Source organism: Bacillus rossius, chromosome 1 (assembly GCF_032445375.1).
Source record: "Bacillus rossius redtenbacheri isolate Brsri chromosome 1, Brsri_v3, whole genome shotgun sequence".
NCBI lineage: Eukaryota > Metazoa > Arthropoda > Insecta > Phasmatodea > Bacillidae > Bacillus > Bacillus rossius.
The window spans coordinates 98,289,022-98,361,110 of NC_086330.1; the positions used below are offsets into that span (position 1 = coordinate 98,289,022).

The 72,089-nt window shown below is 35.9% G+C and overlaps 2 protein-coding genes across 2 annotated transcripts; both read right to left on the reverse strand.

The window, feature by feature from the left end:
• Positions 1-23,387: 23,387 nt before the first annotated feature.
• On the reverse strand, positions 23,388-31,374 carry LOC134529378 (uncharacterized). Its single transcript, XM_063363378.1, has 3 exons — positions 31,232-31,374; positions 27,968-28,316; positions 23,388-24,494 (listed from the first exon to the last, which is right to left on the reverse strand). The coding sequence occupies exons 1-3, from the start codon at positions 31,308-31,310 to the stop codon at positions 24,416-24,418; spliced, it is 507 nt and encodes a 168-aa protein (XP_063219448.1). The 5' UTR covers positions 31,311-31,374; the 3' UTR covers positions 23,388-24,415.
• Positions 31,375-44,905: 13,531 nt separating this feature from the next.
• Positions 44,906-50,133, reverse strand: LOC134529385 (uncharacterized). The gene is made up of 3 exons (XM_063363392.1): positions 49,992-50,133; positions 47,207-47,588; positions 44,906-45,057 (listed from the first exon to the last, which is right to left on the reverse strand). Exons 1-3 carry the CDS (start codon positions 50,074-50,076, stop codon positions 45,039-45,041), a joined length of 486 nt encoding a protein of 161 aa, XP_063219462.1. The 5' UTR covers positions 50,077-50,133; the 3' UTR covers positions 44,906-45,038.
• Positions 50,134-72,089: the final 21,956 nt, after the last annotated feature.

A 72,089-nucleotide genomic window follows, 5' to 3' on the forward strand; every position in this document is an offset into this window, starting at 1 on the left:
CCGCCTGCTGAGCTTTGTGTAGGCAACCATTGTATCACCCCTGCATCGCTGGGTTGCGCACAATGATGGCGCGCGCTGTTTATAATTACCTTTCTCCCTTGTGTTACGTACAACGTCAAATATTATCCATCAGCCATGTTAAGGGCGTGCCTCCCATTTCAGGTCAAGATTATATATTTATAGTAATTACAGATAAACTTCTATACCTTTTTAATTTTTTAACTTTCATGAAATAATATATATATATATATATATATATATATATATATATATATATATATATATATATATACAGCGCATACGTTTTGCATAATAAGTTTGAAGAAATTGTTTGAATTTCTTTCAGAAAATATTAATTGATTTTACCTGGCATATCAAATTTCTCAAATTTTTTACGATTTTGACAGCCAGAAACATGAAATGAGTTTTTGTGATAGAAATGCAAACCATACCATGAAGTAGCCAGTGGCATTGCAGTTAAACCTAAAAAGTTTCAGTTCTGCAATAAATTAAATTCTCCTTATTTGTACAACCCAAAACCGTTAAAAATGTAACTTTGACATCTTATTATGCAAAAAGTATGCGCTGTATAATTTTTTTCATTTCGTAAAAGTTAAACAATTAAAAAAAAGTCTAAAAGTTGATCAGTGATTTATATAAATATAAAATCATGACCTGAAATGGGAGGCACGCCCTTAAGGGGGCCCGTGCGTGCTCTGAAAGTACGGAGGCACCAAGGGTAACATTGGCGTAAAAATCACACACCTCTTCGCCTCTACGTGCCAGGAATTGAACTGGCGTGTAGTCAGTAACGCACGTCTATGGGACTTTAAGAGGGAACCTATACTTCTATACTGGGATGTTAAAGACAAAGGATCCCTGCATGCATTTATCTATATGTAGTGCCAAGATAGTATGGTGTTAAAAAAATTCATTTTGTCATTAACTACAGCGTATTTTGTCTATATTGTCATTAAAGGTTAAACATATGTAATAATAGGTACATATCAAACACTACATCGTCAATAAACTGCTACAAATGTTGTGGTAAGATAATTCATATGTATACATAAAACCACACTACATTTATTGATAAGAGTAAGTTTTAAAAAACTGGCAGTAAAAATACTTAATATATTTCTGTATTTTTTTTTAGTTCATAAGAATGTTAGACATATTTCAAAATTAAAATTTTACTTTTTTTCAATATCGTATTATTTCAATTCTATAAATATGTAAAATAATTCAATGTTAAATAGCTCAAAACACATGTTCCTCTTTAGGCCTTTAGACCTGTTCGTATGTATGAGCTATCGACTCTTTTAAATTTACTTTACTTAAAAAAAATATTATTTAGGAACTAAATCATTTTTTTTACTTAGTACATAATATTCTAGACTGACAATTCTTGAAAAAAATTATATGTCTTGAAAGACAAAATGAGATAATAGAAGTGTATTTTGCTGTATTTTTTAGTTTGCTTTGTATTTCGGTGTTATGCGGCGTATTTACTTAAATTTCGCTGTTAATTCTGTTTTATTGCTATTAATAGAGGGGAAATGTTGTTATGGGCCTAATATTTTTCTTAAGGGAATAATATTTTGGAGGTAGCTTGGTGGTGGCTTGCCAATCGTAAGGACTCGGCCGTCTTAGAATGTTTCCACCGCTCGTTGCTTATGATCAGGACCTCGTTGACCATCATCGGTAACATTCGGCTTGTTTACCCGCAATCCTGTCCGATGGCTCGCGTGTTGTGCAAGTGTCGCCTGCGAGGAGCACTGCCACCGTGAATAGTCATATTTCATAATTTTCTCATTATTGACTACTTCTACTGTAAAAATAGTTTCATGTTAGTGCTTATGATGGTTCCTAAAATACTTAAATAAGATAAAAAAAATACTTCGGACGTAGGCGGATACAAGTCCACGACCTTCAGATTAGCTACTCAGAGGTTTTAACACTAGGCTAGTGAGTAGATCATGTTAAAGCAAAAATTATTATTGTATACTAGATAATTTTAAACATTGACCGCTCGAATCAACGGACTGAAAAACATAGGTCTTTGCACGCAGGGCCATTGCGTTATTTACCAGACCTAGAATTAAATAAGGTATATAAAAATGTAACACACATAACCTGTCCTTTTTTAATCCGAAGGAATTATAGGATCACTTGCAAGAGGGTGCTACTGACATATTAGTTAAAATTTTACGCGCTAGATTGAAATATCGCCATTAAGTCAACTGTCGTGACATCCGCCATATTTTCGGTCGTTTTGCCTGTTATCTCATAATTATATAATTTTTTAGTTATAAATTCGGGAAGATATCTAAAACTAGTAAAAAAAATTCTAAATAAGATTATGATTATTGTATCTTAATTTATCGTCGGTGAGATACTTGCTTGATACAAAAAAACTTATTTTAGACAAAAAATACTTATTTAATAAAATTTGGTGTAAAATCAAAAATAAGCATATTTTCTTCATCTATCAACCTTCAATATATTCTATCGATTCCTGTCCTTGGTTCAATCATTTTTAGTGAAAATTTTTATTTTAGAAAAAATAATTTAATAAAACATCTTTAAAAAATCTCACAAAAACTCCTTAAATTTCTCATTTACCAGCCGCCATTAAACCACTGATGCTATCTTGTACCTTGTAAATTTGTAATTCCAAAATTCATAAAAAAATAATTTATTAAAATAATGATTGATTCGATCGATATCCGTCTTTGGTTCGATTCTCGACCAGTAGTACGAGTAACGTAAGCTTAAAATTAAATTAAATTCTGTTTCAAATTACTTTTCGTGGAAATTATTAATCTTTCTCTTTACGAAATCGACTCTATACAAGATACCTAAAAGGTTACTACAAGAAGTCAGTCTTGGTTATAAACCATATAACGAAAAATAAAACAATAAATTATTGAAATTCAAATAATCTATTTATTTGTCAACTTTATACACAATCCAATAAAGCAAGTCATGTATTGTATCATATTGTATGTGGCCAGATTCCCTCAATTATTTGAGTTTTAATTCTACTTCGTTGAGGTGAGATTCATTTTCTGCTCTAAGGGAAGCTATCAGTAGTCTCAGACGATCGATCAAAATGTTATGATATTCCCATGATATGAAATCGATCTTTTCTGCATTCCTAGATTGTTTGTTATTAATATTTTTAAGATTTCTGAAGTCTTCTTTTTGAAAACCAGCCTCAAAGTCACTGTCGTAATCGTTCCAGTGACAATCATAACCTTGATCAGAATTATTTAGTTTAACATCTAGTTATTATCGTTTTGGCTTCAGTGCATCATCATTTCTAGCTTAAAATTCTTCTAATTATTTCTTATTTTTTGTAAAGCTGTTGCTGCTGCCATGGTTTCCAATTATATGTTTTAATCCTTCAGCTTGAGTAACAGTAAATCCACCCAAATAATTCTGTAGGGAAGATGAAATCCTTCATGAATCATCTTAGGAAACTTTTCATCATTTTATTCCTGTAGTAGTCTATCTCGACACCGTTTCTTCGATGCTGTGATCTCATTACAGTTCAGTGCAGGCGATGCAGATGTCCAAGGGTGATGTTTTATTGCCAATTATACATACATTCGTTCAAAACACAGACGTTTTCTCAGTAGACTATAAAAGTGTACCATCGCAGGTTTTGATGTGTTTTTTAAATTTTTTATTTATCACTTCGTCGAAACTGAAAGCCGCCTTTGTCGCAACGTAGAGTGTTTTGTAAAGAACTCTTCTTACAATTGCTTTTCTCATGACGTCAAAAATAGTTTGTTTTATTGAACTGAACGCCACAGTACCGACCCATATATGCCGACGATTATATTACTGCTTTTATAACTGCGCTGTTTGTTCTTATAATGTAATCAAAATAATTTTCCATATAACAAACAGAAAATGTTTCAAGGCTGAAGGCTCTCACTTTTGAAATAGCTTCTGTGACTAATACCAGATGCATACTGAGACTTTTAATTAGAAAGAGATATTTAAAAAAAATTAATATTTCATCAGCGAAAGTAAATTTACCATTTTAAAAGATTCATGGCCACATAGTTCTGTTTTTCAGCAACAGATGTCGCCACATTTTGCGTAATGGTAAATATTTTTATTTTATTTTCATGTGGGATGCGGAATGTTCAATCACGATTGCAAGAGAAAGAGGTTTTCGCTAGACCCCAAGGTGAAGGAAGTTCATCTTGCACGATAGTGATTCTAAGCCATATTAAGGCATTTTTTGACAGAGTAATGATATTTTATTTGGATTTTACCTAATAAAAATATCATAAGTGTCGATTAAGTAACAGAAAAGTGATAAAGAATTGCATGTCTAAATAAAATGAATGTCTCATTAAGTAAAAAAAAAATCATGCAGAGATTATTCCTCAAAAATAACCAGAAGCACTCGGAGATCATTAGCAGAAGTCTCGCCAGGAATAACCAGGACCACTAAACGAAAAGATACGTTGCCATTACTGACCAGAAGAACTTGGAGAAAACCAACAAAATATTTGACATGAATAATTAGCAGCAATTAAAAAACTAACGCACGTTTTCATAAATCAAGATCAGTGAATCATAAAAATTAATTAATTAAGAAATAAAATAAAATACAAAACATTCTGGCTAGTGCTTAAACTCTAGTCTTACTGTACAAAGGAGAAGCTCACAAGCTGGCAGAATTTAAGGCAATTTTAAAAGCTCGATTGGCGCACTAGTCTATTTTTCTCCCTAACCTAACTACAATTAAGTGTATTTGTAGGAGGGGTCCGGCTTAGGGAGGGACCTAGGTGCGTCTAAGGTCGAAGGCTATACGCCTAGTCATGCTAGGAGTAGCCATGCAGGGAGAGGGTTGTATGCATCGTGTGCTGTGTTCGGGGATTGGCCATCGACGTCAGAGATTGTAGCCATGACTAACTCCCATGGGCCCATGTAAAACCTGTACTGACCCAGATAAAATCCTCGCCTTAGACATTCGCGATTGCAGTTGGCGTGCGTTAAGGGCGTATTTTTCGCTGGTCGAGCGACGAAGTAAGCCGATACCTTCAGAACAGAGAGGTTGAGCAGGTTTGGTGCTGTACACAGGAAAAAAAAAATCTGGTCTTTTACAAAAATTTCTTTGGAAACAATTAGACAAGCAATAATTTGCAATATTACAAAAACTTTTATTGTAAATTTGTTCACACATGGCTACGATTATTTTTTGCATTTATGAAATGAGGGTTTTTGAGATAATACAGAGTATTTGTTACAAAAATTTGCACATAAACAATAGAAAAAAATAGAATATTCAATAATTTTACTCTCTTTTGTTGTATCATGCTTACTGCGTGCTCAGTTAATACTAGAAAGCTATTCAAGGTGCGGTTTACAAATGTCTTTAACTATTGGATGTGCTGTGACAACACATAGCATAAATGCCCGGGTATAAGCATCCAAACCCAGTATTACTGCGAACAATATTTTGAGGTGATAAAGTTTTTATTAAATGTGCATTTACAAATTTGAAAATATCTGTAATTTTAAATTTCACAAAAAAAAATTGCAAAGCACCCGTCCGGAGAGGGAGCGGCTGGCTGATCGAGTTAACTCCTGGAGCCGCAGGCCGGGTGGGCAGCGGATGACCGGCCCTGACGGTAACCAATCAGGCACGCGGCCTGCGGGCAGGACCTCGCGGGGACCGGCCAATAACTTCAATAACCAGTTAAACAAGTCGCGCGAGGTGCACGCCGCAAGAGATCGTGACCCCGGGCTGTGATATTAAGCCGGTCAGGCGGACGGTGTTGCGAGGGCTGAAGAGGGGCGGGAAGTGGACGACAACCCCCAGGGCTTTCGTCGCGGGCACCTCCATCACAGGTGATTGGGCGCGGTCTTGGATGAATACACTCCTGATTATCGCTCGCCGACCACTAGTTGACTCGCTCTGATTGCCTCGTTCAAACCCATCGCCCGCTGGCCGTAGCTCGCCGCCGCGCCGTGGAGATTTGAGCGAGTCGTGTGATTCTAAATCACATTATAGATCAAATTCGACGTTAAGTTAGGTATATAAGCAGTGAACGACAAACAAGGGCATTAATATTTTAGGTTTAGATTGTTCCCACTTCTCCCGGATATATATACATCTATACATATTGATATGGGATATATATCAATATGTATAGATGTATATATATATATATTCAATATTCTATAACAATCAAATTTTAAATTAATTTTTATTTTGACTAGCTGCATATGCAATATCCTGCTAATAATGAATATATATAAATTGTAAGATCTAATCAAACATTTTTTTTTCTTATAACTATTTTAATAGGTGAATTAAGGATATTTTTGTTATCACTATTTTATCGGATTTTATGTTTGGCATCGTCATGCCACTGGAATATTTTTTTTGTTGTTGAATGCTGTTGAGTTAATATTAACGTATTTCAACTTCCCTTTTTTTTTATAAAATATCTTTGGTTAGCGAATTTAATTTAATTTATTTTACCTTTTCATATTTTATTTTACCACTTTCCTTGCGCTTTTGTTTACCTAAGGTTGGCTATAGCGCCGGCAGGAGCTAAAAGATTTATATTTTGTAGTTTCAACTAGTTTGTTACTTTTTATACTTATCAGTCTTTTGGAATATTTCTATTATTATTTATAATTATCTGTGTGGGGCGCAGATGACTGAATATTTATTCTACGTGTCAGACCTTTGATACGAGTCTTCATCGTGTGACGTGCGACACTAGCGCTAGTGCAAGCGGTGGCAAGATGGGGAGACTGGAACCGGGAGTCAAGTCGCGCCGGACGGACTGTAAACATCGGTCTCCGCGCGCGGAACTTGGCGCGGCGCGAGTAGATACGTCTTAATGGGCGTGCCTCTTGTTTCCTTCACATTAAATGTGTTTAACTGTTTTGGAACTGCACGGTTGTTTAGGACTTTTCGAGTACACGAGAGTTCATGGTGCCAGCGCATCGGCTATCCACGAGATGGCGCGCGTATTTTTCGCTTGTGTACTGGTGGTTCAGTAGAAGGAGGTCCAAGTTGACTTCGCCATGGCTCTACTCGCAGGCATGCTAACCAAGGATCGTGAAGTGTGAGGGCGTAAGAAGAAGGTGGGCCATGCTGAAGTTTGTAAGTACGCTCTACATCACGCTGACAACCTTAGATTACAATAAATTGGATCACCTTTTAAATCTTAGCTACGCCCTTCGCGCCGCAACTTACCCATGCGTTTGACCCTTTGACTTTTTGAATGCTCTGTCAGTGACGTCACTCTACCTGAATGTCCTCAAAGTTAATCGTAGCACTGTCATCTTAATGTAGGACTGTGTACGATTATTATTATATTTTTTGAGAGAAATTGTTTTTAAATTTCTTTTGCTGGCCAGCTTAATATCTCGCTTTAACTTTGTAGAATTTAAACTGCTGTTTTTGCGGGTCTGCGCTCCAGGACTCTTATCATCTGTTTAAAATACTTCATCATATTTCATTATAGAATTAATTGAAATGTGATTAATCCCGCGTAGTTATTAATCTAGTTCTTTTGCTTCTATGTTGGGAGAGCCTTTCTTTTTGATAGATCACGCGCGTAGTCACTTTGCACTTTGTCTTAGTAAAAAAAATAATAATTTTAAACTTTTCCATATTTTAGCTGTAATTTCTTTTTGAAAATTCATGCGTCATGTACGTTTCCATGTTAGTGAATTTGTTCGCGCGTCAGCACACGGTAAAATAAATTTCATTAATTTAAACAAATTTGTTGGCTTGGAATTACTTTTCATATCTCACTGCTAATCGCGCAGTCATGAATTTTGATTACTTCCCCCACTCCCGGGGTTTGGTCGGGGACGTATTTTTCTTCATGGAGATCCGGGTCAGGGGTAGCTAACCGTGTGGAACAATGGCGAGATTTTTTTCCCATTTTAAGTAGTATACAAATGGGGAACCGGGCACTAGCGCAGGTACGAGGTGCTGGTCCCGATCCGCCATATTGGATTTTGACGTTACGGCGGCCATCTTGGATGACCTAGACCTTAAACTTTGTCCTTGAACTTGAACTTTTACCTTGACCATGACCTTAAAAATTTGCCCAAATTTAACCAAAAATTGACAAAATTCGCCAAACAAAATTTGGAAAAAAATCCCTTAAAAAATTCTTAAAAAATTTTAAAATTCGAAAATTACGATTTCGAAAAAAACCTCATGAGTCCGTTTTGCATTAGAAAGATCACAAATTCATAAAATCGGCTTAAGCATCCATGTCTACAGCCTCCGATAAGCCGTTTCTTAGAATAAGGATGCCATGACCAAAATCTTGGATTATGACGTCACCATTGCAATTTCCGTTACGGCCACCAACTTGATAATCCGTAATTTTTATTTTAGAAAATCGGGAAAAATATTAAAGTTCATAAAAAAATTTAAAAATCAAATTTAATAATAAAAATTTAATAAAAAATTATTTAAAAAATTTAAATGTACACTTACGCCATGGAGCTCGAAGTCCTCGGTTCGAACCGGTGAGGTCAAAAATAAATAAATGACGTCAGGTCCTTCCTCTACGGAAGCCACCGGCAGACTGCCCTCCCACCACTTATTACAAGATATATATCTCATTATCTAGTATGATGTAATGTCCGACATCTTGAAAATCATATAATTCTTATGTTAGAAAACCAGGATTTTTTTTTAAATTATTAAAAAATATTGGTTAAAATTTAATAAAATATTTCTTAAAAACCACTGCTGCACATATAGCTACGGTCGCCATCTTGGATTATATAAATGTTGCATGGTATGACGTCATGTCTGCCATTTTGTCTTCGTCCGTTGGAGACCACCATCGTGTATTCGTCTGCTAGATTGTGCTGATGCCATGTTAGTGTAATTTTCTGTTTTCAATCCCTTTGACCTCGACTGTTGGCATTGAACTTTGACCTTGACCTTAAACTTTGACCTTGAACTTTGACATTAACCTCGAAATTTGATTTTGACCTCGAAATTTGAACTTGGCCTTGAACTTTGACATTGACTTTGAAATTTGACCTTTATCTTGACTAACAACACGGATCCGACATTTTATGTTCAGTACACGCTACCAGCAGCTACCACCTGCTAGACGACATTGCCACTATCTTGTTTCGTCTGCTGGAGGACACCATCTTGTGTGTGTCTTTTAGAGTGCATTACCATTGTGCTAGTTTTATTCTAACTCGCTAGAAAGCAGTAATCATTTATTATTACTGAGGTGCCCGCCAAATTGAAATTTGGGCACCATCTTGGAATCGTGTAATTATTTAGCTAGAGATTCAGAAAAAATCCAAAATTCATCAAAAAATTCGCTCATTCAATTAATGATTGATTTGTAACTTGGTTCGACCAATGGATGATATAAAATTTATTTAATATAACATCAATTTAACATAATAGTGACAGGTTAGAGAAATAAACAACCTCAATTTCTTTTACAAACGTAATATTTAATAATTAATTTCTATTCAACTATAGAATCACCCTACGAAGGTTAGCAATCTTATAAACATTTAGGTCTACATATGCGTGAAATGACTAATTCTTAGCTCCAATCGGTTTATACTAGACAGAGTCCAACCAGAACCTTTACTGACTTAGTCCTCCTCTTCTTGACAGAGTTTCTGGACACCATGTTTAACAGTCTGCTTCACGTCGTCAAAAATGTAAATTACTGCCGCCGATGTATTGAATGCACACTTCTTCACTTTGTCATCGAACATATATGACTTTCCATATATAGAGTCCAGCCACAGGTTATATTTTAAAGGAAAGTTTGTTGCTACGTATCAGTAGCTGATTTATATCAGTAAGCTGATTTATAATATTCTGCCTGAAACCACCAAGAAAAATAACATGTTTTTGGCTCAAAATGCTCAATTGGCTCCAAATGCTAAACCAGCTCCAACAGCTCCTAGTTTTCAAAAGCTCCAACAGCTCCAAGAGCTCCAACAGCTCCAAATGTTCCAAAGATCCAACAGCTCCAAGGCTCCAATTGCTCCAAAAACTCTAATAGTCGAATTGCTCCAAAGCTCCAACAACTCCAAATGTTCCAAACCTCCAAGAGCTCCAAATGTTCCAAATGCTCAATCGGCTCCAAATGCTGAATCAGCTCCAAATGATCCAACATCTTCAAAGCTCCAACACTCCAAAGCTCCAAAGCTCCAACAGCTCCAAAGCTCCAAAGTTCCAAAGCTCCAAAAGCTCCAAATGTTCCTAAGCTCCAACAGCTCCAAATATTACAAATGCTGAATCGGCTCCAAATGCTGAATCAGCTCCAAATGATCCAACATTTCCAACGCTCTAACATTTCCAAAGCTCCAAAGCTCTAACAGCTATAAAGAATCTTACAGCTCCAAAGTTCCACAACTCTAATAGCTCCAAAGCTCCAAAGCTCCAAAAGCTCCAATTGCTGCAAAAGCTACAATGTCCCAATTGCACCAAAGCTCCAACAGCTCCAAAGCTCGACAGCTCAAATTGCGCCAAAGCTTCTAAGCTCTAAAGCTCCAACAGCTCCATAGCTCCAATTGCTCCAACATCTCCAAATATTCCAAAGCTCCCACAGCCAAGGCTCTAATTTTTCCAAAAGCTCCAATGTTCCAATTGCTCCAAAGCTCCAACAGCTCCAAAGCTCCAAAAGCTCCTATGCTTCAACAACTCTACGCTCCAAAGCTCCAACAGCTCGAAACCACCAAAGATCCAAAAGCTCTTAAGCTCCAAAGCTCCCAAAGCTCCATAGCTCCAATTGCTTCAAAAGCTCCAATGTTCCAATTGATCAAAAAGCTCCAATGTGACAATTTCTCCAATGCTCCAACAGCTCCAACAGCTACAAAGCTCAAAAAGCTCGAAAGCTTCAAAATTCCAAAGCTCCATAGCTCCTAAGCTCCATAGCTCCTAAGCTCCATTGCTCCAACAGCTCCATAAATCCAATTGCTCCAAATGCTCCAATGTTCCAATTGCTCCAAAATTCCAAAGCTCTAAAGCTCTAACTGTTTCAAAGCTTCTTAGCTCATAAGCTCCTAAGCTCCAAAAGCTCCAAAAGCTCCTAAGCTCCAAAGCTCCAATGTTCCAATTGATCCCCCTAGCTCCAAAGCTCCATCAGCTGCAAAGCTTTACCAGCTACAAAGTTCCAATTGCTCCAAGAGCTCCAATGTTACAATTGCTCCAATTTCTTCAAGTGCTTCTTTTTAATTAGCGAATTTCTGCTACTAAATTTTTACCATGTGGAATTAAAAAAATAAACGTCTATTACTCAGTCAAATAATAAGCTCTGAGACATCTGAGAAACACTAACAGGAATGAAGAAATTCCTTTTTCTTGGCGTCTAGCGAAGCCACCCTTCTTTCGCATTCGTTAGTGAGAATACTGCATCCCAAATAAAAAAAATATAATATTTACTTTTAAGCCACATGTGGTGTCATCTGTTGACAAGAATTGGGACTGCTTACAACAAGTTTCTTTGCATGAGATATATTAACTCGCGCAGCTGATTGGAATCCAAGACTGTTAGAGCCAAGTAGTCTCGTAGCCACTTAGCCTTGTGTCCTGGAAGCTTCGTAGTCCAGTAGTCTCGCAGTCTCGTAACCTTGAAGACTCGTATTCTCGTAGTCTCGTAACCTCATGGTTCGTAGACGCGTAGTCATGATGCCTTGGAGCCGTGTACACTTGTAGCTACGTAACCAAGAAGACTTGTAATCTTATAACATAATGCTGCTGGAGCAGTTAGAGCCAAAGAGAATATTCCGCCGAAGACAGATCCATCAATTGGAGCCAATTAGACTTGTAGCTTCGTAGTCGAGCACTCATGAAGACATGTATTCCTAAAGTCTCGTATCTTCGTAGACTCCTAGTCTTGTAGTCAAATAGAGCTAGGCCTAAGACTATTTGGAGTCAAATATTTTTATTGTCATTGATTGATGGAGTCAAAGACAGTTGGAACAAATGACTGTTGGAGGCATTGTATCCTAACGTAAAATTTACGAACGCAACCTACTGAGTTGAATGTTCGTGAAAAGGTGTGTCCTTTTCGTTAGATGGGTTTCCTTTTTGTTGAATTTTTAAATTTTTCCCTGGTTTACAAACATAAAAATTACGGATTTTCAAGTTGCCGGACTTGACTTCATACTAGTTGACGATATATATCTTGGCATAAGTGGTGGGAGGTCAGTCTTCCGGTGGTTTCCGTGGAGGAAGGACCTAATGTCATTTTATTTATTTTTGAACTCGCCGGATTCGAACCGACGACTCCGAGCTCTATGGTATAAGTGTACATTTATATTTTTAAAATATTTTTATTAAATTTTTATTATTTAGTTCGGTTATTTCATTTTTTATGAATTTTATATTTTTTCCTTATTTTATAACATAAAAATTCCGGATTTTCAAGATGGTGGCCGTAACGGAAATTGCAACGGTGATGTCATAATTCAAAAGGGCGGTTATGGTATCCTAATTTCTAGAAATGGCTTATCGGAGTCTGGAGACATGGATGCTTAAGTCGTTTTTAGAAATTTGTAATCTTTCTAAGGTAAAATGACTTTTGTGGTTTTCGAAATCTTAATTTTTGAATTGTGGAATTTTTTGAGAATTTTTGGCGGAAATATTTTCCAAAAAAGGGAAACTTTGGCGAATTTTGGCGATATCTGGGAAAATGTTGGCTAATTTTTGGTTAATTTTGAAGGTCATTGGTCATTGTCAAGGTCATCCAAGATGGCCGCCTTAATGTCTAAATCCAAGATGGCGGACTATCACCAAGCACCACATCCTGAACCCTGTCCCCGGAGGAACCAAAACATACTACTCTTATAAGTCGAGGCCAATTTGACAAGTGTCTGATTGACGATTTCTTTGAAAAGATATGATGGTACCCAGCAAATTCTGTGTACAAAAAAAAATAATTCTCAACGATTTGGGACTTAATTTTAATTCTTTGTAGAGGCAGACAAAAAATGCAAAAGAACCCGATACGTGACAGCGCAATCTATCAACATAGGCTGCGAAAAATAAGCTTGTGGTATGGAATGACACTTAAGTAATATATTTTAGTTTATATTTCGAAAAATAATTGAATTTAGGTTGACAAACTTATTTTCACATCTTTGAGAAAATTTGAAGGAGTGATTTCGGTTATACAATATGTGTAACAAAGTTAATCATTTTCATAAGAGAAAATATTTTAACATCGTAATGTTTGTATCGTATATTTTAAACAAGTTCCTTTGAAAACTAATATGTAATAACCGCACATATTTTCTGCCATTTATTAGACTGGTGTAACAAAAACGAAATTTTTTTTTACAGAAAAATCATGAATACTTATGTTATTAGTTACTAGAGTATTTGAGTTTATCAATATTTTGTTCATATAGGTATGTTTGGTACGCGTAAAAGGAAATCCTAGCTTCAAAAATTTAATTACCTTCTTAATTTTATGATTCAGTTAATTTTTATCACTCCTATGTTTCTTCGCATTACCCTCTTGCAAAGTAAGTTGTCATTGGCTTGTTACAAAATACCTCGTTCCTCGTTGCTTCCAATCAATATCAAATACAGGAGTCAACAAACATTTGGTAAAAATGATTATACAACTTTTTTAATATATGATTTTTGAGGGTTTTTTTTAAAAAAATATTTTTTATCATAGAAAGATTTTGGGTAACATTTACAGATATTTTTAAATGTTAATCTGTAGCCGCCTGTTGTTATCTATTTTGTTATCTCTGATTGTCAGAGAAATTTGACTATTACGGTGAAATTGTAACCACTACTTAATGAACAATTAAATATGTTTTCAATTGGGGGGGGGGGGGGGGGGGTTACATATTTACGACATTGATGGCAAGGATGGCTTAAAAATCTTGGTTCTTTAATTTATTTCTTTTTTTAATTTGAAAAATGTATATCTTTGATAACAATAATTCAATGAGTTCTTTCGTGATACGACAAATGGACTCGTGAAATATGTTGTTTTATAAACTACTTTCCAACTTTGATATTTAATTTACTTAAGACATCAAGTAATAAGACTGAACAAAATAACTTGAGGTGAAATGGCCTCTGCTAGGTTGGCTCCTTCGCACCTCCAGCATCTTCCTCTCAGCAGTTGAAGTAGCTGAGATCCTGAACGGAGTGAATCTTCAGCTCCTGTGAGCTGGGTTGAATTTCTTCATCAGCCTGGAATGTTTGGCGACCGCTAATTCATTACCGAAATACCTCCCGATTGTTAGCTGTACTGAACGAGTTTATGCAGTACCAGACCCTTCTGTGGACTCAGACGCTTGGAGAGAGCTTTGGTTTGTGGTGAAAATAAAAGTGTAAGTGGTGAATGAATCAAACATCTGGACCGACCGACCATATAGCTAGAAAAAATGCCGCAGGATGAAAATAAGAAAAAAAAAAAAAAAAAGCTTTTTGTCTCTCTCTCGCTGAACAGGCGATCTGAAAAAAAGGGGGGGGGGGGGGTCTGCTTCATTTCCAAAGCAAAGAGGACTCCGTGAGGGAGAGTGTGAGAACAGGAAGGAGGCCGAACGGACAAGGGTTGGGCGAAAAGGGAGAGTAAGAGTAGGGAAAGTGTTTTAATATTCGTTGGGGGATGCAGTTGCCAGTGGCTCCTTAGGGGGAACAGACGCGTCCTTCTCGAATCTTATTTTCCTGCAGCTGGGAAACTCTGGCGAGACTTCCCCCAAAGGGAGGAGGGATGGAAAAAAAAAACAATTCTACTGTTCCAACCATTACTCACCTTCCGCACTTCAGCCCCTTCCCGAATTCAACACCCCGGCGACACGCAGTGGTAACTCCAGAAGAGAGTCGTGATCTTCATTGGTTACATGGAGTGTTTGCCGTCTCGACTCTGTAGTAACGTCATAAGGTTATCCGTGAGTAACCTTTTTTTTTGCTGTGGTCGTTACCCAGAAAAGGGGGAAGGGGTTGATGTTGTACAACTTTAGGGCCTTGTTTAATTTCACACTTCTGTTTATTCAGTAAGAGCTTTAACCGCGCGCGCGCACACACACACACACACACGCATAAACACGTATTTGAGATGTTCACTCTCAGAATTGGAAGTATTCCATTTGATAAATGACAAGTTAAAAGGACCGAAAATGTTTACAAATTATTTTGCTTTAAAGTATATATAAGGTAACAACTGTGGTGAAAAACCGTATAGATGAGGCAAATTACTCCATACAAATATTTGAATGGATATTATTTTCCCTCACTTTTTATCTAGATTATGGCACAGTGTCACACGAATCAATAATTTAAATAATTTAGAGGACGTGTAATATTTTTAGGTAAATCTCGCTATCATCAATATCACTTGAACTCTTAGTGCGATATCAAGTAAGATATGTTCAGGGATTTTGATTATTTGAGTTTTAAAGAGAATATACGTTAGTACATATTTATTAATAGTATCTCTTAAAGATATCTGACTATCTAAAATATAATTTTGATTTATTTCAACATTCACATCAAAAATTTTGTTTAAAGCTCATTCTCACGTAGAAAGTGGTTTCATGCAATTATAAATATAAGTACGCTCATCACTGGCATACTGACTGAATTACTGTGTGACTGTAACACTGTATGATTTCTGTTTACATGTGCTTTCAGTGTTATAATTTCATTTCTCGTTCCTAACCTGTTCCTCCTAGCATTGCTGCCAAGAACGTGGTGCAAAGATAATAAGCTTGGAGGCAAAACATCATATTTCAACGAGGCCGTTAGATTCCGCAATTTTCAGTGATAAAGTAGCGAGCCGTGGCAAAGTATGCCACGTTTTGGCCGCGTATATATGTTTAACATAATGCAAGCTGTAGACATTCACTTGCTAATATGAATACATACTTATATTGACTACTGCTGTGTCAAATTTTGAGCGCTTATGATAGGATTAAATAGATTGCGAATAGAGGTTCAGGCACATTTGAATAATTGTAGCATGCTAACGTTTTTTCGCTCTCTATTCAAATGAGAATCTTCATACGGATCGCACTGACGATATGTTGCCATCGTGATTTATATTGAATCGTATCCACAGCCAAGAAAATAATTGAACTACCAGAGACAATAAATAGTGATGTTATAGTGATTTTATTTTTATCTTTTTGTATATATTTGCATAACATTAAAAGAAATCTATGTTTAAAAAAAATATTTAGTTTGTATTTGAATGAAAATGTTTGTTATATTCGTCATTTTCCAGCGGGTGTCTTAGGAACCTAACAATTATCAAGTTATAATATAGAATAAAATTATTAAATTTATTCTTATTTTCATGCTTTCTGCAAATGTGGTAGGACCAAAATTATACTTTCACTGTATGAAAACGATATATATATTTCTGACATTTTACCTTTTACAAATAATGTGTAGGAAACTAATTAGCTATATAGTTTGCGACAAAACACAAAACTTTGCATCCATTCAGTAAGGTATTTACATAAATGGTCATGAAATAAATTAGGACGTGTAAACGTAGAAACATTTTTTTTTAAATTACAAACCAAATATAATATGAAGGTGAAGAAATACTTTCAAAGAAGTTTTTTGTTGATGTTGTATAACTTATACTTTTGTTATTCAGATATTACACACAAAAGAATACACGTTTCTTTTTTTTTATCTGATTAAATTTAAACAATTCTAACCACATGATAATTTAGGCGCTTTGGTTCAAAATAGGTAAAGTACTAATGTTTTTAATTATTGTAAACTGCATGCCTTTATTTAGTGAAACATAAAACGAAAGTATTTGATTAATTTAAAAGAATAAGTAGTCTAGTAAAATATATGTTTTGTTTCTCTTGTAAAAATTACATAATGTTAAATTATATATATAAAAAGAAAAAGATCGTAAGTATTAAATTTTGATCTTGTGCTAAAATATTGGAGCATAATCTATTCTTGAGTTATAAAGAGTTCACTGCCTTGCGCTTAAAGGCGATACCGCGCTAGTAGCACCTGCGAGCGTCTCACTTATCATCCTTCCTAAGTCAAATACACACTTGACTAGGCGGGTTCCTTAAACATCTTCTATGGGCTGGAACAAATCCTTGAGAACGAGATTAGCAATGTGTGTGAGTATGTGAAAGATGGAAACATATGCTACCTACGATACTCTCACATAGCTGGTGCTAACTCAGAAGAAAACTTATGTGAGTCATGGTTAGTTTATATTTTAGAATCACGGTGCGTCCTTTTTCACAGTTGTTGATTGGTTTAAAGTAGTTAAATGTTTATTACTTGTCCAGTTTGGCATTGGTTGGGTGTGTCTTGTGTCACAGCTCACTTCTTTCAAGGCAAATTTTTATTGAGGAGGTGTAGAATCTGTTGCTTTATACGAGGTCTTCCGGGAACGATGCTTCAAACTGAATCCATATAGCTGTGACTCATTATAGAGCGAAGATTTATACAGCTTAGAAGTACCGGCATGATGGTTTTGTATATCAATAAAGATATAATTTAAATATATTTAATAAACAGAAGCAATGCTCGAAGCTAGTACGACTAAGGAAAAAAACTGGGGGCAGGAGAAAATGATTCATATATATGTTCTTATATACATCTATGTAAGTGTACAATTGTGTTTGTTACTCAAGTAACTCAAGTAAGACCTCCTTTATTTAATCAACCTTTTTTTTCAATTTTTATTTTTCTCTAATTGAATAGCATTTTTTTTCCGGATTTTTTTAAAATTGTATTTTAATTTTTTAAACACCACTGAACATCATGTATAGAGTCTAACATGATATCAAAATATTTGTAAGTAAAGTTGTAACTAGTAATAAAACTAATTATAAAGTAGTAAGAACAAACCCCTCCCTTTAAGAGGATTCCGGTTCTATTCCGTGTTGAACCCGGATTTTTCTCAATTGGAAAACGTGAAGGACGTTTTTTCGGATTTTTTTCGGGGTACTCCCGTTTTGCGAACCACTCCATTCCATCAATGCTCTGTTCTCATATAATCATCCCTTATTGCCTCTTGTCTCTAATAAGGAAATTTCGGGTAGGCCTATTCATTTCGTTGCAAGCTAGATTGCAATCCTTCAAGATATTACACTGTGTTCATATTTGGACTACAGTTGTTTGGACACGCCCCTTTACTCAAAGAATCACGTAGTGCCAATTAAGAAAAAAAAATTATCTCACTAATAACTAAGCCAATGAAAAAGCAAACTTTGGTAAAACTACCATAAGGGTTTGAATATTAGCATCACACCAAGCGAATTCGAGAAATTTCCGGATATCTGCTAATAACATTCATTTTTATGAGTAGTTGAGTCCTAATTTATCTCCATTGGCTGCTCGTCTACCAAAATCACTTACATGAACCGTCCAACTTACAAGAATAACGAAACTTTGACGACATAAGCAACCGCGTACGCAGAATTTCATTTCCTATTTGCCTTCATATTCTTTCCTTTTATTGATGGGAATGATAGATTTCGGTCGATGTTTTTAGAATATTTTTTTTACGGGGAGGGGTAATAAGTTCGCCCCTGCCACCCAGTTATCGTTGCAAACATAATGACTTTGTTGGTTTTTTTTTACAGTAAAGTGTGGGTATTGGAAAAATAAAATGTGAAATTTCGTTCAAACCTATAGTTAAGTGTTGGTTACATGTTTGCATAGAAATCCCGTAGACGTAAACCTTTTTTTATTACTGCATAACTTTGCATTGATTACTTAAAACTGGGTTAATATTGAAGGAGTAAGTAACTGTAGCAAAAATTCGTATTTTTATTTGTATAACATAAACGTGGCTGATTTCAGTTAAAGCCAAATTGATTATTTTCACTTTACGAAAGACCTTTCAGTTAAAACTTAATTCTGAAAACGCTTTCAAAATCAATGGTTGTGTGATAAATGTAAAAATTATTTCCCCTTTTTTTTCCGCTGTAACATTTTGATAGTTTTTTTATTTTTTAAAGTATTAAAAAATGTTATAGAATTCTAACGGAATAAGACCAAATATCTCATTACGAGATTTGAAGTAACATTCCTTGACTGAAAAGAAAAGAAGTGAATTTAACTTTTAACTAAACAGTTATAAAATCTTCGCAAACTTTCCCAATAATTCAGTGAGATATCAGATATCTATCCACAACGAATGTTAATTCGCTCGCCGATTCCATTCTCGTAATATCAGTTTTCCTGGAAGACATTTGCTACTTTAAAAGTTTATAAAAGGAAACTCTTTTTCAAGTATCTATTGGAAAGTCTTTTCTCTTCTTCCTTTCTTACGACGCTTGAATTGTTTGCACACAACTCTGAAATTTTCTTTTAGTAAATATGCTGAAATATTTTTAAATCAAAATAAGGTGTAAGACTACTATTATAATACCATGAAGTTTTTTAAGCATTCACGAATTCTTTAGCAACAGTATCTATGATAAGAGGAATTGAGATTTTTAAAATATATTTATACTTTCGGGGCCAATACAATTTTATTTTATTTATATCAATGAAAAAACCCCAAAAAAGGGAATATATAATTTTTTAATATATTTAACATTAGCCTTTTATATATATTAATTCATTTTCATATTGTAAGCCAAAATTTAATTCCTCGCTAGTAATTGTAATAAATCTAACTAAAATACATTATAGAATAATTTAGTTCACATTAATCTTGGTGAAATGCCTCTTTAATCACTGCCTGTAACAAGTGAAAGTATAAAGGATATAAATTTATATATTTTTTCAATAGAATATTATTAATGTTCAGAGCAAAATATTATAGTAAAATATAAAACAACTTATGGCCAAACTTATATTATAGAAGGTACGCACCTTTCATAAAAGTTATTAAATTACATTTTCTTTAAAGAAATTCACGGAAATATTTAAGACTAAACATCAAATAGGAGCAGCAATTTCTATTTATTTTTTATATGTTAATAATGATATGCATCTTTGACCAATACATTTTTAATTAATAAAGATTTTTTAGGTAATATTGCGCAATATGTCACTTCAATCGTTACTAAATAATTAAAGCTCCCTTAAAATAGATGTAAATTTGTGTTTTGAAAAGTTATACATTAATCTTTTTACAAGAAAATAAAGTTATTCTCAATTAGTTTTCAAAAGAAAAGATGATAAGTATAAACTTTGCATAAGTCTTGATTTCAACATATTTGCGTTTAGAAATAATTTGTTTTCAAAGTCCTCCAACATGTATAACGTATAATTTTTTTCATCCTTAAAGATGTTGGACGGAACATTGATAACGCCATCGTTTTCACGGACGTGAAAACTTAGAATCGAAGAAGTAACTTGTCCTTGGACATGGTCAAAAATGGGCATTCTCGCCCTACTGTATCTTTCACATTCCAAACAATAAAAGCATAGCTAGTGTCGCTAATTAAATATCCAGGTAACACGACGAGGAGAATGCAGGCCCGCTCACTAACTTATACATAGAGACGAGTACACACTTGTTGGGCGTAGCTGTTTCGCCCTTACAGCTTCCTGGTTTCTGTCAAAACAATAATAAATTTAAGTACCTAGACAGGTCTATAAGGCTTTATATAACTCCTCATGTTATGTGTTCTTAGAGCCTGCAAAGTGAGTTACAATAAGTATGTACGATAAAGTAAACATAGAAATATACCAGAAGGAATAATTGTTTAAGGATATTGCCGAAATATTGAATTTCTATTAATTTTCATCTGAGTTTGTATGCGAAACAAGAAAATATTAATTATTTGAAGAAGTGCGAGACACTAAGTGCTGTTTGAAGATACAAAATTTAAAAAAGAAAATCAAACACTTGAGCGAGTCTTGCAATACTAACCAAAGATGTTTAACATCTAACTTCGGTAACGAACTAATTCGTGTGTTCTCGTGTTGTAAATACACTTATGATACGAAACTCGCGCACAAAATTTAACGTACAATTCTTTAAAATAATTTCTTGACGCGAATCACACGTTATTTCCGCACCTGTCGCTAGAATTCGTTGCCAGAGCAGCTACGTCAGCCATCGAATCAATCGATTTGCAGAGCAAAATTTAAACTATAGAATAAAACAGCTCCGATAAAAGCAAAAAAGACTTGAAAACATACTTAAACTGGCTTTGGACCTGTAGCTAGTCAATATACCCGTAACGCTCCCTATTGTATTTCGCGGGAAACATTTGATACTATCTATTGTACAATGGCGCTACCTAGCGGATTTTACTGAACGAAGTACATTTTACCGCCACTAGGCCATATTAAGGAAACAGGCCATATTTGACGCAGGTACCTTAATAAAAAAGTATCGGTATCGAAAGAAAACTACTCGAAACCATAAAGTTTTGACATTTTTAGGCAAGAGTATCGGTATCTTATAAAACCATACCATACCATAAAATACAGATACGTTCGGGCAAAAGTATCGTAAACAAAAGTATCCGTTGCGATAAAAAAAATACTCGACACCATAAATAGTTGATAATCTTGGGCAAAAGTATCGGTGTCGTTATAAAGCTCCTCGATGCCATTAATCATTGATTCTCTTGGGCAAGAGTATCAGCATCGAAAGAAAACTACTCTTTGCCACGGAGTATTGGAACTCTTCACGTGTCGCTACAACCCCTCGAGACCGGAGGAGTTCCGGAGGAACAAACGGGTCGTTACCGCCCCGCTGGCAGACTTCCGGTCGCCGACCGGAAGCGGGGAATTAGGGGGGGGGTCGATTCCCGACCCTTCCCGCGCACTTCCGCCTCTCCGGAAGGCGCCTCGTCGGCAGCACCCCCGCACCCCCCTCCCTTAAGGCATCTCTTCATTAAGCCAATCGAGTCGTCTCGCTCAGTCGCGTCATCGCCCAGAAGCGAAAGGACTCTTGCAATTCGTCGCATAATTAGCGCACTTCTCTCGACCGGAGGCAATCTCGGACCTCGGTGGAGCCGTCCGAGCCAGCGGTCTTCGAACGCATTGCGGCTGGAAGAGAGGAAGCGAAGCGCCAACACCCTCTGACTTCCAGAAAAAAAATACTGTCTCCATCTTCAACTACTGATATAGCATCGGTTCTTAACTCAAGTTTTGATTACTGAAACCCTAACGGGCGAGAGAACTAAGTTTTATTGAGTTAGCGAGCCGATGAACCAGCACCAGATACCACTCAATGGTTCCGTCAAACTAAACGAGGTTTCAAATCATGTGATGCAGTTACATTTGTGGTAGTTGGTTACAAATTTAAAATATATTTATCTTATATTAAAATTTATTATTTGGATTTTTAAATTTGCTTACGCAATTATAAATATAATTTTTTTTGCCAGAAAAATAAATTAATATTTTAATTGTTTACACCTAAGTAATTTAAAAAGTAACAATAATATATTAATTATAAGTATATAATAAAACCATTATTTATAATATATAAATCTTATTTGTTTGGGATGCATATTATGATACATTAAAATATATGTTTTAAGACACTTCCACTGTGCCACAAAAAGATACCGTGTAATCAATTTACAAAAGAAAAAGAAAAACCCGCATATAAAATTGTACTTTTCTCTGCTACCACGCAAAAAGCAAATTTAAAGCCTGTCTAGTGAAAATTCTTCACAGTCTAAATAGTATTTTTCTTTCCTTTTCCTTTACTATTTTTTTAATTTTAGTTTTACCTAAGGTAAATACAAATAATATTAGTCGAATACATTTTCAGAACATTCTAAAACTTGAAAAAAAAATATACTTTTTCACGAATTTACATCACTCACCGTTAGGCTCAACTGGCTTGTACATAATAAAGCCTTTTAGGAAAGGATTCTTATTGGTCAACAACCGGAATACACGTGATTGGTTAACCATTTTTTCACAAATTCTTCTAAGGCGTGTCAGTTATCTACCAGAAGCAAATGCATGTATATGAAATTCAAGTCGTATTTGCTACATTAAATAAAATTAGCGAAAATATCGTGGGTTTATTTGTAAGGAAGAAAATTCAGATGATATTTTTATATAATTTAAAATATGTATCGCGATATCCATAAAACATTCCTTCAGGTGTAATTTTTTTAAATATATATATATATATATATATTTTGGGGCAAACGGAATACTAATGATTATCTGTGCATATCCCACGAGTCTGTAAAATATCGCACAGCCATAGTATCTCCAAAGTATACTCGGAAAACAAGACCACTGCAGTTTCTCTCCATGACTATCTACTCGACTTTCTCTTCGCCCTTTCTTGTCGTTCGCTTGAGCTCCCTAATCCAGCTTACATGTTCCCGGACCACCTCTTTTTTTCTACTGGCTCAGCGGGATTACAATAGCGGAAGGAGTTCGGGAAATTGGTACCGCCCTACGGGAAAAATAAATAAAATAAACCTGATTCGTTCCAAAATATTTTATTCATCTTTACAACGCTTTTGTGTGTTTCGTACATAAACTGAAGAATAACTAAGTCAATGTCAGACGCCTTGATGATCCCCTGTTTTTTATTTTTTTTTATTTTTCTTTGTGAAAGTAAAATTTAGGGCATGTTTTTGTGCTAATTAAAGAAAAGTATCACACTAAATACGCCCTGAATTTTTTTCTCAGACGAGTAGTATGGTTCTACATGCTTAGTTGATCATTATCAACACTAAAAGAGAGTCATGTTATGTCAGTTTCCTTTCAAATATTTAATAGTCGTGAAAATTATTTTTGTTTTAAATATGGTGTACTTTTTAGTCAAACCGTGATGCTGCACGAGCGAGTGGCCAACTTCGGATATGTTCGGAACTACTCGCCTGTTTGACTTTGTCTCAGTTAATATTGATCTTGCCGTGGTTCGTACAAGACATTTCAGTGTTACAAATTTGCTTAATGCAAAAAAATAAAACCTTTGTAATGCAAACATTATCTTAATCATCAGTTTTCGACAGTCATCAATGTCAAAAAATGTATGAATATAAAATTATACATGACAAACTTAACTAAAATTTTCAACTGGTAACATTTTAAGATTGCCAAACTCATATTTTTTTACGCCTTATCGACTGAAAGAAAATATTATATATTAGTTTAACGTATTAAGTTTATCTGGAATGTACTTACATTGAAATGTGAGAATTATGCACCTTTAAGCTCACACCTATTGTTCACAAACTAAATAATCATTAATATCAATCCTTAAACCAATTTTATCAAGCCAACAATTTAAACACTATTAATATACTTTTGAAAAATTACTTTTATTTAATAAATTAATAACAATCCTGAAGAAATTGTAATTTACATTTAAATAATTACATAATTTAATGTGAAGCGTATAAGGTCAGAAATCTGCTTCCCCTTGGTTATACAGTAATATATATATTTATTGGTAATATTTTCACAAATATTTGCTATTCACTAAGCTTAATATATTGTAATAATTCACACAATAACCTTCTTTTCGGTTGGCTCATCTTCAGTGTTATCTGGTTCTAAGAATGGTTGAAACGTTTTGTCGTACCTGAAAAAAAAGGACAATGAGGTTTTTTTTTAAAGAAAGTCTACCTATTATAGTTGTTACAGTGGTGATAATTCAGAGAAATGTTTGTAAAATTATTCGTTTCATGGTCCAAAGACCCCGAAACCACCGTTAGGTCCAGAATTTGTATAGACCTATATCAAATTTTTATTGATATGATAGCTTCCGTAATTTTACATAATCACCTCCCAACTGAACATAAAACTTAATGGAAAATCATGGTTGAGTTCGTTTGAGTATAGGTAAAATCCGACCAAAACCGTATAAATGGGGAATTTTTTTTTGATTAAAAAAATCACTTTAGACTTATTATTATGAAAAATATTGCATCCGTATGAAGTAACTACATTACGGTAGAGTAATATCAAAAATATTTCCCGCAAATTTTTTGAAATGACCATCCTTATCTCAAAGGTTTGAAACAACCGGTGATCAGGACGGAACAAGACAAAAAGAATCATAACCGCCTTAGTAGGCAATACATAACATTCATTGTATACCATATAAATATTATTTTAAACTTTTGCCTGAAAACATGTTTGCAAACAATTGCTGCAAAACCGATATATATATATAGGCCCTATATAAATTATAATTGCCGTACCATGTACAGTATAAAGACTTTTTTTTTGTTCTAAGAATTCTAAATATTATCTTTCTTTCTGAGATATTTTTTTTTAACCATTAGGCTACTGCAAAGGGTGGAAGAAAAGTTATAAAAGTATAAAAATTCCGTAATTCCCTCATTAGGTTATTAGCTTACTATTTATTCTGCAACAATTGATTGCATGTCTTCTAAATATAATCTAAGACTTTCGCTTGAAAGCCATAGTTCGTAGGACAACCCATTACTCAAGGAATTGAAATAGAAAACATACAAATTTTGTGCCATGCGTTCTATTTTATACGTTTTTATTTATTTTAATTAATCTAAATACTATCTAAACCTTGTCCAACGTAAAGTTTTATACTACCAATAATTACTGCAATGGGTGGAAAGAGCAAAATCATAACCCATTCAGTAGGTAAAATATCAAATCCTTTATAATGTATTGTAATAGTCCAAAAAGTGATATAGAATTATGACAGCAATAAATTCAAATTGATAAGAAATAATACTGCAAGGGGTTGAAAAAACAGTGGTAGGATTAAAATAAATTCTAAACTTCCTAACAACGTACACAATCGAATTCGTACAAACGTATTGACAAAAAATTCTAAACATATCTTACACTATGTTCAAAACAAATTATTATACTATTAATTATATGTGCAAGGGATGAAATATAGTGTTAGAATGTTAACAAAATTCATAACTAGCTTAGTAAGAATTGTATGAAGTTCGATTTACTCGTTATTTATTCAAGGCTGGATGCGTACACTTAAAAACATGCAAAAAAATTTTTTTGCATGGAATATAAGAAAATGGTTTATCGCAAACATATAGGATGTTATCCACCTTAAATTCTGAAAATGTTTCAGAAGTTACTATATGTTAACAGAACTTTCATAACAAATAGTTTCTTCAAAGTCCACCTGAACCTGTAGACTTAGCCGTACGGGATAGTTTTTACTTAATTTTTTGACGTGACAACGTCTAATAAATCGATGAACGCCGGCTGCACGCAAGAAAAAGTGTCCCGTTACGTACATTGTTCCGTTGCGCTATGTCCCGTTAAGCTCATTGTTCCGTTACACTGTGTCCCGTTACGCTCATTTTACGCTTGCGCCGCACCGACAGAAGTGAAAACTTAAAACTTTGTTTATAAATGTGTAATATGAAATAATTTCTATGTAAAATGTACGTAAGAAAATGAATCTGATTACTAGTATAATTTCAAGTATTTATTCTTTTATTACTAAAAAATGTAGCATCTGTCGGCGAGTGCAGTAATAAAATGTTATGTTAGATATTTGATTACACATTATTTATATGAAAACTTGTTCATAATTATTATATTTTAACTTTGTAGCTTAGCGCCAGTTTTTAAAATTAATTACAAGTCATCTACACGTGAACTGTTTCGTCGACTGTTTATAAAGTGAAGTGAAAGGTCAATGTGTTTTTCATTGCTTATTACAACAACAAATTCGGCAATAAAGGTTAATTATATTATTCTTGCATTTTAAAAATCTGATTACTAGTATAATTTCATGTATTTATTCTTTTATTATTATAATAAAAATGATTCAATTTTATTCATAAAAGTATGCAATCATTTCATCGATGTTTTGTTATGACGTTGTCACGTTAAACTATCGTCCGTAAACCAACTTTACAGACAACCAATTTTTTTTTATAAATGAAGCTGGTTTATAGGAATTTTCGTGAACAACTGTACCTATGCATAAACCGCAGGACATTTTTAAAACTCGTAATGTTGTAATACAATCAAATTTATAATAAGTACCAATGATAAAACTTAAATTCATCAGGTAGTTGAAATGTTTACTGAAGTTTATATGGGTTAGTGAATAATTTTATTGTGTTTTAAATATTAATTAAAAGTTATTAACTGGAAAATAAAATAAAAAAATATTAGGAGTTTTCAATTTGTTAAGAATAGGAAAAAGCTCTCAAATATTATGTTACTTTAAATCTCGGTGCGTATTAGGAGATTCAAAAATTAATAGCAGATAATACGACAAAAAATATATTATAACACAGGAAGAAAAAAATTTAGTCCTCTTGCAAGTTTACTGGTATTATAGCCAGTTAATTATAAAGAATATTTTTCAGTTCTGTAAATTCACTAAAATTGACATTTACAATATTAGCTTTTATATTTATATTGTTTTCAAATGTGACATTAATAAGGGGTCGAAAAAAACTTTATTTTTTGAAGTCTTTATATTCAACAGAACATAGTGGTATACAGTTTCAGTGATTCCTTGATGTATTTTGCCTTTTAATATAACATGGGTAACGATACATTGAAGAACAAAAACTATTCAAAAACTGAAAAACTCTCTTTGATTTTGGTTGCACGAAATTCCTTATTAAATATTTAATAATTTGTCTAATAGTAAGCTGGAAGATTATATTCCTACATCTCCAGTATGTAGTGGCTACAAAGTTAAATGTTACTACTAACATAAAGGAAATTATTAAGCGAATGATATAACTTAATAGATTATAATGCATAGGAATGGCCATATATGCTACAGGATTCGTATTCCAACCTAACTAACACAATGTTTTTTTTTAAGATGGTAACTTTTTCTTTTGGCAAAAATGCAATTTTATTGGATTCATTTAATTTAAATAACATATGTTATAAATTACTTATATGTCTACAGCTCTATCAGAAATAACTGTTAATAAACCTTGGTATCTGAAAAAAAAAAACTGTAACGGAACAGTATTTAAAAGGATATATTTTGGAGACGCTAGCGTAAGAACGTAAGGGCAGCACGAAAGAGTGGACGAAGACTTAGGTGGGAACGTGACCGACCTGCCGTAGATGGAGATGTTGTAGTAGATGCCGTGGTCGTCCTGCGACGTGAAGTAGAGCGTGATGTACTTGAAGCCCAGGCCGCCGTTCATGACCTGGAACTTGGAGGTGTAGCCGTCCTCGCCGGCGTACACCCAGCGGAAGTGGTCGATGGTGGCGTTGGTCCGGAAGCCGAGCGCGTAGCCCTGGTAGCTGCCCTTCTCGCCAGCCCTCCTCACGGCCGTAGAGTACAGGAGCACGTCCTGGGCCTGGCGGACGCCCGCCGAGCCGCGGAGGCCCATCTCGACGACGGGGACGCGCGCGCGGTGTTGCGGGGCGGACCACGACCTCGCGGCGGCGGCTCCTGCTCCTGCAAGACCCGGGCCGGCTGCAGGGTTCCCTTCTGGCCACCGGGAGCCTCAGGTACCCTCCATCTGATAATACGGGCTTCCCTAGCCCTATGACGTGCTGACGTTCTGAGCGACGAGAACTGCTCCGGTTACCAGCCTGGTCAGCTGGAAGAGGTTGGGTAGGCATCCACCGGACCGCGGGTTCGCTGGGTGATTGAGGAGTCCCAGTGTGAGAGCGAGAGACTGGGGTAGGCGCCAGAAGTGATGACAACTCCAAAGGGCTAAGGGAGCATCCAAATTTCTGGTCAGCTGAGTGTGGTAGGGGGCTGGATGTGGTGCACATGCTGGGATGGGTAGCCTCAGCCCCTGTGTATAGCTAACGGCTCTAACGCCCCTCCTGGTTGCGTATGCGGCGTATCCGCATCCATGCCCATGGGGGCCCCAGCCTTAAAATCCTGTTAGGCATGAAGGCTGGGTTATCAAATAGGAGGAGAGATCCTCAAAACTTGGTGGACCGATGGTGTTCCAACAGAAAAGTTTTGAAAAATTTACCAGATTTTTTAGTTGTGTAGACGCCCTTTCCTTCAGTACAAAACTTAATTTAAAATTAATTTTTGGTCAGTCAAATCTTCAAATACAATTGTATATTAAGGATTCTTTAATCGAGGAAAAATATTTAAAAAACAAATATTAGAGGAAATGGAGTAAATTACATAATAACAAAACTGGTAACCTCTGAAGTTTAGTAGGGTTTTTTTTCCATACATATCCTGTTACCATTCACCAATATATTATACTTTTAACATGTAAATGTACATATAGGCCTAAATAAAATTACAATATGCATTTATTCTGGAAAATTAGTTCATAAGTAATTTTATTTTTTAACATTAAATGTCAAAATCATAGTTGATATTTTTAATTTCTTGTAAGTTATTTTATTTTGGACCCTTGACATCTAGATTCTGATTCGAGTGGTACATTCGAAATAATTTTGGGATTCCAATTTGAGATTTGGATTCAAGAAGATTAGGATTCTACCCATTACTAATTACAATATTAAATTTGTCAGATTTATGCATCATGAAACAAAATAACACGATTAACAATTTAGCTATTTACCGATATTAAGGTTTATTGACTTAATATCAAGATACAAATAACTTAGTCCAAATATTACTTCCAGTTTAAGATATTATTAGTTATAGATACCTCCGTCTTTTATAAGTAACCGAAATTAAAAATACCCCGAAATTTTACTTCAGGAGTCATTTTATCCAGAGCATCTTTTACCCTTCTAGGGGAAAAATATTTTTACCCTGTGCTCCTTTTGCTTGATCAATTTTTGGGTTTCAGTGCTCATAGTATTTATATTAATACCTGACATAATTCGAATTTACAAGCATCAGAATCGGCCTCCAGGTAGTTCTGACTCCACTGTTATTCCGGTGGTCCCGTCACCACAAGCCACGAAGAAATATCGTTCAACATTAAAATCTTATGTTACTTTTCTTAGTGACTGAAATTCCTTATCCCCCGACAGCGCGTCACAACAGCCGAATAAGCCTGGAGACAATCGTGGTCGCAGTCGTTACACGCGCATCGTAACCTTCGTTTAGCAAATACCCGCAGCAATTCGCTTCTTGCTCTTGTGGTGTTAGACTGTTTATTGCTTCCGAAGACGTTATTTATTGGAATTTTCTGTTGTTTATTAATTATATAAAATAAAAAAATTACGATAAAAATACACGAAAAAAACATACAGAAAATAACAACAGAACGATCAAAACTTAACATATAGAAAGACAATAGAAAATAATAACTAATTAGGTGGTGTATCTTGATTTTTTAAAAAATATGAAATGAGATTTAGAGCAATGTTTACTTCCTGTATAATACCCAGTCGTAGTTCAAGTTATTATAATAATTAATCAAGCCTATATTTAAAGGAAAAAAACTACCAAACTGGAGTGAGGTGGCACTGCTGCAATTACTAGACGCGAATTCCAGATGATTCGAAATTAAGAAAAAATGATTTCAATTTTTTGTTGTTTCTGTAAATTACTACAGGCAAATGCACGGATGTTTTCATATTGTGTGCCATGGCCGATTCCATTGTCGGTTTCCTTGAGCTGTGTGGTTGAGTTTATCAGGCTCTGATGACCTCGCTGTCAACGAAACATTTAGCCAGAGTGTAAAATATTCACTTTAAAAATTAGGTTGTTAACTACTGAGTACCTTGCACCAACAAAAATTATAATTTACTGTAAAATACATAGTGTTGAAAGAATAGCAAAAATTTATTCAGAATAATATATCGTACGACAGCGCATTTAAAGACATGTGTAGGAAGCAGATTGCAAAATACAACTGACTTCTGTCTTCCTCGTGAGTTTGAGTGGTACCTGTGTGTGCGCAGAACAAGAAACATATTTCAACTTGAAACACATAACTATAGTTATTATTGCATTTATCAAATACTGTTTCAAGATAATACTTTTAAAATATTGTAGTTCTTACGAAAAATAGCGCATTTATTTATATTTTAATTGATTTTTCAGAGAAATAATTATTTTTAAACCATAGAAAAGATAATCGAATACTCAACAACTGGACTTTGCTTTGTTTTTTTTATGCTTATTAATGTTCGCAGTTAAAACAGAAAAGCTATCCAAAGAATGGTTTACCAATAACTTTAACTACTGGAGGTACTGAAACAACACAAAGTATAAATGCCCGGATAAGAATATAAATCCAGAGTTACTGTGAACACTATTTTGTAGTGATACGGTAATTTTGATGTAAATGTAAAAATTCACAAATATCTTAACATTTTCATGAATATTTTTGTTCAGTTAGAAAAAAATTTACTGTGTGCTTGTATAACTGAGATACTCCTATTCAAATCGTTGCTCAACATTAACACTTCACCTACCTGGAAATTCAGCAAGAAAAGTGGAAGTAAAGCAAACTGCTACCGATAGAGCAACAAACATTAAGTTCACTACTGCCATGTTGTAAATATAACAGAAAAATTTAATTTGTAGACTGTCACCGTTACAACTGGTGAAGCACCCACTAATGGCCCCTCTTAGCTTAGGAGATAAGTTATAAGCAGTTTTATCGCTGAGGTATTTATCAGCAAATCGTAATCATGACCGCCAAATATTTTTCCCAACAAAAACACTTAATTTATATTTGAGGTTCTCTCATACCACTGACGATTAAAGTTTCAATTTATTTCGTATATAAATGAAATTATTATTTTCAATTCTTGAATATCACTCTATGGAAATTATGTTGGTGCATGATAGTATAAAGCTTAAATCATAAATTAAATATTATAATACCAGTGGCTTATTCATTAATCGTGTAGCAAACACGGTGGATAATTTTTAATGGCTTGGAAAACTGTAGCAGAATAAATGGAATACAAAGAAGATAATTTTATTGTTTCTTGAGTTATACTTGTCTAAGATGCTCAGCACAAAATACCTGTGTGTGAAGTGTCTCATAAAAATTTAGTATTTTTTCATTGATGGCTAATTATATACATATATATAATATTTAAACGAAATAACAATACATTATTAGTTGATTTTTACATAAAAAAATATCCGTTAAATATTTTTATTCTATAACTTATATAAACTAGTTTTATTTCAAAGAATTGTAAGGTTCATGTTAAAATTTATTAACGATATTTCAATGTGCGTAGATTTCATTTTAATTATTTTAAATACATTATCGTTTTAAACAACATAAATAATTTTACCAGCTAATTAGCACACGTATCAATCGTTTTCAAACTGTAACTTATTAATTAAAATAAGTTATCACAGTAAACGTTGGCTTTTTTAACATTACCAATTCTAGTGAAGCTTTATTTTAATCGAAACATAAATAAATAGTATTGTATGAATGAAGTCCAACCAAATGCATCATATATCTGGTTTCTCGGATCACCACATATCATGATATGTCATAAAACAAATTCTTGCTCTGTTCAGGCTTTTTTTTACAATACTAGCTGAAATACCCATCCCTGAAGGGTTAGATTTTCATTTCGTCGCAAAACCTTCTGATGCACTCGGTTCCATAGTGAATTATTTTATATTATAAGATTTTTATAATGTACGGTTCTTACTATTATCTGAAAAACAACGGAAAAATATTTTTTTTAATAGAAAGTATTTTTAACACTGTGAATTTAATTCGACCAAAGATTTTATATAGGAAAAAACAAAATTGGGTCGCTACTGCAAGCTATTGAAATGGTTATACTTTTCCAAATAGCTGAAGTCTTAGTTCTTTCCTAATGTTTAATCTATGTACATTAAAATTTTTAATTTAAGCCGTTGAGTATGCTGCATAAAATAGTAGCAGACATATTGGGACACGCCAATAAATTATGTAAATATATATTTATATGTTTATTTAAATCGAGATCGAATATGAATATACACATTCCATATTTAGTAACGTAGTTTCAATAATACATTGAGATTATTAAGTAGCACCTGCAGGTGACTAATTTTTACCTTGGTAACATCCCCACCATTAGTGAACGCTTGTTAAAATTTTTAATACATTTAAATTATATAAATATTGCAGCTGAAATTTCTGAATTTAAAAAAGATATATTTGTTACGGTCCGTTTTGCAAAAAAAAAATAAAAATCTTGTTTATATTAATGACAAGGTTTTAGAAAAATCGACCACTGATTAAGATTTTTTTTTCTCCTAGTGATAAAATTTATAATCATTTATAAAGGTACGCATGTTAAAAAAAGAGCGCGTGTAACTCAGTACACACGATAGAAGTAAAACTTTTTTGGAAACTCGAAGCTCGAGTTATAATTATATCACACAGAGTAAATCGGCAGAGAGAGAGAGAGAGAGAGAGGAAGAGGATAGTTTTCTGAGATCATCTACAATATTCGTCAAAATAGTTTTATTTATTAAAATGTACCTATATTAATTTTCCGCCAATTCACTTGCGCGTGCACTACAACTAACCCACATGTTATACTAAGGTTTTCCGGACCCCATATATAGCATGAAAACAATTCTAATTACAGTTATTACAGTTTTGAAAAGTAATTCAAATTCATGAAATTTGATCCTCAACCAAATTATTATATTAGTTAGTATTACGCAGCAAAATCTTTTATACAATTTAATAATAAGATAACACATCGTGAGGTTTTGAGCTTTCCTTTCTTTTTCAAGTATTTAAGAGTCCTACCTTTTTTGTATTAATTAGAAACTGTATTAAAATATAAATAATTTAATAAACTTAAAATAACAAAAAAAATGTCTAATAAAAAACAGCTGTTTATCAATCACTATTGTTTAATTAACTTTAAATATTACTCACTGTTGAAATATTTACACCATAAATAATTTTTCTAGTAAATATCAGAGCTAGGATTGATTATTAGTATTTAATTTTTTTCATAAAAATTATGTAAAAGATGTGATAGAGCATTCTTCTAGACTGCTTTTAAAGTTTTGCAAATATCACATTATCATTGATATTACCCCGAAGTTTAAATAAAAACCATTAATATTCCACGCACGGGAAATGTTTGAACTTTTTTAAACTGGCATTCTCTTAGTTGAAATTAAAATATTTATACGCTTGTAGAATTTTTATTATAATACGACGTTATTAAAATAATAATTTGTGACAGATAATTACTCTATCAAACTGAAGCGTTAAAAGCTTTATACCAGTAAAATAAAGAGTTACACAAATAAAACAATACTCATGTTAACACTTTTTGTACTGTACTAATTTAGATAAGTAATTTAAATAATACGTACTTGAAATAAAACCACTTTCTTGCGATTATGGTCCGTGATGCGGTTCACAACAATTAGCTCAAACTCCGTTGCGTTGATCTCTGCCCTTACTTGATCCCAGCAAGTCGGATGGCGTCAGGCGCAGGTGGGTCCCTACCCAGCGACCCACTTATCCCGGGTTTCAACCGGAGCCGCAAGCCACCACGTGGAGTCTGCCCAAGGGAAGGAGCCCGACGAGTTCTCTGCACCGTCCGCAACCTATTCTCTGTCCTTTTTGCATCAGAAACGTTTCACTAGTCGGTGGTCGTCTCTCGGGGCGTGCGCATCTCTCTCGCGGGCTGTTGGCTGGGAGTTCCCTGCGCCCTATTGGGTAACCGAAGGCTGGCAGTGCGTGTTGGTTTTGTGTGCGTGCTGAGGGCGGCCTAGCAGCGCCAACTGCTACCGACCGCGTCCCGCGGGTGGCGGATACGGGAGCCCAGCCCGAGAGTTGCAATCTCGCTGGGGCGGCTGCGAATAACCAATAGCAGTCCGCGGACCAATGGCCCGCCTGTGGAGTCGTTATTACGGCTGTCGGTGTGAAAGGTAGCCTGAATGCAGCTCGGCGCGTGGCAGGAAGCAGCTTCGTCGGCGAAGGCCCGCAGGGGAGCTCGAGGTGCTGCAAAAATGCGAAGTGTAGACGAACTGCGGGCTGGAACTTGCGGAGCTGTGAACTGCTGCGCGCGCAACGGAATTGAAATGCATCGGAACTCTGAAGGAAGACATCAGGAACCTTCAGCTGGGGCTGCTGTAGGTGTGGCAGCAGTAGCCTCGAGCGGCGCGACCTTCAACCGTCTCGAGGATTTTGGGTGGCGAGGTTGGTTCCCTCCCCCCACCCTGGCTTGAAAAGTACTGCTGTTGACCTGAAGAAGGAAGATGACGATGGCGCAACGTCAGGCTGCCTTTCGCTCCGAGAGCCAGCAGTTCGAGCCGGTTTACTGGCTCGTCTGCCCGCTTCTGTCTTAACTGTGGCTGCCTGGGCAGCTGTGGCTGGGCTGACGTGAAGTCGCCCGCCCCTGGGGGCGCATGCGCCCCTGGCTAATAATAACCCAGGAGCTCCCAACTTAAATGCGGGCCGCAAGGCCCAAGCACCCAACTCCACCAAGGTTGATTTTCAGCCCCTCCAACTCTTCTTACCTGGACCCTTCTTCCTCTTGTCCAGTAGTTACCTGCTTGCTTAATGCATGTTAATTGATCCCCGCATGAACTGGCCCAGGGTTTTCCCTGTGTCTATGCAGGTTTTACCTGGGTCACACTTAGCTAGCTTTTAAGCTAGGCGACCAATGGGGCGTCAGTCATGGCGCCAATCGCAGCCATGGCTGGCCAATAAACCCCAATAAGCACATGATGCACGCGCCCTTGTCTTGCATGGTTATAAAAACCCGCATGGTAGAGTGTATAGGCTTCGGCCTGAGACACACTTAGGTCCTCCCCTAACCTGAACCCTCCCCTACACACTTAGAATTAACTTAGGCTAGGAAAAAAAAAAAACGTTTCATGACAATGTTTCACGAAAACGCACTAAATACGGGCTTAAAATTTTACTCACTTTATGCCCATAGATAGTTCACTTCAAAATTATGAACACAAAAACTTTTAACGTTTGGAAAGAGAAAAATTGCAAAGCAAACTTATAAATTTTATGACAGCTTGTATAAATAATTTACAGAGTGTTAGTTAACTAATGAAGGCCAGCAAATAGAACTTTTTCTTTGGCCCAGGGTAGAATCCACATCTATGAGACCGGACAGTGTGGTTTGTTAATTGGCTGGAGGGCCACATGTATGCTCTGCCCAGGTTCCTCACGACTGAGTTACATGTTTCTTGCCAGTTAGTAATTTATTTATAGTCCTTCAGAGTGTCTCAAGTAACACATTATACGAGGCAGTAATTTTACGCGGAACAAATCTGTTTGCTTACCAGAATACAATAGAGCATGTTTGCGCCAGAAATGTGCACTTTGTAGCCACGGTTATCTGCCAAATAAATCCTTGCCTTATTTGACTAGGTCAGTGCTACTATACAGAATTTCTGTGATTCGTGTGCTGACAGTACCAATAGTGAAACCAAGATGATGCTCAGGTGTATTATTACACAGCTAATCAAGAAATCATTTCGCCGAAAATTACTGGCCCTACACATGACCAAATAGTAATTTCGTTAATTTGTAGTTACTTTTTAATAGTAGGATAGTAATTTTTTTACGATAGAATTAATTATAGAAGAAGAGCGTAATCCTGCCCGTGACTTTCGAGCACGTGTTCTCAAGAGCTCCGGTTGGATCGGCGCCGGCCCCCAAAACTCGTATCGGATTCCCAGAGGCTTCTCCACGTGGTTAGCATTCCTGTCCCGCGACCCTCCACGCAGGAGGCACGCCCGAACTGCGAGATCGTCCCTCCCTCCCTCCCCGACCCCTTCCCAGGACGAGGCGGACCCTTTATGCCCTCCCGAAGGGAACTTGCTCGGACGTAAGGGATCGCCCCAGGAACGACTCGACTTCTGGACTCCCGGTCTTCGCAGCGAGGGGATTCCTGTCCCGGGGAGTTTGGCTACTGCTCGCGGGGAAGTTGGTCACGCCAAGGCCCCCTCCCCCCGTTCACCTTCCCACCAGCATGGCCCGACGAATTCCTCGAGGAGCTCTGCTCTCATTTCATGTCCTGCACGATTCCAACCTCGTGTTTGTCCGGAGCCGCCTGCGCCCTGCGACCTGCCCTCTGTGATTCTGCCTGTCGTCTCCAGAGACCTGCTCGCAGATCCAGGTCCGAACGAAATCTCAGAAAGACAACCTATTGCAGTCGCTGACACGGCGTGACTTCCGGAAATATTTTTACCCAGTTTTTCAGGCAATTCATTAAAATACATGACATGCTTTAACGAAGCCAAATATTGGTATGGCATAAACATTTTTTACTAAAGATGGCGTTATTTGCGTCCTATCCCTATCTCTTAATGACAGTTAGTAACTGTTTATGCCTTCAAATGCCAAACATTAGGGTACAAGATTATTACAAATTTTATTTTGTAAAAAAAATTTAACATAGCCAACAAAAAAAGTTAGTTACTTAATTTCATTGTTTTTATATTTTTGAAAATTATTCCAGTTATTTTCATTTATATAATACATACTTTGAAGTTTGATGTTTGATCGCAAATTTTGCACAATAAATTTATTAAACCTATTGTTGGGAAGTGTAAAATGCACGTATGTGATAACAATTATGAATCAATTTTGCAATTTTTTTCCTGCTATTAAAAAACGCTTAGTAGATGTCTTGTGAGAAAGTTTGTAACGTAATTTATACTAGAAGACAGCTAATATGATAAAATTTCAGAAAGTTCATTTCAATGGAAGTAATGGAAAGGAAATGAAACAACCAACATGACGTGTGAGACCCAGCCTTAGTCTCGTCAACATTGACGTCTTTACAATGTAAATTTTTCTTAAATGGAACATAAATATTTATGTAAATTTAACAGATATTTGTAAATTTTAAAATTTACATGGGAACAACTATATCACTTCAGATACTAGGTTTGGATTCATGCACGGGCATTATGATTTGTATTCCAGTACCTGCAATAGTTAAAATGTTTTTTTTTGTAAAGCATTCCCTGAATAGCTTTCCATTATTAACTGCGCATATTAATAAGCACGGAATCACAATATAAAGTCAGTTTGTTTAATATTTAATTTTTTTCCATTGTTTAAAAAATTATGCTGTAATGAAGCATCATTTAAAATATAAAATCACGTGCCATTTTTCGTAAGGAATAAACAGTATTATTTTTAAAATAAATTATTTAAAATATGCCACAACAAAAAACCATTGCCATGTGGTGTACAATATCACAATATAGTTCATGAAGTATAACACAGTGGCGTAGCGTGGGTGGGGCGGAGGGGGCGGCCCGCCCCGGGCGGCAGCCCGCGGGGGCGGGTCGCCGGTGAAGCGGGTTGAGATCTGATCTATGATTAATTCATTACATGTGTCAGACACACTATAATGTTACATTTTTATCTACAATTTTGCGCACCAACTATTTTTTAATATTTATTTAAAAGAAAAACTGCGAAATCACTGACAGAGCTCTTTATAACGTTTGTTTGTTTCCATCGAACGGCAACACCGCATCACGCCGCGCCGCCCGGCGCGCGCGAGCCGAGTTGAGCCGCACTCCTTATTATGTTAATTACTCATACAAAATCTTTTGTTTCACGCGTCGGCCCGTGTCGATGCCTCTCTTTTGCACTCATTGAATTTAGTACTACGCATTGTACTGTAAAGTTTGACCTTAACCCAGGGCAAACCAAACTATTTCCACAAACCGGGACACAGTAAAACTCCTATATTGCCCCGTACCACGAGCGCAGGTAAACCCAAAAAAACATTAAAACCCAAATTAATAGCAGGCTTAAAAAATACTAATAAGGTTGCTAACAGTGAGAAGAGGCAGCAAGTTAAAAAGACGCAAAATTTATATGCCAACATTTAATAAATATATATATATATATCATAAAATCGTTTCATCACAAATCATCATAAAATACATACCATATTACTACTTATAAAAAAATAGCTATATAATAATACTAAAAAAATACTTTAACAATTACCCCCAAAAATTATAATTTGATCATATACTTCGGAGCTCCGAAAATTAAATATAATTACCAAAAAAGGCATTAAAAATACATAAGAACATATTAATACAAATACAAATACAAATATAGATACGCACCGGGCGTATCACCGCTGTAAATACCAATTAACATAGGCGAAATCTAGCAAAAAATTGACACACCTTAACATGCAAATAAAACTCTGCGCTTTAAAAACCCTCTTAGTGGAAAGTAGAGACCGTTTCGTGCAAGAAGCAATTGACTTTGCTAAGACTCTCTGCGAAAAACTCGGAATCGAACTCAAAACGAGAAGAATTCGCAGGAAAAAACGCATGCATGGCGATGAATCTTCTGAAGATGCAGCTTTGTCTCACGAACAGGAAATCCGTCGAGAGATTATCGCATCATTCGACAATATCATTCAAGAAATGACGACTCGATTCCAGCAAATTCAAGAAATATCGGACAAGTTCGGATTTTTGAGGCCAGCGAAACTTTTGGACAGCAAGTTCGAGTGTGATCTTTCCCATGTATTTGAAGACATCGACAAGGACGAGTTTCAGATGGAGCGGAAGCGTCTTCAGCAGTTTGTTGTTGTTGCCTGTTCTGAATCAGAGGAAGATATAAGTGGAAAGGACCACTGGAGCTCCTCCAGTTCATTCAAAAACTGAATCTCGTAATTTCGGTTCCAAATATAGTCATCTTGATTCGAATATATTTGACTTTGGCGATTAGTGTTGCAAGTTGTGAGAGAAAATTTTCGAAGTTGAAGCTAATAAAAAATTACCTCAGATCTACTATGAGCTCCGCTAGACTATCAAACTTGGCTATATTGTCGATTGAACAAGAATTGGCTGCTAATATTGATTTTGACAAAGTTATTTCTGACTTCGCTGCTCATAAGGCCCGTAGAATCCGCTTGTAAAACCGCTCATCCTATTTTAACTTCAATAAAAGGTACCTCATTGCATGTGAAATTTAATTTTAATTAAGCACCTATAGAATGGGGGCGGCAAAATGGGTCTACCGCCCCAGGCGCCGAGATGGCACGCTACGCCACTGGTATAACATAATATTTCTTGGCAACTGTTTTCCAAAGGAATATTTTTTAAAAGTACAGACCATTTTTTCTGTGTAAGGTAGCTTATTACATCCACATGTTGATTCTTCCATTTCGTCGTCATTTATATTTGTTTAGGGCTATTTATTTATATTTAACGTTATACCTACCTTGCATTCGTTGTTATGTCACAAATATTTTCATGAGCTATTTATGAAGTGTCATACAATGGGCGTAAAAGGTTGCGCAAGTGATAAAAATCGCAAACAATTTTGCGACATTTTACAGCAATTATATCACACTTAATAAATATATGTTGAAAATATTTGTTATAATACAATAGATGCAAGAAAGGTATAGTGTTAAATTTACAGAAATAAAGTTTAACTGATAGTAACGACGAGAAAAAAAAAACAAATCGACATGGTTAGACCTCTCCTTAAGGCCGTCTATATAATATTGGAGCGTTAACGCAATTAGTTGGAGGTAAAAACAATCCAGCGCACTGTAATGTCCACCATGTTACCCTACTTGACAAAAAAATTTTTAAACCTCACTCGGAGTCTAATCCGGAATTTATTTTTGGGAGGTGAATGATCCAACCACTACCAAATATTTTAAAATAAATTTGCTATAAATTACAGTTTTTGGATTTTCACCTTTTTTGAACCAATTATGCGATTAGAAATTGCAACCATAACTTACCCAACACTCAATCCAAAAGCATGTTCAAGGTAATTCGGCGTGTATCACACTGCATAACGTAGGTAAACAATTCTGAGACTTAAATACTGGTAGTCCTCAAAATGTATTTCTATTGTAGTGAAAGTTAAATGCCCGCTGTTTATTTTTTTTTTGTAAATAAAAGAGTTTTTAGCACTTTTGTGATGTGTAAACGTCTAACCTTGGTAACAAGTAAACTCAGGTTCTCATGATGTTCATGTTGTAAATAAACTTATAATACGAAACTCAACCACGAAATTTAAAGTAGAATTCTGTAAAATTATACCAAGCATCACAAATAAACTGATAATTAAAATAGTCCCTTTTCAAATACCAAAATTTCTGGATACGAATCACAGACATACTTTCTGCCCTGGCACTACAATTTGTTGCCAGAATCGCAAACATTGCTTGCCAACATTAAACGTAGTTGGCAATTAGCAGCTAGAAACCGGAAATTTTAAACTATTAGAGCTTCATTTAAATAACGCTACTAGTATTTCGTGTGGTATAAATTATGAAATTCTCTTTAACAGCTTAACAAATAAACAGTTACACGGAAAACCTATTTGGTAAAAATGTATATTTAAAGAAGGATACCCGGTTTAATTTCACAATCTCCCAAGTTCTTATGAAGTATGCTGCTATGTAAATCAACAGGGAAATTCTTATAAGCTTTATTCATGTTTTACCACTATCAAATTAGCATAAACTATTTCATGGCAGCCATAAACTTATTGTATACTTATTATCTTCTAATAACAAATATATAATATTTACAAAATTATATTTTAAAAATTATTTTTTAAATTTTCTTTTGTATCGATTTTAAAATGATTAATAAACACAACATTAAAATGACTAAATCTCATATTTAGAAACGATATTATAATATCAATTAAATAACATATTTATTAATATTACATAATAGAAATAACTTCCGGAAATAAATGCGTACCACAAGCTATGTATTCACACAACACGTATTTCAGTATAACACTTGTAAATTTATTGAAATAAATATTATCTTTTATTCATTATAATTGCACAATATTTTGAAAACGCAATAAAAAATTCACATGTCAATCTGTTGCACTGTTCAAGAATACTGTTAGCGTAACGAACGGTAAACATCTGTGTCTTCTCTCTCTGTTTCAAACGCCATGGAAGTATTTGCACTCGCTCAAACACTGCAGCACAAGCGCCAACTGTAAGCCGCACCGAAAAAATGAATGGCGCGCGCTTCTTCCTACTTCCTGTTACACATTTCCGTCGCATTCACGAAATTAATCCCACAAAATGCCGTATAACGAGAGCTAAGATGTCACACACCAAATATTTGCTGCTTTATTCATTTCATTACAAATATTAACAAACTTTTATGTACATTTCAATTATTGAGCATTTGTATTCACCTTCTCTATTGAAAAATTGACGTAATAAAAGATTATCGGTTACAATTTTGAACTTTTGCATATATATGTATATATGTACATATATATAATTTTGCAGTACGAAATCTGCTAAAATACGTGTATTGAAATATTTCCTTCTCAGATTTTTGGTACTGTTTACTTATTACGATATAACTGTTTTGATTTTATTATTTGTCATCTTCACTTTGCATATTTTCATGTGACACAGTTCAACAGAAGAGACTCACAAATGTTCCAGACAGACATGGTTTTAAATTTAATAGTTTGTTTGAAAAACAGTTTATAAATCTTTTTGCATGAAATATATAAAAAAACTGTGCTTTTATAAGTCTACTATTGATTTTATATGAAAACTTAGATTATGAAAAATTTACCCATGGTGTTTCATGATGTTGGGTTGAATGCCCAGTATAAACGTGTCAGCATATTGGATGGATTGTATATCGTTATATGGCGGAACATCAATAACGCCACTTAACTGTGAATCCCTCCTATGAGGTGCAAGCCGATTCTGGGTGGGAGTAAAAGCTGTGTTTGTCACAGCTGCGGGCGAAAACAGTCCAACTCGAGCCACGCTTTTTTTTTAGCCAGCGAAGCGAGTTTAAGATAACTTAGGCCAACACAATGGGGTTTTGTATCAGTTATTGTGAAAGCTAATTTAAGTCCTTGGTAAGCGAGTGTTTTCAGGCACGGCACTCATGCTCATGTTTAGCTATTGGAGTTACTTCTGATTTATGAACAATAGCCGTCTCCTTACAGCAGCCTTTAAGGTCCTAAAAAATTTCATTGTTAAGTAAGCCAAATATTTTTGTTGCCCCAATAGTTGCAATTATTTTAATTAAATTACTGATGCAGATTTTTGCAAAAAGGATGTAGCGTTCGAGTCCTTTTTACGCATCCTCTTAGCCTTTGTGTCGTTCAGGGCGCTGTCATTCAGTAAAAATGTAACGAAGTCTGTTGCCTGGCCAGCCAACGGCTGTCTTCGCCATTTTACTCCAAATGATTGATTTGGAAGTTTTAAACTAAAAAATATAAAATGTGACCCAGTCTTTCAGTACTCTCCAGAGATGTGTCACATCAGTAACGAGAAAAATTCATGTGTTCTCATGTAGCAAATACTCTTATAATACCAAACTCGGACACGAAATTTAACGTTAAATTCATTATAATATTACCCACCTTGATAAATATACGGAAATTGTGTTTTTAATTACTTTTCGTTATGCAAATTCGCTGCCAGAGTTGCTACGTTTATAATTGAATCATTTGATAAGAAAACCTTAAATTTTAACTTTATAACTACACAGCTTCGTAAAAGCCAAAAAGACTTTAATTACTACTAAACCCCGGCTTTAGACCTGATTTTGACCAGGAAATTAATTAAACAGCCAATACTATTATGTTCCCTTTGGCTTTATGAACTTTGGATCGCACCATCCGCCACAGATGGCAGCACTGTTTTTACACTTTTCCATTCCATTCACGAAATTACTCCTACCAAATGCCTTATACCGAGAGTTAAGGTGTTACACACTAAAAAATCTGTGGCAGGTTTTGTAAACGCAAACACATTACAGCAGAATATTATTTATTGGTGTACATGGTCAGCATCGAATGTATTCTTGTATTATTTAACGGCTAATTTATCACAAAATACAGCATTCAACTTAAAGGATACTTTAGTTATTCGGAAACAAACCCAATTGATTTAAAACCATTAGTTTTGTAGCCCCTTAAAAATATATAGGTTTCATAGTCTAATGCAGTGGTTCCCAAACATTTTTCAACTGGTGACCCACCTTTCGTTATAGGAATACGTCCACGGTATATCGGTCCATGGTGGAGTAAAAAACCTTATTTGTATGGTATCCTTTCCTTATTGCACATATATATGCGTTTTTTAAGATACCGATTGATTATTGATAAACAATTTGTGTTCTGATTTGAAAACGTTTGACAAAATATAAACACTTTTTAGTAAAACAGTTATTTATTTAACAATATATATGTGTTTGCACACAATTCGATTTGTTTCGATTTTTCTTATCTTTTCTGGTGTTTTATTCGATGGTTTCTGATAGTTTTGGGATTGAGTCGCGACCCACCTGCAACCCTTCAACGACCCACTTTTTGGGAACCGCTGGTCTAATGCATTTAATGTGTAAAAATCCATTCTCTCTATATTAAATAGGATCTGTTTAATCAACTTTTTAACCTTCAGCTTTACGATATGTAAGGCATATTGGTTACTTTACAAATGTTGTATGTAAACTGTCTTTGTATTGTATACTCATTACAGAACTTAGTTTAAAGAAAACTTCATGCCAGGTTTTTCAAAGACATTTCTCAGTTTTTAATCTGAACTTCTGTGGAATAGAATGAAAATTTACCTAGTGGATATTTTTCGCTTTATTTATAATGATATTACGTAGTAATAACACACATTTCGTGAAAACCATTAGGTTACTCTAACAGAAACAAAATTATAATACTACTCAAAATAAGTGTAATTTGACTAAAAATTAAAAAATAAAGTTTGACTGAACCTGCTAATGCCATAAAACTTTACCAGAGCCCAAATTTTACTAAAAAAAATTTTATAACGCCCTTGGACTCCCGAACGTGAAACGAGATTGCCAACAGTATATGTATATGTATATATATATATATATATATATATAAGTATTTAAACTATAATATTCCAGACTATATTGCATCTTATTCATATCGCCAACAGTGCTGTAAGGAATCTGAAGGAATTATTTTTGGATGCTTAAGAGGGGAAAAAAAAACAACTCAAAAGTACAATAATATATTTGTCACTTATATTTATCACAATGATATTACCATACATTGTATCTAAAGTATTCTAAAACGATCTTTAGATTTATGATATTTCTTTGAGGAAAAATTATAACAACACAAATTTGAAAGAAAAGAATGATTTTTAATTGGATAAACAAATTAAACTAAATTAAGAAACATTTTGAATTATTTAAAATTCAGTATGTTATTATTTTGCTAAACTAAAACAATATTTCTGTTCTTTTTTGCGGTACTCAGAGCTGAAGGTCAAACCTGAAAAAAAATTAAATATATTTTTAGAATAAGTTGCTTTATTATTTCAACCAACTTTCTTATTTTCAATAGTTTTATGTAAACAACAATTTATTTAATTATTTATTAATAGATTGCAGAGAAAATAAGTCTACAGCAGATAAAAACGTTATAAAATATTGAAAGTATTTAGTAAAAATACACATAACTTTATATTATTAAACATACGCAATAACATTATTTTAGTTTGCAATTATCAATTTGCAAAGACTATTTGAATTGTTATGAATAATTGCTAGACCTAATATTTTTCTCGTGTGCTTTATACCTACAGATTAATAAATAATGGTTATTTATGGATAGCTAAACGACGTTACTTTTTTAAAAAGAGAATTGAGTCATTTTAAAAGTTTTACAGAAACAGTCCAAATTCAACCGACAAATATTCGGTTGCATATTCATCACTTCACGTCCGAAATAATTTTTGAAAAATAATTATGTACACCAAAATATTTCAATGAAATAATTTAACGAGAGTGACAAGATTTTCCGTATGTTTTAATTTTTGTTTAGTTAAACAGTATCCATATTATTTATTACTTACAACATAAATTTGTCTTGCTCCAACTTGAAAGTTGTATCTAAACCTGCCTTGAGAAGCAATTTGGACCATGTTATCGAGAGTAATATGCAGCCGAATGCAATTTGTCTAATCCGGCCTCACCTGTATGTGCACACACAGAGATAAAACAATGGACTTGTGTTTCATAGAATCCAGGTCGGAATCATTGATATCGGTTTCCAATGGGTTTCCATTTCCCGAGATCACTCAAAGCCAATGATGGAATGGCGGCCTACAACAGGCCATGTGCGGGTCTTCCCCTGATATCCCTGGTCTGTGTTGGAGTGTGGAACAGCCAGTAATCTTGAATCTTTATCCGAAAATTTATTTATCGTTCCACTATTCTCATGCTCAACATTCGCCTCAGCTTGAGTTGGGGACCAGCCAGGCATTCGCCTAGGACTTACTTTGGGAAACAATTGAAAATCTAGATTTAGGTGGGAACGAACCCAAGCCGCTAGGAGTGCAAGTCCAACGTTTTACTGTTATGCAATCTTGCTCGGTAAAACTCAGTAAATTCGCTATTTTACAGAAATATGTGTAACTCAATAAATATATCTAAACGCATTCCGAGCAGTATTTTTTTTAGTAAGTTTAGGTGTCAACCTCCGTAGCGTAGTCGGCAAAGCACAGGGTTTCGGTAGGAGAGTTCTGGGTTAGAATCTTGGGTTATACATGGACGTTATTTTTGTTGACCTACTCATTTCTTAAACGCTTACCCATCTATCAAAAATGACTATAACAACCACATTAACACAACGATTTGAGGCTACGTGTAAAATACAGAAAAGTTGGCTTATTGGTGACAGTCAACCTTGCCAGTGTGCCACTTATCTTTATTTTAAGAAACGTTGTCCAGTGGTCAGATCCCTCGCCTTCCATCAAGGCGATCTGGGTACTATTTCCAGCGAGGACACACCCAGATATGTGTGGTTTTCTCCAGGTACTCCCGTTCCCTCACCCAGACACTCCGGCAATACCACAACAGTATTTCATCCCGTTTCATCGTACTTTTTGATCTTAACACTGACAAGATTCTATGTACATTTACTCTGATTACAATTTCCTTACGTTTCTAGCTAAAAGTTACAAAACTTTGTGAGTTTGCAAGAATATTCGATTTTATTTATCTTAGGCTTCTGAAATTGCAAAACCTAGGATTAGGCACAATTAAAATAGTTAATAGGCATTCATTTGTAGTGTAGGCCTACCAGAAGATAAAATATTAATGAAACCACTATAATGGACAAAATTTAAGAACAATGAATGAATAGATGTAGATTGATATGGGAACAACTTGGGAGAAGAACACTAAAATAAAGTAAAGTATGAACGTTATATGAATGTCACTTACTGAACACATTTAAGTTATTACCAATGTTTACGATATTTGGCAAGTCCATTTCATCTCTGAGTATGGATCTCTGAAAGAACTGTCTAACAGAATGGTGTTAATAAATTTTTTGGAGGTGCGAGCGTAAGAGGAATACAAGAACGTAAGGGCGGCAGGAAAGAGTGGACGAAGACGTAGGTGGGAACGTGACCGACCTGCCGTAGATGGAGATGTTGTAGTAGATGCCGTGGTCGTCCTGCGACGTGAAGTAGAGCGTGATGTACTTGAAGCCCAGGCCGCCGTTCATGACCTGGAACTTGGAGGTGTAGCCGTCCTCGCCGGCGTACACCCAGCGGAAGTGGTCGATGGTGGCGTTGGACTGGAAGCCGAGCGCGTAGCCCTGGTCGTAGCCCTTCTCGCCGGCCCTCCTCACGGCCGTGGAGTACAGGAGCACGTCCTGGGCCTGGCGGACGCCCGCCGAGCCGCGGAGGCCCATCTCCACGATGGGCAGGTCGATGGTGCCGTGGGTGCCAACCGGTGCTGACCAGTGCATCTCCGAGGCGCCCTCGGCCACGGTCCTGCTGCCACTGCCAACCTCTGCAAATTAAAAAAAGAGATCATTTTGCATATTTTTTTGAAAAATTAAAAATGTCTGTTAAGTTTTTTTTTATTATTATTTTGATGTGTAACATCTTAGTTTTTGGAATACGCCATTTGGTGCTAGTAATGTCGTGAATAGAACGGAAGTCGCATGGAACGGAAATGATTACAATGGTGTCATATGTGTCGGATGGCATGAATTAAAGTTTTCAAAGCCAAAGGAAAACGCTATATAGTACTTACCTATATATTGTTTGATTAATTTTGTCACGAAGGAAAGTAATTTAATCCAATTTCTCGGACCAAAGCCGGGATTTAAAATTTCTGTGTGGAAATGGAATGATTAAATAGTTGTCGTAGCTGCCCAGGCAGCGAATACTAACGGTGGTTGCGGAAACTACGTGTGAATCACTTCCAGAAATTTAGTTGAAAACACCAATGGCGTATATTTGTCGCTCTTAACATTAGTTTAACGAATTTCATGTTATATTTTGAGCCCTATTTTCGTATTATAAGCGTATTAACATTATGAGAACTCATGAATTCACTCGTACGGAGTTTAGAAGTTACACATCACTGGCGAGTATTAGAAGACTCACCCATATTTTTTTTCCATCCAGTGTCTTTTTTACAATTACTATAAAAGTAACATAAATATTACAAAATTATTTTTTTGTGTTAATACAGAAGTATCTGTAAGCGATCATATCAAGGTCAATGGGCTCATCAGTCGGGAAGTTGAGCACACTACCGCTAGATGGCACTTAATATTAAATACTATTCAGACAAATATATTGCAATTTGTTGTGTTTGTTGCCAGCGAAACATATTTTGTAACAATTATTTGTTCCTTAGACTTAATGGGTGTTGTAGTTAGCAAGTGATTTAATTAATATAAAATATAACATTTAAGATAAAGGCAGCTCATTAATATTTCGTCAGTCGGGTGGCTGCCAATAGGTAAGATGCACCTTGGGAGCAACTCTTCTAAGACTTGTCACATTACAAAAACATTGTCTGCTCATCTGTCAAACTAGCAGTGCTCTGAACTAATTATTTCGAATATTCAAATAACACGCTCCTTTGTTTCAGTTCCTGAGAGATAAAAGTTACAGAAAACAAGCAAAAAGTTTTGTATAAATGCAGTATTTTCTTTGTATTTTCCCCCACAATATGCTGTAGAGTGGACTACTGAAGTCTTGCACTTAAAACAAATTATTGTTAACGGGTTTCCAACAATTTTTTGAAACGTTACCATTTTTTTTATGTGTGTGAGGTACTCCAGCTCTCCCGGAAGAGTCCCGCCAGCGCTGTCGTGAGAGCTGCGACAGAGATCGCCACCTCAGGGTCTATTTCACCCACCATGTCGGGTCAGTAATGCTTTCACGACGTCATATCGGTACCAGCGCTTGTGCTACGTATTAAATATACTGTGTAAGCTTTGCATTTCACGTTTGTTTTGCGAATTTTATCGCCAGATTCTTGTTAAGTTTATTTACATGATATTTGTAAATATAAAAAAAACATTTTAATAATAAATTTAATATTAAATGTAATGATAGCATCAGTATTGCTTAATGCAAGATTATTTTCTTGATTTATACCACTGGGATGAACATATAATGTTACTTGCAGGGATGTAATTTTGAAAAGGAACTTCTTTACTCTCTGTAGGGTAGTTCAAAGAGATGACGTCATCCAAGGGTAACGAAAAATGATGCGTCACGAAACTTGCAGGTAAAGATAAAAGTGTAACATACCACTGTTAACAAAAAGCCAAAGTTACAAACTCTACAATACACTACTCAGCACAGCATACGAAACACTACACACTACACAGCACAGCAAACAATACACTTATGTAGACCACAGAACACACTCTTCCGCATAAATTTCACCTACTTTCGCATATCTTCGCGTACTTATCTTTGGAGACTTTTATTGCCAACAAATAACTAATTATTTTAATTTGACTGGGAAGAAGGCATGCAAGTGAATCCCACTCAAATAAAAATTAATTTTGTTTGTCCAGCAAAACTAAAAGAAATAAAATATTTAAAGTGATATTGCCTGATAGGCCTTTTTAATAATCACACCTTAATTGTAATGTAAATTTAGGATTTGTAGGAGATTCTCAAAGTTATAATTAAGTAAGATTATATCTTCCCATGTTTATTCTTCAGTAAAAAAATGCAGGATCATGAAATAATTTCTATATAAAATGCATTAAATTACAAGTTCTGTTTTGGTTTACTTTATTTTCGTTATGTGTTCTATATATACGCTTTCTTTTAACAATCAGTTGGGTTTTTAGTGAATATAAAGAACCGTTTATAAAAGGAAACGTTTTTCTACAGTATTGTAGGATATAAGTCTATAAAAAAGCGTAGTTATACTCACCTGGAAGGTGTGGAAACGCAAACGACCAGTTTATTGCTGCTGTAAAAATTAAAACTATCAAGTATACCGCCGCCATGTTGTTCATTTACTGTCACTTTGTTCTACCTTCTGGTCTGAATACATACTTGAGTAGAATATTCAATGTTATCTCAGCGAGACTTATCAGCGACTGTACAAAATTGTAACCTTCAACATCCCTGCTATCACAGACACGGTTATCGCTTACCATACTGCGTAAAATAATGTATGCTTAAGTATATTATTATTTAAATAATGTCATCACATACACTGTTTTGCAGTAAATATAAAACTCACAAAAGCAAGCTTGTGTGTGCCTCTACATCTATGTGCATAACATTAAATTGCCAAAATGAAATAAAATATTATTTTAAATTGTAGATGTATGAAATATATTTCCATTGTTGTGTAAAATTAAATAATACAAATTTCAAAACAATAGATATTTATTTCATTTTTATTTCTTTAAGTTTTACTATGAATTAATTTAGATATTTGATGTGTAAAGATCCTAGCTCTCGGTATATGGCATTGGGTAGGAGTAATTTTTCAAATGTAACGAAAATCAATTGGAACGTAAATCTGTAAACTCGGTGCTGCCAAGCGTAGAAGTCTCAGAAATCTCGAAAGGATGGCCGAAACATATGATTCATGTACATAGCTGGATGTACTATCCATATTGGTGTACCAAATTAACTTTATAATAGTACTACTATTTTTAATACTCTACGTTATAATTTACAGTCACAAAAATAATGACATACGCATTACAATATGACATTCCTTACAAACATTGAAATATGATTGGTGAATTATTCGCCAAGGACACGGCTACAACCAAGAAGCCAAGCTACTTCAGACAATGGCCGTGAAAGCCTGCGAACATTATTTTTGAAATACAGAGATAGCGCAGTGTTCCTCATAAATTACTGGCCTACATATATTCGACGTTAAGTTGAATAAAAGAATATTGTAATTAAATTTTTACTGTTAAATCATAGTAGTATATACTAGGGAATGCTGCGACAGGTTTCAGGGTAAAGAGCTAAAGTAGTATAGGAATGACGGAGCTGGCACTGGCGCTGGCGCGTGGAGCCGGAGCCGGTGTCCGCCATATTTGATTGTGACGTCACGGCGGCCATCTTGGAGGAGTGTAACGGGACATAGCGTAACGGGACAAGTTTGACCTTGACCTTTGACCCTCAAAATTCGCAAAAATTGCCCAAAATTCCTCAAAATTCGTCAAAATTTACATTTCTGTGGAAAACAATTCCGCCAAAAAATCTCAAAAAATTCCACAATTCAAAAATTAGGATTTCGAAAATCCTCAAAAGTCGTTTTGCCTTAGAAAGAACCCAAATTACTTAAAGAGGCTTAAGCATCCATGTCTACAGCCTCTGATAAGCCTCTGACGTCATCATGGAATATGTCATTTTGAATAAAGACGTCACCGTTGCAATTATCTTTATGGTCGCCATCTTTAAATTTGGACGCCATCTTGAAAATCTTTAATTATTATCCGATTTTAATGGAAAAAATTCCAAAATTCATCAAAAAATTAACTTATTCGAATTCTGATTGATTATATCGATTACCGTCCTCGGTTCGAACCCGGTGAGTGCAAAAAAAAACTAAAAATGGCGACAGGCTCCTTCCTCAATGGTGGATGCAGGCAGACTGACTCCTATCACTTTTTTTCAAAGCATATATATCGTCACCTAGTATGACGTCATGTACGCCATCTTGAAAATCCATAATTTTAATGCTAGAGATTCGGGAAAAATTTAAAAATCATTAAAAAAATTAACTAATCGAATTAAATAATAAAAAAATCCTTATAACCACCGTTGCACTTTTCGTAACGGCCACCATCATTTAATCAAGAAACTGGAGGTCACCATCTTGTTTTCATCCGCTAGAGTGTGCTGATACCATGTTAGTATACTTAACCGGTCACCACACCTTTAACCTTGACCTTGAAATTTGACTTTGACCTTGACCGTGAACTTTGACCTTGATCTTGATCTTTTACCTTGACCTTTGACCTTGTCCTTAAAATTTAGACCTTGACCTTGAAATTTGACCTTGACCTGGATATTTGACTTTGACCCTGAAAAATGACTTTGTCCTTGTCGACCATCATGGATTCGACATTTTATGTTCAGTACATGCTACCAGGAGCTACCACCTGCTGGAGTACGCCATCTTGTGTGTGTGTACTTGTATTATAGAGTACATTTCCATCTGGATAATTTTATTCTAACCCGCTACAGTGCAGTAATCATTTATTATAGAGGTGCCCCCCGCCATCTTGAAATACGGCCGCCATCTTGAAATCATGTAATAATGTAGCTAGAAAAGCAGGAAAAAATCCAAAATTCATTAAATAAATCACTCATTAACTTACATATTGATTTGATCGATTCCTGTCCTCGGTTCGATACCCGATCGATGCAATAATGTTTAATATTATGTAAAAAATAATAATTTCAATAAACCATGTTCAACATACGTAAAGAGACTCTAAATCCTCTAAAACCATCATCCTATCAGACATCAACACCAACATATTGGTAATTCATAATTTTAATGCTAGAAATTCGGAAAAAAAATCCAAAATTCATTAAATAAATTTGTAATCCATATAATGATTGATTGGATCGACTAAGGTCCTTGGTTCGATCCCTAGCCGATACAAAACAACTTTAATTAAAAAAAAATACTAAAAAAGTGTTAGGTTTGAGAAAATAAAAACACCACAAGTTCTTTTAAAAAAATTTTATTACATAAATTCAATACACTACTACAAGTACAAAAAAACACTGACAAATTAGCAAAGACTTTTGGATTCCTCGATTCAAACAGTCTTCTTATTGTACGGACTAAGCCTTTTACATGACTTTAAATGTCTATCCGATCCGTTCATTACCGCAGCCAGAGACGGACTGAAGTCCATATCACCAGGGTCTCACTTATATAGACTCATCAGTCGGTACAACACATGAGTCAAAACAAGAACCATGTTCATTATACTGACACATAACTTTCTCGGAGCATTTTTTATAATGAAGATGTAAGCTATCAAGACGTGAAATTAGTTTTTTGCACTTATTGCACTGAAATTGTATTCTTTTAACATTATTAGAACAACTGCTTCTTTCATGTCTGCGAGCATTTGAGGTGATAGTAAATGATGCGTCACAGTATTTGCACTGACGCAATGTACGCTCTTCATTAGTTGAAGAATCCATTGCTGACGATGAAACTTCGGATGATGGTGGTATCACGTCTGTTGAAATCTCCTCCAATGTTGACATCGTCGGTGCAAACGGGATCTGCTCCTTCTCCGTCGTAGCTGTCGTCAAAGTTCCCGTAGTCGATGGTACAACCTCCGAGTTCAACGTTAAAGACGGTAAAGATGCCATCGAGGTCTCAATAACAGCTAATTGACACGACTTATGCACCAGAAGAAACAAACTAGGTGATCCTTACACCGCCGTCGTCAGAAACAAACTGAGCGTCCTGCTGTCTAGGACTCGCTTATATACATGCACCGTATTGGAACAATACGCTAGTCAAATCAAGAACCATGTACAATAATACTAGAGTCAAATCTACAAATTAAAAAAGAGGATCATTTGATCGAAAAAAAAAACCGATCTCTCCAATATACACCAGGCTCCAAGAGCTACAATTCACGTCATCAGATCCATCTACATTTTGCTCCTATGCTTCAATTGACCATTAGCTGCAAGTGCTCCAACAGCTCCATCAGCTCCAACACGTAATGTACGCAATCTACGCGCAATACATGCAATTTACACGCAATAAATGTAATGATTACACAGTACACACAGGAAACGGAACGTACACACAGTACACACACACAGGAAACGGAACGTACACACAGTACACACAGGAAACTAAACGGACACACAGTACACACAGGAAACTGAACGTACACACAGTACACACAGGAAACTGAACGTACACACAGTACACACAGGAAACTGAACGTACACACAGTACACACAGGAAACGGAACGTACACACAGTACACACAGGAAACTAAACGTACACACAGTACACACAGGAAACTAAACGTACACACAGTACACACAGGAAATGGAACGTACACACAGTACACACAGGAAACTGAACGTACACACAGTACACACAGGAAACGGAACGTACATACAGTACACACAGGAAACTGAACGTACACACAGTACACACAGGAAACGGAACGTACACACAGTACACACAGGAAACGGAACGTACACACAGTACACACAGGAAACGGAACGCACACACAGTACACACAGGAAACGGAACGTACACACAGTACACACAGGAAACGTAATGATCACACATACAGTAGCGGAAACACACACAGGCTTAGTTGGAAATCAGAATACAAGAAATAAAAACATTAAATTTTTACTTTCAATATTTTATTACTTCTCAACATTACACAAATACAAGTAAAAGAAGCCATTATTGTATGTAGCCAGCTTTCCTCAGTTCTTTGAGTATGAAGGATATTTCTTTGATGCACGGATAGTTTCCTGCACTAAGCGAGCCATGTAGAAGTCTTAGCCGGTCAACCAATATGTTTGGATCTTTCCATGATGTGTAATCAATCTCTTCTACCACCATCTTACTTGCTTGTTTATTATAAATACTTTTAATATCACAATCGTCCCAGTGATCATAATAAGCATTATCAGATTTATTTTTATAACACGACGTTTCCATCGTTTCGGTCTCAGGACATCGCCACATTCTTCGATCATGTCAGCTCTAGGTGCTTCATCACAGTCTATGCCTTTGTCAACAGCCTCAGAGTCACTGTAACAATCACTGTAGAAGACATCCTCTTCACCCAGATTACCGTATGAATTCGCTATCGATGATGTCGAAGTGTCTTCATCGTCTTCATGCTTCCTTTTTAGGAGTCCATCATTTTTACAAAGAATGGAGGATCTACTGAATATAGGCTTGAATGTATTCTCACTTTTCACGGTGTTGATACTTCCATTAGTTTCAGTCTTCCCGAAGCCATTAGCATCCTTCAATTTATGTTCTTCCTCATGATCGGGTGAGCTAATACCATCACGCTCAGGACAAGGAAAATTATTTTCATAATGCAGATCACTCTTCTTTAGTCTAGTGGATCCATCGGTGTCCTCTATGCCGTAAGTAGTCTTGACTTTACATGTTCTACCATGTCTTTTTAAGCTGTCAATTCGTGTTAACAACCTGCTACAACGATTACAGCTTAACATGTTGCGTAGTGGGTTTCTAGCACAATCATTCTTCTCATGACGTCTAGCATTCCTTCTCATGACAAAATCCTTGCCACAGTATCTACAGCGGCTTCCTTCCGATTCAGCTATAGATAACAAACCACGATCCATGGTAGCTTCTGTGACTTATGTTAGATACAAACTGTCAGTTTTCTCCAATTGGAACCATTTCTTAAATAGAGTTTTTGAAATATTACATCAGCGAGAGTTAAGTTATCTAATGCAAAGCAAATTGATGCAAGTAGTTCCGGCTGTCGTCAACAGATGGCGCCACGTGTTGCTTGCAGGTAAATAATATATATTTCATAATGTGGGATGCGGAACGCTCACTATCGATCGCAAAGGGAGGTTGGCTTCGATAGTATCCAAGGAGAAAAAAGTTCGTCCTTCCTGCTAGTGCTTCTCAGATTTCTCACGGTCCGCCATCTTGGATTACGACGTCACGGCGTCCATCTTGGATGGGTGTGACCTTGACCTTTGACCGAAACTGCAGGAATGATCGCAAGCACACGGATTAACCATCAAAATATTGATTAGAATAATCAGGAGCACACGGAGAAACCAATCATAATATTGGCAAGAATAATCAGGAGCACACGGAGAAAACCGCCACAAGTTTTCTTTGATATCATTAAAATACAAAAAAAAATTATAAAAAAATTAAAAATAAAATGAAAAAAAAATTCAAACATTCTGCTAGCTTGTGAACTTCTCATTGTTGAGCAAAGATAGAGTTCTAGTACAAGCCAGAATGTTTGAATTTTTTTTTTCATTTTATTTTTAATTTTTTTATAATTTTTTTTTGTATTTTAATGATATCAAAGAAAACTTGTGGCGGTTTTCTCCGTGTGCTCCTGATTATTCTTGCCAATATTATGATTGGTTTCTCCGTGTGCTCCTGATTATTCTTATCAATATTTTGATGGTTAATCCGTGTGCTTGCGATCATTCCTGCAGTTTCGGTCAAAGGTTAAGGTCACACCCATCCAAGATGGACGCCGTGACGTCGTAATCCAAGATGGCGGACCGTGAGAAATCTGAGAAGCACTAGCAGGAAGGACGAACTTTTTTCTCCTTGGATACTATCGAAGCCAACCTCCCTTTGCGATCGATAGTGAGCGTTCCGCATCCCACATTATGAAATATATATTATTTACCTGCAAGCAACACGTGGCGCCATCTGTTGACGACAGCCGGAACTACTTGCATCAATTTGCTTTGCATTAGATAACTTAACTCTCGCTGATGTAATATTTCAAAAACTCTATTTAAGAAATGGTTCCAATTGGAGAAAACTGACAGTTTGTATCTAACATAAGTCACAGAAGCTACCATGGATCGTGGTTTGTTATCTATAGCTGAATCGGAAGGAAGCCGCTGTAGATACTGTGGCAAGGATTTTGTCATGAGAAGGAATGCTAGACGTCATGAGAAGTATGATTGTGCTAGAAACCCACTACGCAACATGTTAAGCTGTAATCGTTGTAGCAGGTTGTTAACACGAATTGACAGCTTAAAAAGACATGGTAGAACATGTAAAGTCAAGACTACTTACGGCATAGAGGACACCGATGTATCCACTAGACTAAAGAAGAGTGATCTGCATTATGACAATAATTTTCCTTGTCCTGAGCGTGATGGTATTAGCTCACCCGATCGTGAGGAAGAACATAAATTGAAGGATGCTAATGGCTTCGGAAAGACTGAAACTAATGGAAGTATCAACACCGTGAAAAGTGAGAATACATTCAAGCCTATATTCAGTAGATCCTCCATTCTTTGTAAAAATGATGGACTCCTAAAAAGGAAGCATGAAGACGATGAAGACACTTCGACATCATCGATAGCGAATTCATACGGTAATCTGGGTGAAGAGGATGTCTTCTACAGTGATTGTTACAGTGACTCTGAGACTGTTGACAAAGGCATAGACTGTGATGAAGCACCTAGAGCTGACAAGATCGAAGAATGTGGCGATGTCCTGAGACCGAAACGATGGAAACGTCGTGTTATAAAAATAAATCTGATAATGCTTATTATGATCACTGGGACGATTGTGATATTAAAAGTATTTATAATAAACAAGCAAGAAAGATGGTGGTAGAAGAGATTGATTACACATCATGGAAAGATCCAAACATATTGGTTGACCGGCTAAGACTTCTACATGGCTCGCTTAGTGCAGGAAACTATCCGTGCATAAAGAAATATCCTTCATACTCAAAGAACTGAGGAAAGCTGGCTACATACAATAATGGCTTCTTTTACTTGTATTTGTGTAATGTTGAGAAGTAATAAAATATTGAAAGTAAAAATTTAATGTTTTTATTTCTTGTATTCTGATTTCCAACTAAGCCTGTGTGTGTTTCCGCTACTGTATGTGTGATCATTACGTTTCCTGTGTATACTGTGTGTACGTTCGGTTTCCTGTGTGTACTGTGTGTACGTTCCGTTTTCTGTGTGTACTGTGTGTACGTTCCGTTTCCTGTGTGTACTGTGTGTGCGTTCCGTTTCCTGTGTGTACTGTGTGTACGTTCCGTTTCCTATGTGTACTGTGTGTACGTTCCGTTTCCTGTGTGTACTGTGTGTACGTTCAGTTTCCTGTGTGTACTGTATGTACGTTCCGTTTCCTGTGTGTACTGTGTGTACGTTCAGTTTCCTGTGTGTACTGTGTGTACGTTCCATTTCCTGTGTGTACTGTGTGTACGTTTAGTTTCCTGTGTGTACTGTGTGTACGTTCCGTTTCCTGTGTGTACTGTGTGTACGTTCAGTTTCCTGTGTGTACTGTGTGTACGTTCAGTTTCCTGTGTGTACTGTGTGTACGTTCAGTTTCCTGTGTGTACTGTGTGTCCGTTTAGTTTCCTGTGTGTACTGTGTGTACGTTCCGTTTCCTGTGTGTGTGTACTGTGTGTACGTTCCGTTTCCTGTGTGTACTGTGTAATCATTACATTTATTGCGTGTAAATTGCATGTATTGCGCGTAGATTGCGTACATTACGTGTTGGAGCTGATTGAGCTGTTGGAGCACTTGCAGCTAATGGTCAATTGAAGCATAGGAGCAAAATGTAGATGGATCTGATGACGTGAATTGTAGCTCTTGGAGCCTGGTGTATATTGGAGAGATCGGTTTTTTTTTTCGATCAAATGATCCTCTTTTTTAATTTGTAGATTTGACTCTAGTATTATTGTACATGGTTCTTGATTTGACTAGCGTATTGTTCCAATACGGTGCATGTATATAAGCGAGTCCTAGACAGCAGGACGCTCAGTTTGTTTCTGACGACGGCGGTGTAAGGATCACCTAGTTTGTTTCTTCTGGTGCATAAGTATGTCAATTAGCTGTTCTTGAGACCTCGATGGCATCTTTACCGTCTTTAACGTTGAACTCGGAGGTTGTACCATCGACTACGGGAACTTTGACGACAGCTACGACGGAGAAGGAGCAGATCCCGTGTGCACCGACGATGTCAACATTGGAGGAGATTTCAACAGACGTGATACCACCATCATCCGAAGTTTCATCGTCAGCAATGGATTCTTCAACTAATGAAGAGCGTACATTGCGTCAGTGCAAATACTGTGACGCATCATTTACTATCACCTCAAATGCTCGCAGACATGAAAGAAGCAGTTGTTCTAATAATGTTAAAAGAATACAATTTCAGTGCAATAAGTGCAAAAAACTAATTTCACGTCTTGATAGCTTACATCTTCATTATAAAAAATGCTCCGAGAAAGTTATGTGTCAGTATAATGAACATGGTTCTTGTTTTGACTCATGTGTTGTACCGACTGATGAGTCTATATAAGTAAGACCCTGGTGATATGGACTTCAGTCCGTCTCTGGCTGCGGTAATGAACGGATCGGATAGACATTTAAAGTCATGTAAAAGGCTTAGTCCGTACAATAAGAAGACTGTTTGAATCGAGGAATCCAAAAGGCTTTGCTAATTTGTCAGTGTTTTTTTGTACTTGTAGTAGTGTATTGAATTTATGTAATAAAATTTTTTTAAAAGAACTTGTGGTGTTTTTATTTTCTCAAACCTAACACTTTTTTAGTATTTTTTTAATTAAAGTGGTTTTGTATCGGCTAGGGATCGAACCAAGGACCTTAGTCGATCCAATCAATCATTATATGGATTACAAATTTATTTAATGAATTTTGGATTTTTTCCCGAATTTCTAGCATTAAAATTATGAATTACCAATATGTTGGTCTTGATGTCTGATAGGATGATGGTTGTAGAGGATTTATAGTCTCTTTACGTATGTTGAACATGGTTTATTGAAATTATTATTTTTTAACATAATATTAAACATTATTGCATCGATCGGGTATCGAACCGAGGACAGGAATCGATCGAATCAATATGTAAGTTAATGAGTGATTTATTTAATGAATTTTGGATTTTTTCCCGCTTTTCTAGCTACATTATTACATGATTTCAAGATGGCGGCCGTATTTCAAGATGGCGGGGGGCACCTCTATAATAAATGATTACTGCACTGTAGCGGGTTAGAATAAAATTATCCAGATGGAAATGTACTCTATAATACAAGTACACACACACATGATGGCGTACTCCAGCAGGTGGTAGCTCCTGGTAACATGTACTGAACATAAAATGTCGAATCCATGATTGTCGACAAGGACAAAGTCAAATTTCAGGGTCAAAGTCAAATATCCAGGTCAAGGTCAAATTTCAAGGTCAAGGTCAAATTTCAAGGACAAGGTCAAAGGTCAAGGTAAAATATCAAGGTCAAGGTCAAAGTTCACGGTCAAGGTCAAATTTCAAGGTCAAAGTCAAATTTCAAGGTCAAGGTTAAAGGTGTGGTGACCGGTTAAGTATACTAACATGGTATCAGCACACTCTAGCGGATGAAAACAAGATGGTGACCTCCAGTTTCTTGATTAAATGATGGTGGCCGTAAGGAAATTGCAACGGTGGTTTTAAGGATTTTTTTATTATTTAATTCGATTAGTTAATTTTTTTAATGATTTTTAAATTTTTCCCGAATCTCTAGCATTAAAATTATGGATTTTCAAGATGGCGGACATGACGTCATACTAGGTGACGATATATATGCTTTGAAAAAAAGTGATAGGAGTCAGTCTGCCTGCATCCACCATTGAGAAAGGAGCCTGTCGCCATTTTTAGTTTTTTTTGCACTCACCGGGTTCGAACCGAGGACGGTAATCGATATAATCAATCAGAATTCGAATAAGTTAATTTTTTGATGAATTTTGGAATTTTTTCCATTAAAATCGGATAATAATTAAAGATTTTCAAGATGGCGTCCAAATTTAAAGATGGCGACCATAACGATAATTGCAACGGTGACGTCTTTATTCAAAATGACATATTCCATGATGACGTCAGAGGCTTATCAGAGGCTGTAGACATGGATGCTTAAGCCTCTTTAAGTAATTTGGGTTCTTTCTAAGGCAAAACGACTTTTGAGGATTTTCGAAATCCTAATTTTTGAATTGTGGAATTTTTTGAGATTTTTTGGCGGAATTTTTTTCCACAGAAATGTAAATTTTGACGAATTTTGAGGAATTTTGGGCAATTTTTGCCCAATTTTGGCGAATTTTGAGGGTCAAAGGTCAAGGTCAAACTTGTCCCGTTACGCTATGTCCCGTTACACTCCTCCAAGATGGCCGCCGTGACGTCACAATCAAATATGGCGGACACCGGCTCCGGCTCCACGCGCCAGCGCCAGTGCCAGCTCCGTCATTCCTATACTACTAGCTAAAATTGATGTGGATGGGATGAATGACCGACAACGTCTGAAGTCAAGGCTGCATCCTGGATGACCTTGACCTTGAATTTTGGTAGTGACCTTAACCATGACCTTGATATTAACTTTAGATCTTGACATTGACATTTAACTTGGTCTTACCTATAACTTAGACATTGAAATTGACCTTCCAATTCAGTCGCCATCTTTAATTCCGCCATCTTGACATCAAACACCTTAATCCCCGTACTTAAGCAATTTTCGTTACGGTCGCACATCTTGAAATCTAATAACATGTACGCCATCTTGGATCTGTTTTCACAACCACTATTTTTATATTCTGATCCCATGTTCACCATCTAGGAGTATGTTACGGCCGCTATTTTTTCTGCTGGAGTTTGCCATCTTGGAATCAATAAATTGTTTTGGGTGTTTTTCCTAGAGAGCGCCAACATTGCTTTGTATCATACACAAAAGGTCGATATTCCATGACCTACTAGAGCTGTTATGGTCCTTATCAACAAATTACATTAAATTTTTGATACAAAATTCATTGAAAGCGCTGTGATTCCAACCATCATAGAATTAAATAAGGTATATAAAAATAACAAATATTTGGACTTATAATTTTTTAATTGACTGAATATTAAATATCATCACCTGTTTGAGACCCAACTGACATATTTACTATTTCAATACATGCTAAGTTTATTGCCAGGGTTCCCGCAATCTTGTTGGCCGTTTTGGCCACAATATTGAAAATCGGTTATTATTATTATTTAGCTAGAAAATCTAAAAAAAAATATTCCAAAAATCGTCAAAAAAATTACCTATTAATATATTGATTGATTCAATCGATTACAGTACTTGGTTGGAACCCTGAAAAAGGCAAATAAGTTAATTTTACATAAAAATCACTTATTTAATAAATCAGTTCAAATTCCTAAAAGTGGCTTATGTTCATCTACCAGCCTTCAGTAAACCGATATGGCCCCATCTTAAAACTCGTATTTATTTACCTAGAAATTCTGAAATATTTCCAAAATCTATCAAAAAAACTTTATAAAAAAATGATTGATTCAAACGATATCACTAAAAAGACTCTATACGAGATACCTGTCCGACGAAATTAATGTTTTCGCTGTGCCTACCATGTAAATCTAATATTTCGATACTTGGAATACCTTCCAAACAGATTGTGTACAATGTAAGGCATATACGCCAAGCGTCTCCGAACAAAGAGCTATTTTTCAACGAACCTTAACAAAAAATTTATACAGGCCATGTCTAATGTACGGCGTTTAGACCACACATCTCCATAACACGAGCTAAATCATGGCCTGACTACAGTCTTGTCGATGAACATTCAAAAAAGAAGCACATTAAAAAAGTTAATGACAATCGAAAGCACATTCGATGAAGAAGAAGCACAGACGGAAACAAATTAAAAAAGGAAGCAAAATCATAAAAATAATTATTGAAAAGGATGTATAATTGGAAGCTCATTGGAAGTACACTCAACAAAAAGGAAGCACAAATGGAAGCATATTCAATGAAAATTAAGAAAAATTGGAATCACAATCAACGAAATGAACCACAAATGTAAGCACAATCAACACAAATGAAACAAAATTAAAATAAAAATAAAAAAGCACCATAAAAAAATTACAAACAGAAGCATAATTAACGAAAAGGAAGCACATTTGGAAGCAATTCCACGAAAAGGAAGAACAATAGAAAACCCAATCAAAATGGTATCTCAATCAACGAAAAGGAAGCACACTTGGAAGCACAATCAAAGAAAAGATAGCACAATTGAAAGTAATATAAAAAAAAACGAAGCATAGTGTGATAGGATATTGCCACAGGAATACGATCCCATCACATTTATACTTTCATACAGCCCGGACACGATTTTGCCACATGGATACTATCTAGATGCATATATACGGTGCAAAGAATATGATCTCATCGAAGGGATATGGCGAAGGTATAAGATATCATCGCAGGGATACAACACAGGGATACGATATCATATCAGGGATACGATCTCATCAATAGTATACGATACACACGCTTGACTTCGTTCGAACAGATTGTGCAATTTACAATCATTTAACTCAATAGAATGCGATTGTTAATTTATGGTAGACTACAATGCCTCCAACTGTCTTTGACTCCAAATGTCTTTTGTTCCAACAGTCTTTGACCTAACTGCTCCAGCAATATTTGTCTACTTATCAACTTGGCTACGATTATTCCTACCAATAATTTGATGTTTTTTGCACATGTTCTCCTAATTGTTCATCTCAATATTTTGTTGAATTTTTTTATGTGCTCCAGATTATTCCTGTTTATATTTCGTTGGTTTCTCCAGTTCTTATGTTCATCATTGCGACGCTTCTGTAGGTTTCCTCCGTGTGCTCCTGGTTATTGTTGGCGAGACTTCTGCTGATGTTCTCTGAATAATTCTGATTATTTCTGAGAAATAAATCTCTGCATGAAACAATTTTTACTTAATTAGACATGCAATTTTATTCAAGTAAGACTTAATTAGGTAATTTCTGTTACTAAATCAGCCCTTACAAATCTTATCAGTTGGAATCCAAACAATATCATATATCAGTCAAATAATATGCTTTTATATGGCTGAGAACCACTATCATTCAATACGATCTTTCTTCTCCTTGGTGTCTAGCGAAGCCCTCCTCTTGCGATCGTAAATGTGAATCCCGCATCCCAAATGAAAGAGTGACTGTCTGTACAACATTTAAAATAAAGAAATTCATTACTTACACGATTAATATGACTAGAGACAGCTCAGAAACATTAACATGTGATACAAATTTCCTTCTACTGGATGTCTACAGAAGCCGCCCTTCCCTTGCAATCGAAGCGATTTACCGCATACTACATAAAAGAGCAACTGCCGGTTCATTATTTAAGACAAAGGGATTCATTACTTAGATGATTACTATGACTTGAGAAACTTGAGAAACATTTAGTGTGAGCGAAGCCCTCCTCTTGCGATCGAGAGTGAACATCCCGAATACCACATAAAAAAGCAACTGAATGTACAACACAGCAAGAATCGGGACTACATTCAACAAGTTATTTGCCTGAGATAAATTAACTCCCACTGCTGAATGGAGCTATTGAAGCTGTTTGGAGCCTTGAATATTCGTATTATTGTAGCCTCATAGCCATGTAGCCTCGTAGTCTGTTGGAGCCCTGTAGACTCGTAGTAATGTAGCCCCATAGCCATTTAGCCTTGTAGCCTCCTAACTTTTTAACCTCGTAGCCAGTTGGGAACTTGTAGACTCGTAGCCTTGAGGCATCGTAGACTTTAGGTCATGTAGTCCTGTAGTTTCGATGCTTCTTAGCCTCGTAGTCTTGCAGCTAGTTAGTGCCTCCTATACTTTTACTCTTATAGTCCTGTTTGCCTCGTAGCCTTTTTGTCCTGTAGACTCGTAGCTAAGTCGCCTTGTAGCGAAATGTTGCTGGATAAGTTAGGTCAAAGCCTTTTGGCGCCAAGGAATATTGGAGAAAATGACTTTTGGGACCAAAAACTGTTGGTGACAAAGACAGTTGCAGTTACAGTTGGATGCATTGTAGACACCTGTAAATTTACGATCGCATCATACTGAGATGAATGTTCGTGAAAATGTACTATTTTTTGTTAAATGTACAAATTCAAACCGGTATTATCGTATCCTACTAATGAGATCGTATCCCCGTAGCGAGATTGTATCCCTGTGACGATATCGTATCCCTCTGACGAGATCGTATCCCTGTGATGATACCGTATCTCTCCGATGAGGTCGTATTCTTGCGATGATATCGTATCCCTGTGCCGTATACCTGCGAAGAGGTCGTATTCCTGAGCCATATCTCTTCGATGAGATAGTATCCCTGCACCGTATCTCTGCGACTAGATCGTATCCATGTGGCGAGAACGTATCCAAGTGGTATGAACGTGTCGATGTGATAGAACCGTATTCCTTTGGTAAGATCATATTACACCAATTTGAATTATTGTCCAAATAAGCTTCCTTTTGGTTGATTTTACTTCCAATTGAGCTCTCTTTTCGTTGATTGTGCTTCCATTTGTGCTACCTTTTCTTAGAATGTGCTTCCGATTTTGCTGCTTTCATTTATTGCGCTTCCGATTTAGCTTCTAATTGTGCAACTTTTTCGTTGATTGTGCTTCCAATTGTGCTTTTTTTTTAAATTTTCTTTAATCTGTGCTTCCTCTTTGTTAAATTATCTTTAGATTATGATTTCTTTTATACATGTGCTTTATTTTGTTGAATGTTCATTGACATGACTATAATCAGGTTTTAATTGACCTCGGGGTTCAAAGATGCTTGGTCTAAACGACGGACATTGGACGTGGCCTGAAAAAAATTTTCGTCAAGTATCCTCGAAAAATATCTCTTGGTTCGGAGACGCTTGGATTATATGCTTAATATGGTTCAAGACCTGATTTAAAGTTATTCCAAGTATCAGATAATTAGTTTTACATGATAGACACAGCAACAACGTATTTATTTTTTGACAGGTATCTTACATAGTCATTTTTCGTAGATTTAATGATTAATAAAATTCACGAAATGTAATGGAAAACAGAATTTAATATTTATTTTAAGCGAAAGTTACTCTTATCACTGTTCGATAATCAAACCTTTTATGGATATCAATCGAATCAATCATTATTTTAATACTTTTTTAATTGATTTTGGGACTTTCGCGAATTTCTAGATCAATAAATTCAAGTTTTAAAGATGGGGCCATATTGGCTTACTGGAGACTGGTAGATGAAGAAGTAAGCCACTTTTAGGATTTTAAAAATTTTTTAATTAATAACTGATTTTAAAGTAAAATTAAATTTTTTGCATTTGTCAATATTCGAACCAAGCACTGTAATCGATTGAATTTATCAGTATATTTATTATAGGTAATTTTCTAATTTTTTTGAATTTTTTTCAGAAATTCTAGCTTAATATATGTTGTTTTTCAACATGGCTGTCAAAACCGCAGACATGATGGCCTGAGCCCTAGCAATAAATTATTCCTGCATTATAGCGGGCAAAATTTAAACTAATATGATGGCAGTGCATTTTATTCAGATGGTCGTTGTACTCAGTGACACTAGCGCTCCTTGTATCAATTACTGAAAACAAGATAGCGGCAGCACTTTCTTTAGGTAATGTGTGCTAACTACCGCTCGCGGAAGCATGTGTTGAAGAAATTAAAAATATGGTGGCTCGGCCTCGAACAGGTGTTGATATTTATTATTCCTTCAAATTAAAAAATTATAAGATTGAATATGTGTTATTTTTTATATATCGTATTTAATTCTCAATCTGGTAATTGTCTCGACGGCCATGCGGTTTCTGACGTATGTTTTCCAACCCAGAGGTCATAGCTTGATGTTTGGAATCGCAGCGTTTCCAATGTATTTTAAATAATTGATTAAATTTAATACTTCGATAAGGACCATAACAGCTCTGGTAGGTCATCGAACATTGAGCTCACGTGCATGAGACGGAGCTTTGTTGGTGCTCTCTAGGAAGAAACACAAAAAACAAAGATGATGGAATCCAAGATGGTGGTCTCCAGCAAAACACGATCATGAACATGATGTCAGAATCTAAAAAAAGTGGTTTTGACAAAGGATCCAAGATGGCGGATATTGTATTATAATTCAAGATAGCGACCGTAACAAAAAAAATTCAACTTTTGGGGATTGTGCCCGCGTGATGACATATGGAGGAATCCAACATGGCGACTGAGTTAGAAGGTTAAGGTCAAGGTGAATGGTCGAGGTCATGGCGAAGAACAAGGCCATAGGTCAAGGTCAAGGTGAAAGTCAAGGTAAGGTCAAAGTCAAGTTTCAAAGTCAAGGTCCAAAGTTAATGTCAAGGTTAAAAGTGAAGGTAAAGTTCAAATTCAATCTCAATGTCAAGGTAAAAGGTCAAAGTCCTCCCAGATGGCCGCAGTGACGTTAGAGGTGGTCCGTCATGAAATTTTGCTATTGCATTGTTAATACTTTTCTTCGTCTCCATTGCAACGGGATTTTGCATTGTTGATGCCTTCTGCGTATCCATGGTAACGGGCATTTCATTGTTTAATTTTTTCCTTTATAGGAATGACAGTTGCGTATTCACGAGGAGGGGCATGTCTAATGAGCCACGCGAGAGCGTTCTTCATGTGAAGTTCCGAAGCTAGTTTATGATCAATAATTATAGGTATACATATTTTACAACAGAGTTTTCCTCCATGTGTGTATATAGTTAAGACTTCACTTCTAAAACACAATATATATTTCATTTATGATTCTTACATTTAATTTTTCAGAAAGCTTTACAACATTATACTTTGTGATACCTAAGAGGGGTAGGAAAGGATTAAGGCTTAACGCGGCGGAAGTACCTGTGTACCCTACTAACCCCAATTACTCTGCATGCAATTGCATTTTATAAATTTAAAAAAGGTTTATGAGCACGAATATTTTTATTTCGCTTCCCCCCCCCCCCCATACTTTCTCATCCAACCCACCACAAAAATATCCTTCATGAAATTTGGACCAGTTACTATGATATAAAATTGAACAAACTAATAATGATTTCAGAATGTCATGGTGGATATTCAAATCAATGCCACAGGTTGTATACAATAAAATACCTGCATCATGTGTGTGGCGTCCTCTTACGCGCCATGTTCACGCGGTGAGGTTCGCTTATTTGAATCCAGCAACCCGGCGTTACTCTAGTTTACGAGAAACGCGTCAGGTACTAACTACTCACTTTAACCTTGAAGGTGCCGCGTTGTTAAAGTGTCTGATGGCGACCAGCATTTAAAAGCCACAACACTTGCCTGCACAAGTTTAGTTTCATGGTTTCACGTTTCAACATGATTTTTTTGAACACTGAGAAAGGATAAATAGTGTGTTTTTACGTGTTATATTTGTATGAAATATTCTAAACCTAGGATTTTCTGTGCTATAGGGCAATGATACGAGCCTCAATCTTTAATATTTAAGCATAGAATTACCTTTTCATCGCAAACAAAATGCTTCTAGTGTCTTCAGGCGACAGGAGAAGCCGGCAAGGCAACTCACTAAGGTCTCCGTCGCGTCGGGGAGAGTTTCGCCGTCGCCCGTCCAATCCCCGTAATGACAGGGGCGCGGTTAATCTCTCTCGAGAGCGGCTCCCCAACCCGCCCCCGTCACAGGTGGTCACACCGGCGCGGCAATCTGTAGCGGAGCACCTTCGACCTCCCTTCTTCCGCTGACGTCACAATAACTCACCCCCTCCCCTCCCGAGGGGCGTGCTAGGCCGCGTCTCGGCAGAGATGGATGGTGGCATTCTGACTCCCCGAACAAGTGACGTAATCGTGACTTCGTAACTGTCCCGAACGAAGCACAGCGGCAAGATCTTCATTCGGTTTAAACACTCCATCGAATGCTGGCTGACTTTATCAACCATGATTACTTTCGTGAGTATATTCTACACATCTACAGGGTCTTACCGCATACATTTATATTAAAAATTATTTTTTATTAAATTTTTTATGTGACATGAATATTGAAATATATGTAAAGTGATGGTAAAAAAATTGTATATAACCAATATACCTTTTATAAAAACCATAGTTTAACAAAACAATTCAGTCCAAGTAAACCAATTACTTGCAATGATTAAAAATAGTGCAACCAAACATTAAGCTAGTTAATATTATTTGTCTTATGAGATATTAAAATCAGAATTTAAAAAATATACTATTACCGACCAAATATATAAAGGAAACAAAAGTTGAATCTTCATATAAATAAAAATTTTATAGGAAATAAACAATAACTTAGAAGTACAAAAAAATCTAAAAATAATTGGTTCGGTTAATCTGTTTATTTTGTTAGGTGTAATAAATCAAATTTGTTACTCGCCAAATTTGGTTAGGCCAACAAAGTTTTTGTTACAGGAAGTAAATATTTGTTTCGCCACATATAAACAAAAATCTGTTTGATTCAAAAGAACCTTTTTCACTGTTCATAATTTTAGGGTAACGTTTTCGAGGTGGCAAGCGACTGGCTAGAACGGTTCCCTTAAAGTCGTGTATCTTTTTATTCAACGAAACCTTTTTGATAACACAGCGAACCTGAGCATTGGAGTAAAGTAAGTACCTGAATAATATTTTCCCAATATTAAAGAAGTAATTTTAAAGCCTCAGGCAGGTCCAGTTCATTCCAGGTGCGTACAATAGCCACAGAAAATCATATTTCCGTATACAGATGTCTTATGTTGAGGGATGGGCAAAGAACAATTTATTTGAGGATGTATGTCTCTTCCGTGTCGGGAACCGAGGTGTGGAAATCACGTCGCCATGACAGGATGGGTACTGTGACATTGATGTTTTCTTGAGCAGTAAAGGGACCTTCACGACTAAAGTACGCTCCGAAAAACCCAAGTACCGACTCATTGATCACTAATTGGGGACTTTTCGTATTCTGGGATACAATTCACGGGCCTTGAAACATGACGTGTTTACGATCACCATTAACTTGACCATTGCATTTTATGTTAGAAAATTTAATGACTTTACTAACGAGAGCATACAACCCAACTAAAACTAAAAATAGTTCCAAAGTATTAACATGTATTGAATATTCCATCCTTTCGCCCACTACATCTCTTGCGTTAAGGGTGAATCACACATTAATTTATAGATCTTATAAATTAATCTATAAATGTTCAAAATCACTATGCAGACAACGACAACGAATATTAAGGCCTCATAATTTTGAAAATCTTGGTAGATAAAAAAAAGTATATCCTAGTTTTACATGCTCATTAATTTAGGCTTCCTGTATTGAATACGTATTAGCAGAGTTATCAAAATAATGGCCTTGCATACGTGTTAATATTAAAAATAATAAATATATTTTATGCTTGTTACAAAACAGAAATAAATCAGTCAAAACGTAATGTTATTTTCTCTGGGAAAATTTTATTTATTATTTACAGTTTTTTGAAAGCACGATATTATTCCATACGTTCTTTAGAGATTTACGAGAAGATGCAGCAACAATGCACTGTTAGAAATCAAATTAAAGGTGAAACGAAGTAGTCTTCATTATTCCGGATAACTGGATCTTCGTATGAACTACATCGCATTTAGACTTCGAAATTAGGTAGAAGAAATAAGCGTGTTTTGCCTAAGTCTTAAAAAGTTTTTGAATGTTTTATTAATATACCAAATTATTATTTTGAATTCATGCTAAAAATAAGTGAAATTTAATAACTGTAAATTTAAGAAGATTACGGTATTTTAACGAAGATCCCTGGCTAATTTGTAATCAGCGTTCTACGTAAATTGAAGGTAGAAATTTCTAACAGTGCGCATGTCTTTCTTTTTCCCATTCGCTATGAAATCATCACCACTTGAGACAAAATGGAGACGAGTCACCTTACAGAACACCAAGTGGGTTATCCTTAATATCTGACGTGGAAACGCGCTTCGAGATATAGCACTCCCGCGGTTTTATATCCGGGACAGAAAGGGGAAAGAAACCTTTTGCATCTAGGCGGTCGTCTTAAAGACCGTTAAAGATTCTTTCAACGAGGAAAATAAGCTGTAATCTTTTCAACCTATAAAACCACCCGCACTCGTCCGACTCAAGACAAATCATCAACCCTCTTCGGCAATTAAACACTTCTTCGGCTTCGAGTGCGAGTTTTTACGTTCGCCAGCGATGAAGAAGACGATAAAAAAAACAGCTTGATCCTTTTTTTTCTCTTGCGCGAAGTAGTCGTCGTTTAACAAGGAAATGGGGTCGGGGTGGGAGAAAAAATACGGTTTTCGGGGCGAGAGCATAAAAAAATATGTGTGGGTTTTTGCGTGGGAAGGGGTCAAGACAAGTGCTAGTAAAACCGAGATGGAAAGTAATTTAGGTTCCTCATATTTCCGCTCTTGCTATTCCCGACCAAGCACTTTTTTTTTTTTCGTGCCAGGCGGTGTCGTGTATGATATAAAGTCGCTGACATACTTCTTGCCTTTCCTTTTTTTATAACCATCCTTTAACACTCCCCTGCTGTATTTTTTTTTCCATCCTCCAGAAATGCTCCGTGTTACCCTGGTTGCGGCGGGTGCGTACTTTCCCTCACGCACGAGAAACACAGTTGGTTTAATCAAAGTAATGAATCCTCAGAGGACACTATACACAGGGTTGGTTTCTCACTTTCTCTCTCTCTCTCTCTTCCCTCTTCCCTTTCCTGTTCTCCTTCCTCTCGACCCGCGTCCTTATCGGACGAGTGCCCTGCAGCAGGTGAGGGCGTCCAAGCGCGCGTCTTCATCCCGCGCCTGCGGGACTAAGCTCCGGAGCAGCGCCTGCTGGATTAAAACCTTCCTGCTGCTTGCCACTTAGATTCCCGAGCGCGACTCTCTGACAATCGTTCTTCGAGACCGGCACTCTGCGACGCAGCAACAGAGTTCCAGGGGCATTTCGCTCGGAAGCTTTTATTTTGTTTCGCAAACAGGAGCGTTTTAGTTTAATTTGTCGTTGGTACACAGCGTGCGGTTTACTGCTGAGGGCACAGGAGGTGAACTAACTGCATATAAGTTCCCAAATAAACACATTTCCTCCGACTATAAACGTAGTGTACTCCACCCTTGCTGCTTTAACTAGTGAAAATAAGTAAAGGTCAAAGTTAAAAAAAAATACAAATTTGAAAAATGTGCGTGTTTTGAAAGCATTTAATTTTTTACTAATTTATTTCTAGCTAACACATAAGTATTTTAAATTTTTTAGTGACAGTGATCTGAACGAATTTTATGGTATGGAAGCTCAAAATAAAACTAACTAAATTTCTGTAAGGCGAGTGAAACCTGGCCACATGAGAATAGTTAACTGTAGGCTATGTATGGACTAAAAGCGTGTACACAGGCTAGTCGGTAAATTTTTTTTATCCAACTTTAAACGGCTTATCTACCAATATAACTATCAAAATAATATGTCATGGTGGATGGAG

Excerpts from the sequence above, each read along its gene's own strand:
- LOC134529378 (XM_063363378.1), bottom strand. The coding sequence starts at position 31,310 with ATGGCAGTAGTGAACTTAATGTTTGTTGCTCTATCGGTAGCAGTTTGC. Across the intron at positions 28,317-31,231 it reads TTTTCTTGCTGAATTTCCAG|GAGCAGGAGCCGCCGCCGCG; the intron begins GTAGGTGAAGTG and ends CGGGTCTTGCAG. Across the intron at positions 24,495-27,967 it reads AACATCTCCATCTACGGCAG|GTACGACAAAACGTTTCAAC; the intron begins GTCGGTCACGTT and ends CTTTTTTTTCAG.
- LOC134529385 (XM_063363392.1), bottom strand. The coding sequence starts at position 50,076 with ATGAACAACATGGCGGCGGTATACTTGATAGTTTTAATTTTTACAGCA. Across the intron at positions 47,589-49,991 it reads TGCGTTTCCACACCTTCCAG|AGGTTGGCAGTGGCAGCAGG; the intron begins GTGAGTATAACT and ends TTTAATTTGCAG.